The sequence below is a fragment of the Lithobates pipiens genome, unplaced genomic scaffold (genome assembly GCF_037356315.1).
Source record: "Lithobates pipiens isolate NorthernLeopardFrog02 unplaced genomic scaffold, aLitPip1_a1.2 Scaffold_19, whole genome shotgun sequence".
Taxonomy (NCBI): domain Eukaryota; kingdom Metazoa; phylum Chordata; class Amphibia; order Anura; family Ranidae; genus Lithobates; species Lithobates pipiens.
The window spans coordinates 589,274,099-589,346,187 of NW_027507764.1; the positions used below are offsets into that span (position 1 = coordinate 589,274,099).

General features: G+C 46.7%; 1 protein-coding gene across 1 annotated transcript; it reads right to left on the minus strand.

Annotated features, from left to right (window-relative positions):
• Window positions 1–811: 811 nt before the first annotated feature.
• LOC143997760 (uncharacterized) lies at window positions 812–15,549 on the minus strand. The gene is made up of 2 exons (XM_077493551.1): window positions 15,266–15,549; window positions 812–5,801 (listed from the first exon to the last, which is right to left on the minus strand). The coding sequence occupies exons 1-2, from the start codon at window positions 15,365–15,367 to the stop codon at window positions 5,481–5,483; spliced, it is 423 nt and encodes a 140-aa protein (XP_077349677.1). The 5' UTR covers window positions 15,368–15,549; the 3' UTR covers window positions 812–5,480.
• Window positions 15,550–72,089: the final 56,540 nt, after the last annotated feature.

Here is a 72,089-nt window from a genome sequence, read left to right on the forward strand (position 1 = left end):
CTTGGATTGTGGGCTCCTTGATGGTAGGGACCGATGTGTGTGTGCAATGTACAGGGATAGGGACAATTGTAGACACTCACTCAGGTTGAACTGGATGGACTGGTGTCTGTATTCCCCCTTACTATGTAACTATGTGTTCTATCGGGTTGAGGTCAGGACTCTGTGCAGGCCAGTCAAGTGCCTCCGCCCCAAACTCGCTCATCCATGTCTTTATGGACCTTGCTTTGTGCACTAGTGCGCAGTCATGTTGGAACAGGAAAGGGGCCGTCCCCAAACCGTTCTCACAAAGTTGGGAACATGAAATTGTCCAAAATGTCTTGGTATGCTGACGCCTTAAGAGTTCCCTTCACTGGAACTAAGGGGCCCAACCCCTGAAAAAACAACCCCCACACCATAATCCCCCCCCCCTCCTCCAAATGATTTGAAAGCAAGGTCCATAAAGACATGGATGAGCGAGTTTGGGGTGGAGGAACTTGACTGGCCTGCACAGAGTCCTGACCTCAACCCGATAGAACACCTTTGGGATGAATTAGAGCGGAGGTATAGCATAGCAGGGCCATGCTGTGGAGGAAAGAGCTAGATGATGCTGGACGTCCTCCAGCTAGGAAATAAGGCGAGGCTCTATCTGACTTGCTGCGGCTTCTAATGCACATTGTGAGAAGCTCACAGTGTGCGGTGAAATCAGAGGAAGCCGTTTCAGTCCAGGAGAGGAGCCGGTACAACTGTGCAAGACTGAAGGGGAGGCTTTAATCAAGTTCCATGACACTCAGCATTATAAGACCATAGACTGGATAATAAGGACAATACAAGGACAGGTTTCTTTTAATGTATCTTTTATTTACTTAATTTCTCCCCCTATAAATTGCTGTCAGCTTCAACCAATAAACATAAAAGTATCCTTTTTTTCTTAAATGGTCAAAATTTTATTCATTTTACATTTATTGCACCTCCAAAAAATAAAATGTGTGTTTTTTTTAAAAACATTAAATATATATATATATATATATATATATAAAAAACTATTTTAAATCCTAGCAGTGCTTTTTATCAAGTATAGATATTTATTTTATAAGTTTCTTAGAACTAAAATCCAAAGAAAAACTTCAAAAATGAGTGTGAATGGCAGAAATACCACATTATGGCCACCAGATGGTTCTGAGTAGCATGAGAAATGAGTTGGCTCCTCAGCTCCATCTAGTGGCTGTAATGTGGTATTTTTTTCATGTTCACACTCGTTCCAGTGATCTGCAAAAGACTATAGCCCGAGAACATTAAAAAATTGTGCCACATTCGCTCAGAGTGAATCTACAAACAGCTATGTGAATTTTTGTGATGAAGTCTCTTGGCTGAGGGCGGCTTGAGTGATTTAAAGCAGGATGTCCCCGACCTCGGGGCCCCGCAGACTGGTGCCGGTCTGTGGCCTGTTGAGGACCAGGTAGGGGGTGGGCGGCGGGCAGGGCTGTCTTAATGCATGGGCACCTTTGGGCACTACCCAGGGGCCCCAGGTGCACGGGGGCCCCCATGATCTTGCATTACATCATACTTGCAAACTGTCCCGGATTTGCCGGGACAGTCATGCTTTCTTCTAAGCTGTCCCGGGATGGCCAGCTTCCCATAAACTGTACTTCACCCTCCTGATCCCAGTATTCTGCCCTTCTGACTCCCCCCGTACTGTGCCCTTTGTGTTGATTAGTCTTTGATTTATGGTGTTTTCTTGTTGTTTAAAATCAATTTTATTATGTTTAATTCTATCAACTGTTTATACTTTAATTCTTGAGAGTAGCTGCGTAAATTGGGACATGCTGGTAGGGGCCCCAATGCATTACTTTGCCCAGGGGCCCATGATGCTATTAAAGACAGCCCTGGTGGCGGCTAAAGGTTTGATTTGTATTTTTTTTCCACCTGGGCTCTCCGGAGGAGAGTCGCTGGCATACCAGGATGAGGGCGCCAATTGGCTCATTGTTCCAGCCCACTCTACGGCTGCCAGGAATTGTAGTCTGAGAACCTGAAGAAAGACTGAGACCAGCCCTGCGCCTGATTACTGATCCTGGAATCCCCTGCGCCAGGCCGGATCAATCGATCTAGAGCAGCCAATCAGCTTAGGTGTTCCTGAGATTTGAAATCAGTGGGGTACAGTTAGGTCAGTGATGTGGAAGATGGAGTGAGGTTGCACAGACACTCCTTTGGAGCTATGGAGGCCATATGGGTAAGAAGGCAACAATTGGGCTGTGCCCCCTTGGAGGGGTACTTCCGTGAGACTGGACCCTGGTGTCGGAGATTTTGGGGACTGCTGACTTGAAGGACCTGTTGGTCCACCTGTAGGTGGACTTGGAGGCTGGCACTGCCCAGTTTCTGGAGGTGATACCAGTTCCAAAGCCTAAATAGGTCAACCACTGACCTGCTCTACTCCAGAACCAGAACTGGTGTTAGGCAAACATGGGTAAGAAGGCAACAATTGGGCTGAGCCCCCATGTAGGGGTACTTCCATAAGCCTGGACCCTGGTGCCGGAGATTTTGGGGACTGCTGACTTGAAGGAGCTGTTGGTCCACCTGTAGGTGGACATGGAGGCTGGCACTGCCCAGTTTCTGGAGGTGATACCAGTTCCAAAGCCTAAATAGGTCAACCACTGACCTGCTCTACTCCAGAACCAGCACTGGTGTCAGGCAAATGGGTAAGAAGGCAACAATTGGGCTGCGCCCCCATGTAGGGGTAGCTCCATAAGCCTGGACCCTGGTGCCCGAGATTTTGGGGACTGCTGACTTGAAGGACCTGTTGGTCCACCTGTAGGTGGACTTGGAGGCTGGCACTGCCCAGTTTCTGGAGGTGATACCAGTTCCAAAGCCTAAATAGGTCAACCACTGACCTGCTCTACTCCAGAACCAGCACTGGTGTCAGGCAAACATGGGTAAGAAGGCAAAAATTGGGCTGCGCCCCCATGTAGGGGTACTTCCATAAGCCTGGACCCTGGTGCCCGAGATTTTGGGGACTGCTGACTTGAAGGACCTGTTGGTCCACCTGTAGGTGGACTTGGAGGCTGGCACTGCCCAGTTTCTGGAGGTTATACCAGTTCCAAAGCCTAAATAGGTCAACCACTGACCTGCTCTACTCCAGAACCAGTACTGGTGTCAGACAACGGTGGGATTGAAGTCTCCCCTGTGCCAGGAAAAGGTCCTTCTAAGAAGATCCCTTCAAAAAAAAAAAAATTGTTTTCTACAAGGGTTCTACTAAATATTAAAAAGTGTGGAAACTTTTTGAAGACCCTTTGTAATAAAGTTTGAAATTCAGCTCTGTAGACATCGCCCCCCCACCAAAGTTGACACTCTACATCCTGACCTCCTCAAGCACACATGATTTTGACCATCAATACATTTCTGGAGATATTAAAAACATAAAATACAAAAAATACGGGTGACAGTAATCTGTACGTCCTGAGTAAAGCAAAAGTCACATGACTGTAATTATTCCATGCTGGCACCATCGGTGAGTGTCCGTCCTCTCATTGTCATTGCAGTTGCTATTAAATCGTCATTGGTCTAAATTGATTCCAATTTTTTTGTCCACATTGCCCTTTTACCACCCAAATTTGAATTTGGCGCCAGTCGGTGTCTGAAGACGTTGATTGTCCTTGAGGTGTCATGTGACTAAATGATACCTTTATGCATCTTTTATGTATGTAGTTTCATATCTGTTAAAGTTAATTTTACTAAATTGGAACAATATGTAGGAAATTTTCATTATGTGACACATATGGCCCTCCTTAGGGGTGTCCCAAGATCAAAGGGAGGAAATCTACACCCTGGTGGGGTGACCCCGAGATGATGGCAGAGAGATCACATCTACCTGTTGGCCCAGAAACTTCTTAGAACCCTCCAGACCTAAAGAAAATTTGACTAAGCAAAGGAAATGTCAAGAAGGTCTTATCAACCTCTACTAGAAGAGACGATTGGCCGTTTTTTGTTTTTTTTTAACGAATCTCTGTGAAGCTTCTTGGTCACCTGGGTTGGCTCAAGTCCTGGTTGACTTCAAAGTTAAGGACTCATTTATTTTAAAGATTCTTCTGATTTGGGAAGACTTTTTTTTTTTCGAGGTTATGTTCGAGACTACAATATGGACTTCATATTTTGGACTATGTGGTCCACCAGTCATCTCATGCTTGCCAATTGTAACAGAAGTCAGTAGACCAGATTTGGTAGCTGTTTGTGTGTCCCATAATCCTTTGTTCTTACTGCACATATGACCTGAAGTTGCGGTATTTAGCTTCCTGAAGACGCATGAATGGATGAGAAACGCGTAGAGGCTTCTGGGTAACGCCGATGTCACTTCCCATCTTTTGAAGAGGAATATTGGGACTGTTCTTTGTTTAACACATGATTTTATTTTTGATTAAGACGGATCTTTTTCTTTATAATGTTGCAGTTCACTAAATATGCGCTTTATTTGAATTTATGATGATGAATCACTGATAAAGATTGTTTTTGATATGTGGTAAGATAAATATACTATTTAGGGTCACCGCAGTTACACCTCTTCTAGAAGAGAAGATTGACCGTTTTTTATAACGAATCTCTGTGAAGCTTCTTGGTCACCTGGGTTGGCTCAAGTCCTGGTTGACTTCAAAGTTAAGGACTTATTTATTTTAAAGATTCTTCTGATTTGAGAAGACCTTTTTTTGGCTCTTCCAACTTGGCTCCATCCTATAGGGCAGATAAAGGGTTATATTCGAGACTACAATGATGGACTTCAGGAGATTCATATTTTGGACTATATGGTCCACCAGTCATCTCATGCTTGCCAATTGTAACAGAAGTCAGTAGACCAGATTTGGTAGCTGTTTGTGTGTCCCATAATCCTTTGTTCTTACTGCACATATGACCTGAAACTGCGGTATTTAGCTTCCTGAAGACGCATTAATGAGAAACGCGTTGAGGCTTCTGGGTAACGCAGATGTCACTTCCCATCTTTTGAAGAGGAATATTGGGACTGTTCTTTGTTTAACACATGATTTTGTTTTTGATTAAGAAGGATCTTTTTCTTTATAATGTTGCAGTTCACTAAATATGCGCTTTATTTGAATTTACGATGATGAATCACTGATAAAGATTGTTTTTGATATGTGGTAAGATAAATATACTATTTAGGTTTACCGCAGTTACACCTCTTCTAGAAGAGAAGATTGGCCGTTTTTTTATAACGAATCTCTGTGAAGCTTCTTGGTCACCTGGGTTGGCTCAAGTCCTGGTTGACTTTTTTTTTTTTTAAAGATTCTTCTGATTTGGGAAGACATTTTTTGTGGATCTTCCAGCTTGGCTCCATCCTATAGGGCAGATAAAGGGTTATGTTGGAGACTACAATGATGGACTTCAGGAGATTCATATTTTTGGGCTATATGGTCCACCAGCCATCTCATGCTTGCCAATTCTAACAGAAGTCAGTAGACCAGATTTGGTAATTGTCCGTGTGTCCCATAATCCTTTTGTTCTTACTGCACATATGACCTGAAGTTGCGGTATTTAGCTGTTCTGGGCATGTCTTTATCAACCACAACCAGCTTGTGGAGAATTTCTCGGATGTCTTCCTCTTCGGGTTTCTTTGTGTTGTTATCGGTTACCATTTTAAAGTAGATGTAGTAGGGTGAGGTCTCATAGATGGCTTTGCAGGGGTCAAATGGGGGCATTTTGGTCTTGTTCTGTGCCGGCGGCGGTGCTACGGGTAGAACTTGGTGATCCTTAGGTTTGGGAGGCACTGGTGGAGGTGGTCGCTTGACTTCATGTGGCCGTCCGTTGGCCGGGGCCGAGTCCTGCTGTAAAGAAGAGAACATGAGAAATGTTAAATAAGCTTCAAATATACACCATATGGCCAGGTGCTTGTAGACGCCTGACCACCACATTTCATCTTGTTGGACCTCCTAATCTAAAACCATGGTCATTAGTATGGAGTTTTCCCCCTTTGAGGTTGTAACGACCCCCCTCTCTTCTTGGAAGGTTTTTCACAAGATTTTGGAGTGTGTCTGCGGGAATTCTGGAACTAAAGAAAACCTCTAAAAGGGACTTTAACCAGTTGCCGACCAGCGGCCGCAGTTTTACTGTTTGCAGGTTGGACATGGCTGCGTGAATCGCCGCATGCTCAGAATACATTTCGAGAAAGGAAAGCTATTGGCTACTGGACCGTTTATAGTCCCGATATACGCGTTCTACGTCACCGCGTTCAGAACGATCAGATTTTCCATCAACTTTGTACGACCGTGTGTATGCAGTCCGATGGATGGTTGTCGTTGGAAAGTCAGACCGTGTGTACAGGGTCATAAGTCTGTAAGGGGACATTAGAGTGTAAGCTCTTCTGGTACAGAGACTGATGTGACTGGCTCAGTGTTCTCTGTACAGCACTGCGGTATATGTCAGAGCTATATACATGTATAATAATAGTGTTAGCCCTTGTACACACGGTCGGACATTCTGACAACCAAATCCGATTTTGTCCGACGGATTTTGTCCGAAACTGTTGCATACACACGGGTCGGACAAAGTTGTCGGAAAATCCGATCGTTCAGAATGTGATGACGTTATTTCATTACGACGGGACTACGTTCAGGCTAGTAGCCAATAGCTTTGGTCTAGGAATTTGATCTGAGCATGCGTGGCACTTTGTCCGATCGAAATTCTCTACACATGATCAGACAAAGTCCGATCGGATCATGTTGTCGAAAATTTTATAGCCCAACTGGAAAACTTGGTCCGTCGGATATTGGGACGGAAACAGTCCGATGGAGCCCACACACTGTCAGATTTTTCGACAACACGGTCCTATCGGACATTTTCCATCGGAATGTCCAACCGTGTGCACAAGGGCTTAGACTGTAGGGGGACATTAGAGTGTAAGCTCCTCTGGTGGAGAGACTGATATGACTGACTCAGTGTTCTCTGTACAGCACTGCGGTATATGTCAGAGCTATATAAATGTATAATAATAATAGTGTTAGACTAAAGGGGGGGATTAGAGTGTAAGCTCCTCTGGTACAGAGACTGATGTGACTGTGGGGGGGGGGGGGGATTAGAGTGTAAGCTCTTCTGGTACAGAGACTGATGTGACTGGCTCAGTGTTCTCTGTACAGTGCTGCAGTATATGTCAGAGCTATAGAAATGTATAATAATAAGAGTGTGTGGTTGTGGGGGGACATTAGAGTGTAAGCTCCTCTGGTGGAGAGACTGATATGACTGGCTCAGTGTACTCTGTACAGCGCTGTGGTATATGTCAGAGCTATATAAATGTATAATAATAATAATAATAATAATAATAGTGTTAGACTGTAGGGGGACATTAGAGTGTAAGCTCCTCTGGTACAGAGACTGATGTGACTGTGGGGGGGGGGAGGGGGGGGATTAGAGTGTAAGCTCCTCTGGTACAGAGACTGATGTGACTGGCCCAGTGTTCTCTGTACAGCACTGCGGTATATGTCAGAGCTATATAAATGTATAATAATAAGAGTGTGTGGCTGTGGGGGGACATTAGAGTGTAAGCTCCTCTGGTACAGAGACTGATGTGACTGTGGGGGAGGGGACATTAGAGTGTAAGCTCCTCTGTACAGAGAGTGATGTGACTGTGGGGGAGGGGACATTAGAGTGTAAGCTCCTCTGTACAGAGACTGATGTGGCTGTGGGGGAGGGGACATTAGAGTGTAAGCTCCTCTGGTACAGAGACTGATGTGACTGTGGGGGAGGGGACATTAGAGTGTAAGCTCCTCTGTACAGAGACTGATGTGACTGTGGGGGAGGGGACATTAGAGTGTAAGCTCCTCTGGTACAGAGACTGATGTGACCGTGGGGGAGGGGACATTAGAGTGTAAGCTCCTCTGTACAGAGACTGATGTGACTGTGGGGGAGGGGACATTAGAGTGTAAGCTCCTCTGTACAGAGACTGATGTGACTGTGGGGGGGGGGGATTAGAGTGTAAGCTCCTCTGGTACAGAGACTGATGTGACTGTGGGGGGGGGGGGGGGGGCATTAGAGTGTAAGCTCCTCTGTACAGAGACTGATGTGAATGTGGGGGAGGGGACATTACAGTGTAAGCTCCTCTGTACAGAGACTGATGTGAATGTGGGGGGGGGGACATTAGAGTGTAAGCTCCTCTGGTACAGAGACTGCTGTGAATAGCTCAGTGATCTCTGTACAGCGCTGAGGTATATGTCAGAGCTATGCAGGTGAGTAAGATAGTTTTCTTTGGACTTATGTCACTACTATAGTTTCGTGCTGCATTCTTCTGATTCTTGGTGTCAGTCAGGGGGTCAGGGCTCTCGGTGTGACACGATGACACGCAGGAGAAGTATGTAGAGGATTAGCGAGTTCACATGACTCAGGGAGGGACACACCCCGATCCCCGGGACTGGAGATCACACACCTGTTCACAGCAGACGATGAGCACAGTCAGGTTATAGCTGTAGTATAACTATACAATATACAATATTATCTGCTAATGTATATAGTCAGATCAATGATGGGGACAGATGGAGATGGAGGGGTGAAGGTTCAAAATGAGCAATTACATTTTTTTTTATCTCCTGGGTGGTGCCGTGTAGAGAGAACATCTGGCAGAACGAACACAATTTGGGGGAGCCCTACATCCATCACATGCCAGACCCAAGTCAACAATTTCTGTTGAGTGTTCCCTGAGCCCCACAAAATAATTGCTTTTTTTTTACCACTTTCTTTATTTTATTCCACTCCATAAAAATCTCAACAAAGCTATGGGGTTGACGTCAGGAGAATGTCGGGTTGATTGTCCATGGACTGGAAAGTAGCTAACCCAACATTATGAAAAAAACTTCTGCTACCTTGAGCATATTTTATTTCCCGGCTCCCCAGAAACCTTGTTTAGGGTGGAGTACATATGCCCCAACACAGACTTGCCCCCATGGTGTGTGCATTGGATTGGAGAAGAGCATCACTTGGGTGTCTACTGGTGTCACTGACCATATTTTCAAGATGGCGGCACCCAACAGTAGTCTACAATGGGGGTTCTCAACCCTATCCTCAAGTAACCCCAACAGGTCATGTTTTGGGAATTTCTCTTATGCCGCGTACACACAATCGGCATTTAGGCCAGCAAAAGACCGCTGAGAAAATGCGTGTGCGCGCTCCATCGGAATTTAGCTGGCCGAATTCCCGCCAGCAAAAATTTGATAGCGTGTTCTCAATTTTCCCCGATGGAAAAACGCATGCTCAGATTCAACTACGAGACGGAAGCTATTGGCTACTGGGTATTTAACTTCCATTTCTAGTCTCCGCCGTACGTGTGGTATGTTGCAACTGAACTATCTGAAGACAGGGTCTCTTTAAGCTTACCATGCATAAGGCCACTGTGCGACATAGAGAGAAAAGATTCGGCATAGAGAGAAAAGATTCGGCATAGAGAGAAAAGATTCGACATAGAGAGGAAAGATCCGACACCGAGAGGAAAGATTCGACATAGAGAGGAAAGATTCGACATAGAGAGAAAAGATTTGACATAGAGAGAAAAGATTCGACATAGAGAAAAAAGATTCGACACCGAGAGAAAAGATTCAACATAGAGAGAAAAGATTCGACATAGAGAGAAGATTCGACATAGAGAGGAAAGATTTGAAATAGAGAGGAAAGATTTGACATAGAGAGAAAAGATCCGACATAGAGAGAAAACAATTGACACAGAGAGAAAAGATTCAACATAGAGAGAAAAGATTCAACATAGAGAGAAAAGATTCGACATAGAGAGAAAAGATTCGACATAGAGAGAAAAGATTCGACATAGAGAGAAAAGATTCGACATAGAGAGAAAAGATTCGACATAGAGAGAAAAGATTCGACATAGAGAGAAGATTTGACATAGAGAGGAAAGATTTGACATAGAGAGGAAAGATCCAACATAGAGAGAAAAGATCCGACATAGAGAGAAGATTTGACATAGAGAGAAAAGATTTGACATAGAGAGAAAACAATTGACACAGAGAGAAAAGATTCAACATAGAGAGAAAAGATTTGACATAGAGAGAAAAGATTCGACATAGAGAGAAAAGATTTGACATAGAGAGAAAAGATTCAACATAGAGAGAAAAGATTCAACATAGAGAGAAGATTTGACATAGAGAGGGAAGATTTGAAATAGAGAGGAAAGATTTGACATAGAGAGGAAAGATCCAACATAGAGAGAAAAGATCCGACATAGAGAGAAGATTTGACATAGAGAGAAAAGATTTGACATAGAGAGAAAACAATTGACACAGAGAGAAAAGATTCAACATAGAGAGAAAAGATTTGACATAGAGAGAAAAGATTCAACATAGAGAGAAAAGATTCAACATAGAGAGAAGATTTGACATAGAGAGGGAAGATTTGAAATAGAGAGGAAAGATTTGACATAGAGAGGAAAGATCCGACATAGAGAGAAAAGATCCGACATAGAGAGAAGATTTGACATAGAGAGAAAAGATTTGACATAGAGAGAAAACAATTGACACAGAGAGAAAAGATTCAACATAGAGAGAAAAGATTTGACATAGAGAGAAAAGATTCGACATAGAGAGAAAAGATTTGACATAGAGAGAAAAGATTCAACATAGAGAGAAAAGATTCGACATAGAGAGAAGATTTGACATAGAGAGGAAAGATTTGAAATAGAGAGAAAAGATTCGACATAGAGAGAAAACAATTGACACAGAGAGAAAAGATTCAACATAGAGAGAAAAGATTTGACATAGAGAGAAAAGATTCGACATAGAGAGGAAAGATTTGACATAGAGAGAAGATTTGACATAGAGAGGAAAGATTTGACATAGAGAGAAAAGATCCGACATAGAGAGAAGATTTGACATAGAGAGGAAAGATTTGACATAGAGAGAAAAGATCCGACATAGAGAGAAGATTCCACATAGAGAGAAAAAGATTCAACATTATAGAGACATAAGGAAAAAAGGTCGAATGTGCCTAACCTAACATTATTAGTCCAAGATTATTCGACATAGGGAGAAAAGATTCGACATGAAGATTCGACGAAGCAGTCGCCGCGCGCGGACATTTATAGTCAAATGCTCCGCCCGTAGGCTATAGAAGAATTCTAATGTTGGTTGACTAGTAATAATAATGAATAAATATGATTATTACTAGTGTCATACAACATTAGAATTCTACTATAGCTTGTAGACGGAACATTCACCTGGAAATGTACGATCACGGCCGTCGTACAGTTTAGCTGCTCCGTCGAATCTTCTTAGAACATTCGAACAGACACCATAAGCCTTCAATGACAGATTCAACCTTAATTATTTCAGATTTTCGGACTAATGCAATTTTTAACGAAAACGAAAAATAAATAAAAACGAATTTCAGGAGTAACTAAATAAATTTTTCGGACGAAAACGAAATTCCGAAACTAAATATTTCAGTTGTGCACATGTCTACTGCTTATTAGACTTTAAAATGGCCAAAAAGAGGACACGTTTCCCCCCCTCCCACAGACTTCATCGAGGGTCAGGGTCTGCTGACTTCACATTGGGTCCACTGAACCTCCCGCTAATCGAACCCGCCCAGACCCCCCCGCATCCGCCTCTTCTGTTCACACTGCAGTGAAGCTCCTAATAATTTGTTCATCTTCAAGCAGCAGTTTTTAATTACTGAGGGATCAAAATGACGTTCCCTCACTGAGCATGCCCAGACCAGCACAAAGAGCCATTAAAAAGGTCTTCAATTAGTGCTGGCAGCCATAGGGACGCGGGATAAGCCACAGAGGACAAGCTGAGTCAAATTCTGAGAAAAGGCATCAAAACAGCGACCCTCCCACTAATACCATGCTGAGGGGAGGCACTATACTGAAAATAATCATTTGATTATTTTTTAATAGTTGGCTCTAGGTGTACCTTCTGTACACTTTTAATGATATGCTGGTGAATAGTTAATCGATTTAAAAAAAAAAATGAAAATGATGTATAGTTGTGCTATGCTGACATTATTATACATTTTATAAAGACTTTGTATCATAAATGTCTCCATTCGGAAAAGTATCCATATGAGAAAGTTATAGCTTGTATGTTTTTACACCTGCCATGCCTGCCAATTGGCCAGTGATGCTGCATATTACATCTCATGGCCAATAGGAAGGCACTTGGGGTGCCCTTGTACAATCCATTGTGGAGTCAGCCCACCACACTGCAGGAGGACAGGTGAGGAGCCCCTAGTACAATCCATTGTGCAGTCAGCCCACCACACTGCAGGAGGACAGGTGAGGAGCCCCTAGTACAATCCATTGCACAGTCAGCCCACCACACTGCAGGAAGACAGGTGAAGAGCTCCTAGTACAATCCATTGTGCAGTCAGCCCACTATACTGCAGGAGGACAGGCGAGGAGCTCCTAATACAATTCATTGTGCAGTCAGCCCACCACACTGCAGGAAGACAGGCGAGGACCCTTTCCCAAAAGCACACTGCATTACACTGCATGGTGTATCTGCGTCTGCTAAAGGGGAACACATTTCTCTTTATATCAATCCACTGTGCAGTCAGCCCACTATACTGCAGGAAGAGAGGCGAGGAGCCCCTAGTACAATCCATTGTGCAGTCAGCCCACCACACTGCAGGAGGACAGGCGAGGAGCCCCTAGTACAATCCAATGTCAATCAGCCCACCACACTGCAGGAGGACAAGCAAGGAGCCCCTAGTACTCATCTCAGGATTTTAAGACCAAATGGATGTCGGTAAGGGACATTTCAGAGACAGATGTAAAAAAAAAACACAGATTTTTACATACTGTCCCTGGTTTTACTGAGGCTGACAACCCTGATGGGGCCCCCTAGTGGCCCGGGGCCCTTGGGCAGTGCCCGAGTGGCCGAATGGTCAGTCCGCCCCTGTAATCAGCACTTTTTTTTTAACTGCTTTTCTACCAGGACAGTTTTGTAAACACTTCAATACAGGGGGGGGGGGGGGGCACTTTACCGGCCTCCTGCCCAGTCCAATTTTCAGCTTTCAGCGACTTACATATGCGTTTACTTCTACACGCGAGCACGGAGGGGCAGCGCACTTTAAAAAATATATATATTCTTCTTATTTAACTTTTTATTTTTCATTTTTATACTGTCCCTTTAAAAATATATATTTTTAGATCACTTTTATTCCTATTACAAGGAATGTAAACATCCCTTGTAATGGAAAAAAAAATGGCAGGTCCTCTTTAACCACTTACAGACCGGACCAATTTGCTGGTCAAAGACCAGACCACTTTTTGCGATTCGGCACTGCGTCGCTTTAACTGACAATTGCGCGGTCGTGCGACGTGGCTCCCAAACAAAATTGACGTCCTTTTTTTCCCACAAATAGAGCTTTCTTTTGGTGGTATTTGATCACCCCTGCGGTTTTTATTTTTTGCGCTATAAACAAAAATAGAGCGACAATTTTGAAAAAAACGCATTTTTTTTACTTTTTGTTATAATAAATATCCCCCAAAAATATATAAAAAAACATTTTTTTCCCTCAATTTAGGCCGATACGTATTCTTCTACATATTTTTGGTAAAAAAATCGCAATAAGCGATTATTGATTGGTTTGCGCAAAAGTTATAGCGTTTACAAAATAGGGATAGTTTTATAGCATTTTTATTAATAATTTTGTATTATTTTTTTTTTTACTAGTAATGGCGGCGATCTGTCATTGTCGGGGACCCATCGGACATTTTTGACACATTTTTGGAACCATTGTCATTTATACAGTAATCACTGCTATATAAATGCAGTGATTCCTGTGTAAATGACACTGGCAGTGAAAGGGTTAACCAGTGGGTGGCAGTGTAGGGGTTAAGTGTTCCTAGGGGTGTGTTACTAACTGTGGGGGGGTTGGGCTTTCATTTAGTGAACGCTGATCTCTGCTCCAATCACATGGAGCAGAGATCAGCGTCACTAGTTGCTAGGCAGAATGGAAAAATGTTGTTTATACAGCATTTCCTCCATTCGGCCGCTCCGTGAGACGATCGCCGGGATGCCCGCGGTGATCGAGTCCGCGGGTCCCGCGACCGGACTCACAGGGGGTCCCGACCAGCGCGGGAGCGCGCCGCCGGCGGCGCGCTCCCGATGGCAGGGCGGCATCGAATATTGGACGTACATGTACGCCAATATGCCTGCCCGTGCCATTCTGTCGACGTACATCGTCGTGCGCTGGTCGGGAAGTGGTTAATGTGAGATCTGGCTATGACATTTAATTATTTTTTTTTTTTATTGCATTTTAGTGTAAATATAAGACCTGAGGTATTTTTGACCGCAGATCTCACATTTTAAGATTGTAAACACCCCTTTTAATGGAAAAAAAAAAGCATGACAGGACCTCTTTAATGTGAGATCTGGGGTCAAAAAGTCATCAGACCTCATACACTAAAATGCAATAAAAAAATAAAAATAAATTAATTGTCATAAAAAATAAAAATAAAAATTCCCCTTTAAGGGCTATGGGCAGAAGCTACATCAAACGTCACTTCTATCCAATGGTCTTAAAGGGGAATTAAAAAAAAAATAAAAAATTTAAATTACATTTAATTATTTTTTATTTATTGCCTTTTAGTGTAAATATGAGACCTGAGATATTTTTGACCCCAGATCTCACATTTAAGAATGTAAACACCCCTTTTAATGGAAAAAAAAAGCATGACAGGACCTCTTTAATATGAAATCTGGGGGTAAAAAAGTCATCAGATCTCATATAAGCAATCAAAAAAAAAAAAAAATCCCTTTAAGGCCATTGGGCGGAAGTGACATCTGACGTCGGTCTGGTCCTCCAAGGGCAAAGAGTGGCGAGGGGGGCCATGATGCCCTCACTCGACTTCCTGCCCATTAGGCCACAGGACCGGATCCGGCAAAGCCGCGGATCCGCTGCGGAGACCACTTTTATCTTAAAGCGCACCGCCCGCTGTGGAGAAAAATACCAGGGGGGTATGGCAGCTGCTAGTATCTGCAGCCATAAGAATGGCATTTAACATCAAAGTACCCACGTATATCCACGGTGGGTGGTCAGGAAGTGGTTAATATTCGATGTCTGCGGCAACTCTTGCAGTATATCCTGTATAGAAGTATTGATGGGGCTTATTCCTCCTTTTGTCCTCATCAAATGTTCCAGGAAATTGCAATTACCCCAGAAGAACCTATTAGATTGTAAGCTCTTATGAGCAAGGCTCCTCCTAAGCATCTTATATTGTAACTATACACTGTTGGCACTATATAAATCCCGAATAATAATAATAATAGTATCCGGAGAAGGATGTTACCTTGATCTGTTTGGGCTCCGGTATCCTAGGAATATACTCGGCTGGCTTCTGAGATCCGATCGGCAGCGATCCCTGCGTCCGATACTTCAAGGAGGTCTCCATGTCGGCTGGCTGGAAGGTTGTTCTGTGGGGAGAAGGCGGCTCTCACCTTTATATAGATGTGTGTGACACTCGCCTGCGAGTCATCCCTTTACAATGTGCGGGGCGTGTTGTGATCCGCCGTAGGGTTTCACAGGCTCGGCCGCATTACTGATTTATGAGCGGCGTAAAAGCATTTTTTTTTTAATAAACCAACACCTGACACATCTGCCTTTTCCTTCCAGGAGTCCGACAACAACAGCGGCGAGAATGTGTCCCGGCAGGAGGATGGTGTGTGCCGAGGACGAGGAGTGACACCAAGTCATTACCGGTGACACTGCCAACCCCCCCCCCCCACTGTGGGCTCAGCCAAGGACAGACCTGGGAAAAGTCACAACAACTCGAATGAAACGTTTGTTTTATTTATTGTAACATTTACTGAAACTGTTTTATGTCGATTTCATTTTTTTGTTACTTTGTTGCTGCTCCATATATCTGTGAGGTTATCTGATGTAGGTTTCATCCAGCTGGGGTGACCATTGAATTGAACAATAGAAGAGATATTATACTCTCCTCTCCGGTGTCCTGTGTCTCCTACCTCCCCTCCATTCTCTGTAATAGAAGAGGTATTATACTCTCCTCTCCGGTGTCCTGTGTCTCCTACCTCCCCTCCATTCTCTGTAATAGAAGAGATATTATACTCTCCTCTCCGGTGTCCTGTGTCTCCTACATCCCCTCCATTCCCTGTAATAGAAGAGGTATTATACCCCCTCTCTGGTGTCCTGTGTCTCCTACTTACCTCCATTCTCTGTAATTGAAGAGGTATTGTACTCTCCTCTCCGCTGTCCTGTGTCTCCCACCTCCCCTCCATTCCCTGTAATAGAAGAGGTATTGTACTCTCCTCTCCGGTGTACTGTGTCTCCTACCTCCCCTCCATTCCCTGTAATAGAAGAGGTATTGTACCCCCCTCTCCGGTGTCCTGTGTCTCCTACTTACCTCTATTCCTTGTAATAGAAGAGGTATTGTACCCCCCTCTCTGGTGTCCTGTGTCTCCTACTTACCTCTATTCTCTGTAATTGAAGAGGTATTGTACTCTCCTCTCCGGTGTCCTGTGTCTCCCACCTCCCCTCCATTCTCTGTAATAGAAGAGGTATTATACTCTCCTCTCCGGTGTCCTGTGTCTCCTACCTCCCCTCCATTCCCTGTAATAGAAGAGGTATTATACTCTCCTCTCCGGTGTCCTGTGTCTCCTACCCCCCCTCCATTCTCTGTAATAGAAGAGGTATTATACTCTCCTCTCCGGTGTCCTGTGTCTCCTACATCCCCTCCATTCCCTGTAATAGAAGAGGTATTATACTCTCCTCTCCAGTGTCCTGTGTCTCCTACATCCCCTCCATTCCCTGTAATAGAAGAGGTATTGTACTCTCCTCTCCGGTGTCCTGTGTCTCCTACCTCCCCTCCATTCCCTGTAATAGAAGAGGTATTGTACTCTCCTCTCCGGTGTCCTGTGTCTCCTACCTCCCCTCCATTCCCTGTAATAGAAGAGGTATTGTACCCCCCTCTCCGGTGTCCTGTGTCTCCTACTTACCTCTATTCCTTGTAATAGAAGAGGTATTGTACCCCCCTCTCTGGTGTCCCATTTCTCCTACCTTCCATCCATTCCCTGTAATAGAAGAGGTATTATACCCCCCTCTCTGGTGTCCTGTGTCTCCTACTTACCTCTATTCTCTGTAATTGAAGAGGTATTGTACTCTCCTCTCCGGTGTCCTGTGTCTCCCACCTCCCCTCCATTCTCTGTAATAGAAGAGGTATTATACTCTCCTCTCCGGTGTCCTGTGTCTCCTACCCCCCCTCCATTCTCTGTAATAGAAGAGGTATTATACTCTCCTCTCCGGTGTCCTGTGTCTCCTACATCCCCTCCATTCCCTGTAATAGAAGAGGTATTATACTCTCCTCTCCAGTGTCCTGTGTCTCCTACATCCCCTCCATTCCCTGTAATAGAAGAGGTATTGTACTCTCCTCTCCGGTGTCCTGTGTCTCCTACCTCCCCTCCATTCCCTGTAATAGAAGAGGTATTGTACTCTCCTCTCCGGTGTCCTGTGTCTCCTACCTCCCCTCCATTCCCTGTAATAGAAGAGGTATTGTACCCCCCTCTCCGGTGTCCTGTGTCTCCTACTTACCTCTATTCCTTGTAATAGAAGAGGTATTGTACCCCCCTCTCTGGTGTCCCATTTCTCCTACCTTCCATCCATTCCCTGTAATAGAAGAGGTATTATACCCCCCTCTCTGGTGTCCTGTGTCTCCTACTTACCTCTATTCTCTGTAATTGAAGAGGTATTGTACTCTCCTCTCCGGTGTCCTGTGTCTCCCACCTCCCCTCCATTCTCTGTAATAGAAGAGGTATTATACTCTCCTCTCCGGTGTCCTGTGTCTCCTACCTCCCCTCCATTCCCTGTAATAGAAGAGGTATTATACTCTCCTCTCCGGTGTCCTGTGTCTCCTACCCCCCCTCCATTCTCTGTAATAGAAGAGGTATTATACTCTCCTCTCCGGTGTCCTGTGTCTCCTACATCCCCTCCATTCCCTGTAATAGAAGAGGTATTATACTCTCCTCTCCAGTGTCCTGTGTCTCCTACATCCCCTCCATTCCCTGTAATAGAAGAGGTATTGTATCCCCCTCTCCGGTGTCCTGTGTCTCCTACTTACCTCTATTCCTTGTAATAGAAGAGGTATTGTACCCCCCTCTCTGGTGTCCCATTTCTCCTACCTTCCATCCATTCCCTGTAATAGAAGAGGTATTATACCCCCCTCTCTGGTGTCCTGTGTCTCCTACTTACCTCTATTCTCTGTAATTGAAGAGGTATTGTACTCTCCTCTCCGGTGTCCTGTGTCTCCCACCTCCCCTCCATTCTCTGTAATAGAAGAGGTATTATACTCTCCTCTCCGGTGTCCTGTGTCTCCTACCTCCCCTCCATTCCCTGTAATAGAAGAGGTATTATACTCTCCTCTCCGGTGTCCTGTGTCTCCTACCTCCCCTCCATTCCCTGTAATAGAAGAGGTATTGTACTCTCCTCTCCGGTGTCCTGTGTCTCCTACCTCCCCTCCATTCCCTGTAATAGAAGAGGTATTGTACCCCCCTCTCCGGTGTCCTGTGTCTCCTACTTACCTCTATTCCTTGTAATAGAAGAGGTATTGTACCCCCCTCTCTGGTGTCCCATTTCTCCTACCTTCCATCTATTCCCTGTAATAGAAGAGGTATTATACCCCCCTCTCTGTGTCCTGTGTCTCCTACCTTCCATCCATTCCCTGTAATAGAAGAGGTATTATACCCCTCTCTCCGGTGTCCTTTGTCTCCTACTTACCTCTATTCCTTGGAATAGAAGAGCTATTGTACCCCCATCTCCAGTGTTCCATTTCTCCTACCTCCCCTCCATTCCCTGTAATAGAAGAGGTATTATACTCTCCTCTCCAGTGTCCCTTGTCTCCTACCTCCCCTCCATTCCCTGTAATAGAAGAGGTATTATACCCCCCTCTCGGTGTCCTGTGTCTCCTACTTACCTCTATTCCTTGTAATAGAAGAGGTATTATACCCCCTCTCGTGGGTCCTGTGTCTCCTACCTCCCCTCCATTCCCTGTAATAGAAGAGGTATTATACCCCCTCCCCTGGGTCCTGTGTCTCCTACCTCCCCTCCATTCTCTGTAATAGAAGAGGTATTATACTCTCCTCTCCGGTGTCCCGTGTCTCCTACTTATCCTCCATTCTCTGTAATAGAAGAGGTATTATACTCTCCTCTCCGGTGTCCTGTGTCTCCTACTTCTCCATTCTCTGTAATAGAAGAGGTATTATACTCTCCTCTCCGGTGTCCTGTGTCTCCTACTTCTCCTCCATTCTCTGTAATAGAAGAGGTATTATACTCTCCTCTCCTGTGTCCCGTGTCTCCTACTTCTCCATTCTCTGTAATAGAAGAGGTATTACATTCTCCTCTCCAGTCTGTGTGTTCAGAAAAATTTAATAATTGCAATTCTCTGAGTTGTTTTCTGTTGGAAATGAATTTGCTCACTTTGCCAATCTTCTGAAGTTACTAAATCATCATTTGGCAAATCTGCGGCTTCCCAATTTATTATTCCAAAAAGAAAACTTTGAGTCTTCCAACTTCTGTGGGAATGTTTCTTTGCTTCTTATTGTTGCACTTTGTGTAATGAAATATTCTGGGTCATGTGACTCGTTTAATAAACTCTCATTAGCAGCTGCAGCTTGTAGTCCAAAGATCTAATCACACCAATTATCTTCATTTAAGCTCCATGTTTGGAGGCCTGGAGGGGAAATAATCCCAATACTTAATGGAGATGGTTCCAACAAAGACGTGTTTCACTAATGATATTTAATATCAAAAGATAATTAACGCAGAAAAGCCAATCAGGGCTGATGAAAAGGGCGGCCGCGGCTGCTGTTATTAAATATCACATTGTCGCTGACATCAGCTTCTTGGTGGATTTCTCTGACATTTTGAGTTTGGGCGTCATAAGAAGAAGAGATTATACCCAACACACAGCGAGACATCTGTATACACGTGTCCCGGGTGTCTATTATTGGATGTTCCAGCAATTAAAGATATTATTTATTTCTTTTACTAGCAAAATGAACCACAAGCTGAGATTTCATGTGAAGATGATGACTTTGTTACAGCTGTATGTTTCAGGAATGAATTCTGACCCCCGGCCTAACCTTCAGTCTTGCACAGTTGTACCGACTCCTCTCCAGGATTTAAAAGGCTTCCTCTGATTTCACTGCACACTGTGAGGGGCTTCAGGGGTGTGGTAAATTAACCAGGGTCAATCTCTTCCCCAGTATAACCCACCCCCCCCCCTCCCAGGTCAGTCTGTCCACCAGTATAATCCTTCTCTCTCCCCCAGGTCAGTCTGTTCCCCAGTATAATCCTTCTCTCTCCCCCACAGGTCAATCTGTCCCCTAGTATAATCTCCACCCAGGTCAGTCTGTCCCCCAGTATAATCCTTCCCCCCCAGATCAATCTGTCAACCAGTATAAGCCTTCTCTCTCCCCCAGTACAATCCACCCCCCCCCAGGTCAGTCTGTCCCCCCAGTATAATCCTCCCCCCAGATCAATCTGTCAACCAGTATAATCCTTCTCTCTCCCCCAGGTCAGTCTGTTCCCCAGTATAATCCTTCTCTCTCCCCCACAGGTCAATCTGTCCCCTAGTATAATCTCCACCCAGGTCAGTCTGTCCCCCAGTATAATCCTTCCCCCCCAGATCAATCTGTCAACCAGTATAATCCTTCTCTCTCCCCCAGTACAATCCACCCCCCCCCCCGGGTAGTCTGTCCCCCCAGTATAATCCTCCCCCCAGATCAATCTGTCAACCAGTATAATCCTTCTCTCTCCCCCAGTACAATCCACCCCCCCCAGGTCAGTCTGTCCCCCCAGTATAATCCTCCCCCCAGATCAATCTGTCAACCAGTATAATCCTTCTCTCTCCCCCAGGTCAGTCTGTTCCCCAGTATAATCCTTCTCTCTCCCCCACAGGTCAATCTGTCCCCTAGTATAATCTCCACCCAGGTCAGTCTGTCCCCCAGTATAATCCTTCCCCCCCAGATCAATCTGTCAACCAGTATAATCCTTCTCTCTCCCCCAGTACAATCCACCCCCCCCCCGGGTAGTCTGTCCCCCCAGTATAATCCTCCCCCCAGATCAATCTGTCAACCAGTATAATCCTTCTCTCTCCCCCAGGTCAGTCTGTTCCCCAGTATAATCCTTCTCTCTCCCACACAGGTCAATCTGTCCCCTAGTATAATCTCCACCCAGGTCAGTCTGTCCCCCAGTATAATCCTTCCCCCCCAGATCAATCTGTCAACCAGTATAATCCTTCTCTCTCCCCCAGTACAATCCACCCCCCCCGGGTAGTCTGTCCCCCCAGTATAATCCTCCCCCCAGATCAATCTGTCAACCAGTATAATCCTTCTCTCTCCCCCAGGTCAGTCTGTTCCCCAGTATAATCCTTCTCTCTCCCCCACAGGTCAATCTGTCCCCTAGTATAATCTCCACCCAGGTCAGTCTGTCCCCCAGTATAATCCTTCTCTCTCCCCCAGGTCAGTCTGTCCCCCAGTATAATCTCCCAGGTCAGTCTGTCCCCCAGTATAATCTCCCAGGTCAGTCTGTTCCCAAATATAATCCTTCTCTCTCCCCACAGATCAATCTGTCTCCCAGTATACCCCCCCCCCCCCCCGAGGTTAGTCTGTCCTGCAGAATTATCCTCTCTCCCCATGGGTAAATCTGTCTTCTGGTATAATTATCCCCCAGATCAGTCTGTCCCCCCAGTATAATCCTTCCCCCCCAGATCAATCTGTCAACCAGTATAATCCTTCTCTCTCCCCACAGGTCAATCTGTCCCCTAGTATAATCTCCACCCAGGTCAGTCTGTCCCCCCAGTATAATCCTTCCCCCTCAGATCAATCTGTCAACCAGTATAATCCTTCTCTCTCCCCCAGTACAATCCACCCCCCCCCCCCGGGTCAGTCTGTCCCCCCAGTATAATCCTTCCCCCCCAGCTCAATCTGTCAACCAGTATAATCCTTCTCTCTCCCCACAGGTCAATCTGTCCCCTAGTATAATCTCCACCCAGGTCAGTCCGTCCCCCAGTATAATCCTTCTCTCTCCCCCAGGTCAGTCTGTCCCCCAGTATAATCTCCCAGGTCAGTCTGTCCCCAAATAGAATCCTTCTCTCTCCCCACAGATCAATCTGTCTCCCAGTATACCCCCTCCCCCCTCCCGAGGTTAGTCTGTCCTGCAGAATTATCCTTCTCTCTCCCCACGGGTCAATCTGTCTTCTGGTATAATCTTCACCCAGGTCAATCAGTCCTTGGTATAATCTCCACCCAGGTCAGTCTGTCCCCCAGTACAATCCTCCCTCTCCCCACAGGTCAATCTGTCCCACAATATAACCCCCCAAGTCAGTCTGTCCTGCAGAATTATCCTTCTCTCTCCCCCCAGGTCAGTCTCTCTCCCCAGTATAATCCCCCCCCCCCCCAGATCAATCTGTCCACCAGTATAGCCCTTCTCTCTCCCCACAGGTCAGTCTGTCCGCCAGTATTATCCTTCTCTCTCCCCACAGGGCAATCAGTCCTTGGTATAATCTCCACACAGGTCAGTCTGTCCCCCAGTAAAATCCTTCTCTCTCCCCCCAGGCGAGTCTGTCCCCCCAGTATAATCCTCCCCCCCAGATCAATCTGTCCACCAGTTTAGACCTTCTCTCTCCCCACAGGTCAGTCTGTCCACCAGTATTATCCTTCTCTCTCCCCACAGGGCAATCAGTCCTTGGTATAATCTCCACACAGGTCAGTCTGTCCCCCAGTAAAATCCTTCTCTTTCCACCCAGGACAGTCTGTCCCCCAGTATAAACCTCCTCCTAGGCCAGTCTGTCCCTCAGTATAATCCTTCACCCCCCCCCCCCCCCCCGCGCAGGTCAATCTGTCCCCCGGTAAAATCTTCAGGTCAATCTGTAAATCAATCTGTCAATCAGTATAACCCCCAGGTCAGTCTGTTCTCCAGTGTAATCCTTCTCTCTCCCCACAGGTCAGCCTGTTCCACAGTATAACCCCCCAAGGTCAGTCTGTCCTGCAGAATTATCCTTCTCTTTCCCCACAGGTCAATCTGTCCCCCGGTATAATCTCCACCCAGGTCAATCTGCCCTCCAGTATAATCCTCTCTCTCCCCCAGGGCAATCTGTCCTCTAGTATAACCCCCAGGTCAGTCTGTCCTCCAGTATAATCCTTCTCTCTTCCTATAGGTCAACCTGTCCCACAGTATAACCCCCCCCCCCGGTCAGCAGTGTCAGGGCTGGGCTCAATCCTTCCTTCTCTGAACAGGCTGCTCAGCTGTCGACTAATTGGCAGCTCCCATCTCTCCACAGCTACTCAGCTGTTGATGATATCCTGCTCGTCAGTCCTGCCTACTTAAGCCGTCCAGTACAGAGGATCTCTGCCTTCGCCTTGGTCAACATCACAAAAACTGTGATCCTGTTCAAGACTTGCTTTGCTGAGATCCCTTCTGGCTCCAGATCCTGCTTGCTGTTCCACTACATTGACTTCTGGCTTGGCTGACTATCCATTCCGGTTACTGAACTTTGGCTATGTTTTGACAACATTTGTTCTTTTTTTTATTAAACAAGTGTGATTTAACTGTACTTCTGTCTCTGCCTGATTTCATGGTTTCTGTCAGTCTGTCCTGCAGAATTATCCTTCTCTTTCCCCACAGATCAATCTGTCCCCCCGGTATAATCTCCACCCAGGTCAGTCTGTCCCCCTTTATAATCCTTTCTCACCCCACAGGTCAATCTGTCCTCCAGTATAACCCCCAGGTCAGTCTGTCCTCCAGTATAATCCTTCTCTCCCCCCAGAGGTCAATCTGTCCTCCAGTATAACCCCCAGGTCAGTCTGTCCTCCAGTATAATCCTTCTCTCCCCCCACAGGTCAATCTGTCCTCCAGTATAACCCCCAGGTCAGTCTGTCCTCCAGTATAATCCTTCTCTCCCCCCACAGGCCAATCTATCCCCTGGTATAACCTCCACCCAGGTCAGCCTGTCCCCCCAGTATAATCCTTTTCTCTCCCTACAGGTCAATGTGTCCCCCGGTATAATCTCCACCCAGGTCATTCTGTCTACATACAGGGATGCTGGACTATGAATTCCTGTGGCGGGGGGGGGGGGGTGTTTTTTGAAACCCGTGATTAGAGTCAGAGGCTCTAATAGGCTTCAAAACAGGGTGGGCTCAGGGCACAGAGCCCTGCCCCCTGATTCCACCCGGTTGTGTGACACTAGCGAATAAATATTCGCTGTCATTCTCCTCCCAGCCAATCAGGAAGCCCCTATTGGCCTGGGAGTCTGAGGTCTCCCTGGCCAATCGTGTCTCAGGGGCAGCCTCTCGGGTGACCGCCGTCTCCCACAGGGGGAAGAGTGATCACCACCATCTGTGTCTTCCACGGGGTGGTGGATGACACGCCGCGCCGCCTGTCTCCAATGGGGGAGGGAAGTGGGATTTGTGCTGCCTCCCCCAAAATAGTGAGCACTGGTGTGATCCTTATTCCCTTCTAAGTCAAACTGTCCTCAGTATAATCCTTCCCAGTCCCCACAGGTCAATCTGTCCCCTCGTATAATCTCCACCCAGGTCAGTCTGTCCCCCAGTATAATCTTTATCCCTCCACCTAGGTCAGTCTGTCCCCCAGTATAATCCATCTCTCTCCCCACAGGTCATACTGCCCCCTTGTATAATCTCCACCCTGATCAGTCTGTCCCCCAGTATAATCCTTTTATCTCCCCACAGATCAGTCTGTCCCCCAGTATAATCTTTCTCCCTCCACCCAGGTTAGTCTGTCCCTCAGTATAACCTCCACCCAGGCCAGTCTGTCCCCCAGTATAATCCTTCTCTCTCCCCACAGGTCATACTGCCCCCCAGTATAACCTCCACCCAGGTCAGTCTGTCCCCCAGTATAATCCTTCTCTCTCCCCACAGGCCAGTCTGTCCCCCAGTATAATCTTTCTCCCTCCACCCAGGTCAGTCTGTCCCTCAGTATAACCTCCACCCAGGTCAGTCTGTCCCCCAGTATAATCCTTCTCTCTCCACCCAGGTCAGTCTGTCCCTCAGTATAACCTCCACAAAGGTCAGTCTGTCCCCCAGTGTAATCGTTCTCCCTCCACCCAGGTCAGTCTGTCCCCCAGAATAACCTCCACCCCGGTCAGTCTGTCCCCCAGTATAATCCTTCTCTCTCCCCACAGGCCAGTCTGTCCCCCAGTATAATCTTTCTCCCTCCACCCAGGTCAGTCTGTCCCCCAGTATAATCCTTCTTTCTCCACCCAGGTCAGTCTGTCCCCCAGTATAACCTCCACAAAGGTCAGTCTGTCCCCCAGTATAATCGTTCTCCCTCCACCCAGGTCAGTCTGTCCCCCAGTATAACCTCTGCCCAGGTCAGTCTGTCCCCCAGTATAACCTCCGCCCAGGTAAGTCTGTCCCCCAGTATAATCCTTCTTTCTCCACCCAGGTCAGTCTGTCCTCCAGTATAACCTCCACAAATGTCAGTCTGTCCCCCAGTATAATCGTTCTCCCTCCACCCAGGTCAGTCTGTCCCCCAGTGTAATCGTTCTCCCTCCACCCAGGTCAGTCTGTCCCCCAGAATAACCTCCACCCCGGTCAGTCTGTCCCCCAGTATAATCCTTCTCTCTCCCCACAGGTCAATCTGTCCCCCAGTATAATCCTTCTCTCTCCCCACAGGCCAGTCTGTCCCCCAGTATAATCTTTCTCCCTCCACCCAGGTCAGTCTGTCCCCCAGTATAACCTCCACAAAGGTCAGTCTGTCCCCCAGTATAATCGTTCTCCCTCCACCCAGGTCAGTCTGTCCCCCAGTATAACCTCTGCCCAGGTCAGTCTGTCCCCCAGTGTAACCTCCGCCCAGGTAAGTCTGTCCCCCAGTATAATCCTTCTTTCTCCACCCAGGTCAGTCTGTCCTCCAGTATAACCTCCACAAAATGTCAGTCTGTCCCCCAGTATAATCGTTCTCCCTCCACCCAGGTCAGTCTGTCCCCCAGTATAACCTCCGCCCAGGTTAGTCTGTCCCCCAGTATAACCTCCGCCCAGGTCAATCTGTCCCCCAGTATAATCGTTCTCCCTCCACCCAGGTCAGTCTGTCCCCCAGTATAACCTCCGCCCAGGTCAGTCTGTCCCCCAGTATAACCTCCGCCCAGGTCAATCTGTCCCCCAGTATAATCTTTCTCCCTCCACCCAGGTCAATCTGTCCCCTGGTATAATCCCCTGCAGTACAATCCTCCAAGGTCAATCAGACTGACCTGGGGGGGGGGGGGGGGGGGGGTTGTACTGGGGAACAGACTGACCCCCAGTACATTTTCCACAATAGTTGCTTTTTTAGGCCCCGCAAATCTTTATCAATTCACTTGTTTTCACAAAAAAAAACACTACAATCATTATTAGCCCACAGAAAACAGCATAACGTACTCAGTTCCTGTTAATTTTCTAGTAAGGCCTCGTTCACATAGGGTGTACTAAAGTGTACGCCCCTGTGAGGGCCATGGTCATGTGCAAGGGGACGCACAAGTGTTCTGTGCATCCCCGTGCAGGCAGTTCTATTTATGCCAATTGTGACGCAGTGGCTGCACGGACATGCTGCTCCAAATCCGACATCCGTGTGGGTGCAGGGCACGTTTGTGAGACAGAGAAATTGACTGAGGACATAGAGTCCTTATTCCCTTTCTCTGCAGATAAATTAATAAAAGTCTCTGTATGGTTACTAATCATTTACATGCTGAAGCATAGTAAATGTAGTTTACTGTGCTTCAGTGAGGAGAATAAACACTGGAGCGAGTGGTACGAATCACTTACTGTGTTCATTTAAGAAGTAGCTTCAACATAACACACCCCCCCCCCTCCCTTTCTGAACAGTGCATCTCTACAGTACAGGGAGGAGGGGTTAGTCGAGGCAATGGCGGGATCTACTTACAGAATTAAATCCCCCTATGGCTCCTTTGCAGAGGAAAAGCCATCAGCGACAGAGGAGCAACAGTGGATTGGTGCTGCAGGGAGGAGAAGCCACATAACAGGGGAGGGGTTAATTTTGGAGCACAGAGAAGCCCTTCCAATGTGTGCATTGTGTGTCAGGGCCCCACTTCCTCAGGCATAAAGCTAATCATAATAAAAAAATTTTTTATTGTTATTTATTATTATTAACCACTTGACTACCGGGGCACTTAAACCCCCTTCCTAACCAGAACAATTTTCAGCTTTTGGTGCTCTCACACTTTGAACGACAATTACTCAGTCATGCAACGCTGTACCCATATGAAATTTTTGTCCTTTTTTTCCACACAAATAGAGCTTTCTTTTGATGGTATTTAACCACCGCTGTTTTTTTTTTTTTTTTGCGCTATAAATCAAAAAAGACTGAAAATTCCGTAAAAAAAAAAAAAAAAATTCTTTGTTTCTGTTAAAATTTATTGCAGAGTATTGGCGGAGTATTGACAGAGTATTGGCAGAGTATCGGCAGAGTATTGCACAGTGTGGGGAGAGTATTGCACAGTACTGGCATATTATTGCACAGTATGGGGAGAGTATTGGCACTGAGCAGTGCTCTGGGCACTACACATCCAGCCCACAGCGCTGCTGCCATCTCTCCGCCTCTCCCCTGGCACTGTATCGGTACAGAGAGGAGAGGGAGGAACCAGCGTCATGACATGACGCCGGTTTGTTTACAAGTGATCGCTCCGTCATTTGACAGATCGATCACATGGTAAACTGCCGCTACCAGCGGCTGTTTACCGCGATCCGTGATGCGCCGGGTCTTCAGGACCCAGCGGTCACAGATGTTTGCGGTAGCGTGCCCCGGGGGGGGGGGACGTCCATGGATGTCCACCCAGAAAAACACGACTGCGCTGTAGCCCTCTTTCGGCTATGGCGCGGTCGGCAAGTGGTTAATTAGTTACTTTCGATTCGTTTAGATACGGCATTCACTATTTTGGAAAATTCGTAATTTCGGATGAATTCGTATGCGTCACGTTCACTAACAGCCAAATTTGAAAGGAAATTCCAATACCTATAATTTAATAGTTAGTTATTATTTAGAATTTTTGGATTCTCTTTCTAATTTTCGGACTTTCGAATTTACGAATTTTCGAATTTATGTATTGCAATCATAACGAATGACCCAAAAAACAAAAAAAAACAAAAAACAAAAAAAAAAAAAAAACCTCATTGAAACGAAAACAAAAACAAACACATTTTTCGGCACTGTACATGTCTACCGTGCGGCTCTAATGCGGACCGCCGCTGGGTCTGAGATGTGGGACTGTCTCAGCCAAACTGGAATGGATTAACAAAGGAAGCGGACAGTCTGACACATTAAAGTGGAGGGCCACCCTGAAAAAAAAAAAAAAACATTACAAATTAGAAAAAAATCTGAAAAAAAATGAAAATTTTTATTTTTTTTGAACTTACCAGAAATGCCTGTTGCTAGGCACATCGTCCTAATCAGGGCCGGTTCTACCACTAGGCAAACTAGGCAGCCGCCTAGGGTGCCCTGCTGCCTAGGGCGCCCGGCCACTGGTGTTCCTACTCTCTTCTCTCTGCAGCAAGCAACTAAGTCTCAGCATCAGCAGGCAGCAGCAGCTCTGTTCGCACATGGTGTCAGAGGCGCAGCGGTGGCAGGGGACTGTGTCTGTATCCAATCTACCGCATGAATGGAAGCAAGAAAACATTCATTGATGGGCTAGTAGGCTGCATTTGATGTGCGCTGGTGAAGCTACATTGATGGGCGCTGGTGAGGCTGCATTTGATGGGTGCTGGTGAGGCTGCATTTGATGGGTGCTGGTGAGGCTGCATTTGATGGGTGCTGGTGAGGCTGCATTTGATGGGCACTGGAGAGGCTGCATTTGATGGGCGCTGGAGAGGCTGCATTTGATGGGCACTGGAGAGGCTGCATTTGATGGGTGCTGGAGAGGCTGCATTTGATGGGCGCTGGAGAGGCTGCATTTGATGGGCGCTGGAGAGGCTGCATTTGATGGGTGCTGGAGAGGTTGCATTTGATGGGCGCTGGAGAGGCTGCATTTGATGGGTGCTTCATTTAAAAAGTGCGGTTTACATGGGCAGGGGAAAGGGGGTGGGGTCAGGGGTGGAGCCAGGGGGGCGGCAAAATTAGGTTTTGCCTAGGGTGTCAAAAATCCTTGCACCAGCCCTGGTCCTAATCTGCCTCTTCCTCCTCCGTGGAGATCTTCTGTCTTCTCTCCTCCGTGCGGCGTCTTCTGGGTAATGGGTTGCGCTGTGTTCTGGGAACTGTGTGTGTCCCAGAACACAGCGCGTCCCATTCACAAAGCGCTGCGCTACTCGCGCATGCGCAGTAGGAAACGGGCAGTGAAGCCGAGAGCCGAGGGACGGGTCAGCCTCAGGCGGCCGATATCGCGGGCGCCCTGGACAGGTAAGTCTGCTTATCAAAAGTCAGCAGCTACAGTGTTTGCAGCTGCTGACTTTTAATTTTTTTTTTTTAAACCGACCCGCCTCTTTAAAGTGGGGTGCCCCTAAAAAAAAAAAAATTTTTTAATTCAGCAGCTAAAAATACTGCAGCTGCTGAGTTTTAATAATTGGACACTTACCTGTCCCAGGGTCGCGGTGACGTCATTCGTACTGTGGGCACCCAGCTGTGGCACCCACTGCGCATGCACGAGCAGCACAGGGCGCCGTGATACGCCGCACAGTCATCTGGGACACGTGACAGGTCCCAGATGACTGTGCAGCGCGAGGGGAAGTGATGTCATCAGCCCGGGCAAGGAAGAAGGCAGACTACGAGGGACCCCCTAGCAACAGGTATTTAGATGTGAGTAAAAAAAAATTTTTTTTTTCCAATTATTTATTTTTAATGAATTTTAAGCACTTTTTAATTTTTTTGGTGGCAACACCACTTTAAGGAGTTAAATAGTCACAATCCAGCAAGTATAGAACGAATCAGTCTGGTTGGATGGTGGTGAGGCAGGACAAGTAGCTGTATGGGGCTTATGGCAGAAAACAATTGGCTGTTCCTGTGTACATATCTTATCATAGATGATAAAAACGAAAACATAAAACACATAAACACTATCTACATTGTAAATCACCCCGTCATAAAATGTGGCATTCACAAAGGCATTCCTACAATGCAGGATAATGACTTCCTTTGGAATGCCTTTCTGTATATGGCAATTTATTGCTGGGTTATGTAGACAGTGTTCCATGTGTTCGCACTGCGCTTTTATGTTTTGCTTTTTGTCATCCGTGACGTGACACGTACCCGGACACAACCCGTACACACCGACCAGCCACAACATACCGATCACTGACAGGTAAAGTGAGTAACATTGATTATCTGGTTACAATGGCATCTGAGAGTGGGTGGGATCTATTAGGCAGCAAGTAGAGATGTCAAATTTCCCGGGAATTTTAAAGCCATGGGGAAAAAAAAATTTCCCTGTTGATTTTTTTCTGGAAAAAAATAAAAATTTTCAGAAGAATACATTTTTTTTTTTTTAGTGTGGAGTAGTTTTACAAATTGGAAGCCATATTGTTACACTGGGAAGGGGAAATGTAGTGTATATCTACTTCCGAACCCTTACATCTCTGGACTTTCAGTTGTTATGCCGGGATGATGCCTTCAGCCCGGTGCGTTTTTTAGAACCAGCAGTCGGGTCTCATGTAAGAACAAACATCCTAGCAGCTAATTAGCTGCTAGAGCAGTGGTTCTCAATCTGGAGGTCGTGACCCCGTTGGGGGTAGAATGACAATTTGCCAGGGGGTCACCGAATTCTGGGCTGTTCCTGAAGCCCACGCTGCTCTCCCAGCCTTTCCGCAGCCGCCCAGCAGGGCTGTTCCTGGAACCCGCGGTCGCCCACTCAGCCTCTTCGCAGCCGCCCATTCAGTTCACGGCATGGCTGGGGGACAGAGACTAAAGGGCAGCTGATGGGTATGGAATGTGAAGTGGGAATGGCTGGAGGAGACCCTATCTCCTTATTTCGGCATAGGTGTCACTGCTACGAGACACCACAAAGCTGGACACACAGTGCGTAACACTACCTGTGATTAGAGCTGCCATTAAAAGTCTCCACTACAGTTCTCAGATCAGCAGATGATGTCGATCAAGAGATCAAGAGCACCTAAGTTGGCTGATCAGAACTCCCCCCCAGCACTCTCATTGATCCAAATTCCCCCCCAGCACTGCCATGGGGGTGGTGATGGAAGGCTCAATGATGGAGGTGGGGAGGGAAGGCTCATTTATAGAGAAGGGAAGGGAAGGCTCATTGATGGAGGTGGGGAGGAAAGGCTCATTGATGGAGGTGGGGAGGGAAGGCTCATTGATGGAGGTGGTGAGGGAAGGCTCATTGATGGAGGTGGGGAGGGAATGCTCATTGATGGAGGTGGGGAGGAAAGGCTCATTGATGGAGGTGGGGAGGGAAGGCTCATTGATGGAGGTGGTGAGGGAAGGCTCATTGATTGAGGTGGGGAGGGAAGGCTCATTGATGAAGGTGGGGAGGGAAGGCTCATTGATGAAGGTAGGCAGGGAAGACTCGTTGATGGTGGTGGGGAGGGAAGGCTCATTGATGGAGAAGGAGAGGGAAGGCTCATTGATGGAGATAGGGAGGGAAGGCTCATTTGTGAAGGTGAGGGGAGAAGGCTCATTGAAGGAGGTGGGGAGGGAAGGCTCATTGAGGGAGGTGGGGAGGGAAGGCTAATTTGTGAAGGTGAGGAGAGAAGACTCATTGATGGTGGTGGAGAGGAAAGGCTCATTGATGGAGGAGGGGAGGGAAGGCTCATTGATGGAGGTGGGGAGGAAAGGCTCATTGATGGAGGTGGGGAGGAAAGGCTCATTGATGGAGGTGGGGAGGGAAGGCTCATTGAAGGAGGTGGAGAGGGAAGGCTCATTGATGGGGGTAGGAGAGGGAAGGCTCATTGATGGGGGTGGGGAGGGAAGGCTCATCGGTAGAGGTGGGGAGGAAAGGCTCATTGATGGAGGTGGGGAGGGAAGGCTCATTGATGGGGGTGGGGAGGGATGGCTCATCGGTAGAGGTGGGGAGGGAAGGCTCCTCAATGGAGGTGGGGAGGGAAGGTTTATTAATGGAAGCGGGGAGGGAAGGTTTATTAATGGAAGTGGGGAGGGAAGGCTCATTGATGAAGGTGGAGAGGGAAGGCTCATTGAGGGAGGTGGGGGACGGAAGGCTCATTGATGGAGGTGGGGAGGGAAGGCTCATTGAGGGAGGTGGGGAGGGAAGGCTCATTGAGGGAGGTGGGGAGGGAAGGCTCATTGATGGGGGTGGGGAGGTAAGGATCATTGAGGGAGGTGAGGAGGGATGGCTCATTGATGGAGGTAGGGAGGGAAGGCTCATTGATGGGGGTAGGAGAGGGAAGGCTCATTGATGGAGGTGGGGAGGGAAGGCTCATTGAGGGAGGTGGGGGAGGGAAGGCTCATTGATGGGGGTAGGAGAGGGAAGGCTCATTGATGGATGTGGGGGAGGGAAGGCTCATTGATGGAGGTGGGGGAGGGAAGGCTCATTGATGGGGGTAGGAGAGGGAAGGCTCATTGATGGAGGTGGGGAGGGAAGGCTCATTGAGGGAGGTGGAGAGGGAAGGCTCATTGATGGGGGTGGGGAGGGAAGGCTCATTGAGGGAGGTGAGGAGGGATGGCTCATTGATGGAGGTAGGAAGGGAAGGCTCATTGATGGGGGTAGGAGAGGGAAGGCTCATTGATGGAGGTGGGGAGGGAAGGCTCATTGAGGGAGGTGGGGGAGGGAAGGCTCATTGATGGGGGTAGGAGAGGGAAGGCTCATTGAGGGAGGTGGGGAGGGAAGGCTCATTGATGGGGGTAGGAGAGGGAAGGCTCATTGATGGAGGTGGGGAGGGAAGGCTCATTGAGGGAGGTGGGGGAGGGAAGGCTCATTGATGGGGGTAGGAGAGGGAAGGCTCATTGAGGGAGGTGGGGAGGGAAGGCTCATTGATGGGGGTGGGAGAGGGAAGGCTCATTGATGGATGTGGGGGAGGGAAGGCTCATTGATGGAGGTGGGGGAGGGAAGGCTCATTGATGGGGGTAGGAGAGGGAAGGCTCATTGATGGAGGTGGGGAGGGAAGGCTCATTGAGGGAGGTGGAGAGGGAAGGCTCATTGATGGGGGTGGGGAGGGAAGGCTCATTGAGGGAGGTGAGGAGGGATGGCTCATTGATGGAGGTAGGGAGGGAAGGCTCATTGATGGGGGTAGGAGAGGGAAGGCTCATTGATGGAGGTGGGGAGGGAAGGCTCATTGAGGGAGGTGGGGGAGGGAAGGCTCATTGATGGGGGTAGGAGAGGGAAGGCTCATTGAGGGAGGTGGGGAGGGAAGGCTCATTGATGGGGGTGGGAGAGGGAAGGCTCATTGATGGATGTGGGGGAGGGAAGGCTCATTGATGGAGGTGGGGGAGGGAAGGCTCATTGATGGGGGTAGGAGAGGGAAGGCTCATTGAGGGAGGTGGGGAGGGAAGGCTCATTGATGGGGGTGGGAGAGGGAAGGCTCATTGATGGAGGTAGGGAGGAAAGGCTCATTGATGGAGGTGGGGAGGGAAGGCTCATTGATGGAGGTGGGGAGGGAAGGCTCATTGGTGGAGGTGGGGAGGGAAGGCTCATTGAGGGAGGTGAGGAGGGATGGCTCATTGATTGGGGGCGGGGAGGGATGGCTCATCGGTAGAGGCGGGGAGGGAAATCTCATCAATGGAGGTGGGGAGGGAAGGTTTATTAATGGAAGCGGGGAGGGAAGGCTCATTGTTGAAGGTGGGGGAGGGAAGGCTCATTGATTGAGGTGGGGGAGGGAAGGCTCATTGATGGAGGTGGGGAGGGAAGGCTCATTGATGGAGGTGGGGAGGGAAGGCTCATTGATGGAGGTGGGGAGGGAAGGCTCATTGAGGGAGGTGGAGAGGGAAGGCTCATTGATGGGGGTGGGGAGGGAAGGCTCGTTGAGGGAGGTGAGGAGGGATGGCTCATTGATGGAGGTAGGGAGGGAAGGCTCATTGATGGGGGTAGGAGAGGGAAGGCTCATTGATAGAGGTGGGGAGGGAAGGCTCATTGAGGGAGGTGGGGGAGGGAAGGCTCATTGATGGGGGTAGGAGAGGGAAGGCTCATTGAGGGAGGTGGGGAGGGAAGGCTCATTGATGGGGGTGGGAGAGGGAAGGCTCATTGATGGAGGTGGGGGAGGGAAGGCTCATTGATGGGGGTAGGAGGGGGAAGGCTCATTGAGGGAGGTGGGGAGGGAAGGCTCATTGATGGGGGTGGGAGAGGGAAGGCTCATTGATGGAGGTGGGGAGGGAAGGCTCATTGATGGGGGTAGGAGAGGGAAGGCTCATTGAGGGAGGTGGGGAGGGAAGGCTCATTGATGGGGGTGGGAGAGGGAAGGCTCATTGATGGAGGTGGGGGAGGGAAGGCTCATTGATGGGGGTAGGAGGGGGAAGGCTCATTGAGAGAGGTGGGGAGGGAAGGCTCATTGATGGGGATGGGGAGGGAAGGCTCATTGATGGAGGTGGGGAGGGAAGGCTCATTGATGGAGGTGGGGAGGGAAGGTTCATTGATGGGGGCGGGGAGGGATGGCTCATCGGTAGAGGCGGGGAGGGAAGGCTCATCAATGGAGGTGGGGAGGGAAGGCTGATTGACAGAGGTGGGGGAGGGAAGGTTTATTAATGGAAGCGGGGAGGGAAGGCTCATTGATGGAGGTGGGGGAGGAAGGTTGGCCTGTGTAGTCCGATCCATTAGAATGGACCTCAGATTGCTAAAAAAAGTGAATGCTGGTTCTGATAGAAAGGTATCAGAACACACAGAGCATTGCAGTTTGCTGTGTATGGGGCTGTGTAGCCACAGACCGGTCAGGGTGCCCATGCTGACCCGTGTCCACAGCCAAAAGCACCTACAATGGGCACGTGGGCATCAGAACTGGAGCATAGTGCAATGGAAGAAGGTGGCCTGGTCTGATGAATTCAAGAATGGTCACTCTGGGCAACACAGTAACGAGTTTGTGGTGTTAACTTGGCCTCTAAATTCTCCAAATCTCTATATATTATACTCTGTATATCAGACAGATTGTTACTCTTCTCCTCCTAATATACCAATGTGTCAGATTGTTAATTTCCTTTGTTTATCTAATCTCTGCAATCATCTTAATTATATCATAATCAGATGATATTACACCAGAGTTCCCTAGATTATCATTTTATTGGATGATCTGATTCTTCTGATGACGGATCTTCACATTACATTGGATGGAAACAAATCCTGTAAATGGTGATGACGAGGCTGACAGATGGCGGGTGATGCCGGAATATCACACCCGAATAACACCGAGCAGAGGAAACGGGGACACCCCCAGCCTGGAGGATGGATGAGAAAATAGAAAATCATTTTAAAATGCAGAGGCTTCCTCTGTGTTGTGATTTCCAGCATTCACTAAACCCTAGACATGTGCAATTCGTTTAGTTCCGAATTCATTTTTTTACCGAATTTTGACAAATTTGTTCGTTCCGAAATTTCAGAATTTTCAGAATTTTTCAATTTCCGAAATTTCAGAATTTCCGAATTTTTCATGTTCTGAAATCTCAGAATTTTCGAATATCCGAAATTTCAGAATTTCCAGAATTCGGAAATTTGAAATTTTGGAAATTTGAAAATTTCAGAAACTGGAAAATTCGGAAATTCGGAAGTTCGGAAATTCAGAAATTCTAAATTTTGGAAACTCGAAAATTCGAAATAAGGAAGTTGGAAAATTCGGAAATTGGAAAATTGGAAAATCCAAATTTTTGGATTTCCAAATTTTCGCTTTTCCGAATTTTTGACTTTCTGAATTCCGAATTTTCGAATTTCTCAGTTCTGAATTTCCAAGTTCCGAATTTTCGAATATCCTAAAACAGCAAAAAAAACGAATGAAACTAAAATGAACAATTTTTTTTGTCAGTATACATGACAAAAAATTAGAAAAATTATGAAATTTCGGAATGAACAATTTTGTTAAAATTCGGTAAAAAAACGAATTCGGAACTAAACGAATTGCACATGTCTACTAAACCCAACAACAGAAATGCCGTATATATTGTATTTGCAATATTTGCAGTATTTGCCTACGATAAGTATTTATTTTTTGTTGTTTCCTCTACTTTCACCTGGTGATCCTACCAGTAACACACTTCCTGTCTTTGGGTGACAACACACTGTAGCTGTAGAGGAGCGGCGTTGTCACCCTAGGACGGGAGGTGTGTTAGGAACCCCCTAGTACTGCAGTGCACAGAGAGAACTGGGAACAATGTAACCGATAAGAGTGTCGCCCAGGAAGTGATCGGTTTACCGGATTTCTGGCTATTTTTGTACTCATTAAACAGAGAGAACAAAACTTTTTTTTCAAAAGTTGCTTCACAGACCAAAAGTGACCATATAAGAGAAGATATAAGAGAAGTCTCCTCTTCGGGTGTACATATTGTTCTGCCGATGTAGAAGAAAGCAACAGGTTCCTTTAACTATTTACTACTATTCGCTACTTTGACGTTAAATACCGTTGTTATTGCAGCAGCTAGCTGCCAATCCCCGGTATTTAAAAAAAAACGGCGGACTGTCCTCTTTCGGATAAAAGTGGTCTCAGCGGTGGATTCACCGCAAGATCACTTTTATGGGGGGCGGGGGGGAGGGCTCCCCCTCTCCTGTCCTGCTCCGCTCGTCTCCACCGCTTACCGGAGCTGTCGGTAGCTGCGGAGCCGATCAGTTCCTCTCCCCTCACTGCCTGGATGGCGAAAGGGGAAGATGACCCCCCCGCTCGGCTCCATAGCGTTGTAAAAAAATATTGCTCTCGCTTTAATGATCGCGGCGATACCTCACATGTGTGGTTTGAACACCGTTTTCATATGCGGGTGCGCCTTACATATGCGTTCAATTCTGCGTGCAGGCTCGGCGGGACAGTGCAGTTTGATTTTTTTATTTATTTATTTTTTTATTTATTTAACTTTTTATTTTTTATTTTTACACTGTCCTTTAAAAAAAAAAAAAAAATGGGTCACTTTTATTCCTATTTCGATGTAAACATCCCTTGTAAACATCCCTTTGATTTTTTTATTTTATTTATTTTTTATTTATTTAACTTTTTATTTTTTATTTTTTACACTGTCCTTTAAAAAAAAAAAAATGGGTCACTTTTATTCCTATTTCAATGTAAACATCCCTTGTAAACATCCCTTTGATTTTTTTATTTTATTTATTTTTTATTTATTTAACTTTTTATTTTTTATTTTTACACTGTCCTTTTAAAAAAAAAAATGGGTCACTTTTATTCCTATTTCAATGTAAACATCCCTTGTAAACATCCCTTTGATTTTTTTTATTTTTTTTATTTTTTATTTATTTAACTTTTTATTTTTTATTTTTACACTGTCCTTTAAAAAAATAAATAAATAAATAAATGGGCCACTTTTATTCCTATTTCAATGTAAACATCCCTTGTAATAGAAAAAACGCATGAGAGGACCTCTTAAATGTGAGATCTGGGGTCTCATATTGACACTAAAATGCAAAAAAATAAATAAAAATTAAATGTCATTTAAAAAAAAAAAAATCCCCTTTAAGAGCATTGGATAAAATTGATGTTTGATGTCGCTTCTGAACATAGCTCTTAAAGGGGATTTTTTTTTTTTTTTTATGACATTTAGTTTTTTTTTATTGCATTTAATGTAAATATGAGATGTGAGGTATTTTTTACCCCCAGATTATTGACATGTGTGACATGTCAATGTGAGCGACATGTTGGGTATCAATTTACTTGGCGTAACATCATCTTTCACAATATAAAATAAAATTGGGCTAACTTTACTGCTGTCTTATTTTTTTATTCCAAAAAGTGTATTTTTTTCCCCCAAAAAAGTGTGCTTTGTAAGACCGATGCGCAAAACTGTTTGAAAGAAAGTAATGACCGCCATTTTATTCTCTAGGGTGTCTGAAAAAAATATATATAATGCTTGGGTGTAACTGTGTGTAATTTTGTAACAAAAATAAATAAATATTTAAACTTTTGAAAAATAGGCCTGGTCCTTAAAGGGGTTCTGCACTCATAATACAACATTTGCCCATTCTGTTGCCTCTAGTTAATATATCTCATAATGCCATCTGTTTTTTTTTTTTGATTCACCTACCTTTTGTAATCTTCAGAAGTTTATTTTAAACCCCTGCGGCGATGGGCGGTCTCTTGCCGGGATCAGCGTAATTTCCTGTTGAAGCCCGCACTGTCTCCTGGGATCTCGTTCGTGTAATCCCAGGAGACATTGCGGCTAATGCACCCGACATCTCGCGAGATTTCGGGTGCTACAGCCGACATCTCGCGTGATTTTGGTAATTACAGCCGAGATCTCGCGAGATGTCGGCTGTAGCACCCGAAATCTCGCGAGATGTCGGCTGTAGCACCCGAAATCTCGCGAGATGTCGGGTGCATTAGCCGCAATGTCTCCTGGGATTACACGAACGAGATCCCAGGAGACAGTGCGGGCTTCAACAGGAAATGACGCTGATCCCCGCAAGAGACCGCCCATCGCCGCAGGGGTTTAAAATAAACTTCTGAAGATTACAAAAGGTAGGTGAATCAAAAAAAAAAAAACAGATGGCATTATGAGATATATTAACTAGAGGCAACAGAATGGGCAAATGTTGTATTATGAGTGCAGAACCCCTTTAAGTGGTGAACCCCCCAATCGCTGTGTTAAGCACTAATGAGCAACTGTAATTCAGTCTAAAACAAATTTGGAGAATTGAAACAAAAAAATCCTCAAACTTTAAACCTAAGTTTGCATTGAAGTAAATTTTAGACCATTTTTGGTTATTTTGAAACTTTTTTATGCTTTGTTTGTTTTTGTTTGCTTTTGGTTTGTTAATGTATTTATTTTTATTTTTAGACAAAAAAAAAAAAACGAGTTAAAATAACAACTTGAAATTTCTGAAGAGACAATATTCAAAAAAATGTTTTTTGTTCACATTTTTTGCATGTTGTGGTTATATATATATAACGATAACGATATGTTTGGTGTAAAAGCAACACAGCTCATCACCCTCAACACACCATCCCCACTGTCACACATGGTGGTGGCAGCATCATGGTTTGGGCCTGCTTTTCTTCAGCAGGGACAGGGAAGATGGTTAAAATTGAGGGGAAGATGGATGCAGCCAAATACAGGACCATTCTGGATGAAAACCTGTTGGAGTCTGCAAAGACCTGAAACTGGGACGGAGATTTATCTTCCAACAAGACAATGATCCCAAACATACAGCAAAATCTACAAAGGAATGGTTCACAAATAAACGTATCCAGGTGTTAGAATGGCCAAGTCAAAGTCCAGACCTGAATCCAATCGAGAATCTGTGGAAAGAGCTGAAAACTGCTGTTCACAAACGCTCTCCATCCAACCTCACTGAGCTCCAGCTGTTTTGCAAGGAAGAATGGGCAAGAATTTCAGTCTCTCGATGTGCAAAACTGATAGAGACACCCCAAGCGACTTGCAGCTGTAATCGCAGCAAAAGGTGGCTCTACAAAGTATTAACGCAAGGGGGCCGAATACTTTTGCACGCCCCACTTTTCATTTTTTTATTAGTTAAAAAAGTTTCAAAAATCCAATAGATTTCGTTCCACTTCACAATTGTGTCCCACTTGTTGGTGATTCTTCACAAAATGTAAACATTTTATATCTTTATGTTTGAAGCCTGAAATGTGGCAAAAAGTTGAAAAGTTCAAGGGGGCCGAATACTTTCGCAAGGCACTGTATATATATATATATATATATATATATATATATATATATATTATATTATATTATATTTTATACATATATATATATAATATATATATATATATATATATATATAAATATATATATTATGTATTTATTTTTATTTATTAATTATCACACTCTTTTGTGCATTTTGTAATCCATATTACCCAAACAAGGGAAATAAAAAATAAATAAATAAAACAAAATATTAAAAAAAAAAAAATTTTTGTTTTTTTTTAGTTAATTTTTTTTAAATGTTTTATTTATTTTTAAATTTTTTTTATTTATTTATTTTTATTTATTCATTATTGCAGTTTTCTGCATTTTGTAATCCATATTTACACAGCGCAACATCATTATTTATTCAATCATTTGTCCAGCCTTGCCCTCCAGAGCTCTGTTGCCTCCAAAGGATTAAGGGCTTGTTTTACACTTGTGGTTGAGGGGCAGTAAAACCCAGCGGTTGAGCCGTGTTTTCACCGCCCCTCAGATGATCCCCCCCCCTTTTTAGCTGGGAAGGCAGCAGGGTGGAGGTGCACACATGCCATGGCCACCATGCTTTGCTTTGCTGGTGCAGCGGGAAATTAAACACCCTGTTGCGCTCGACGGGCACTACTGCGCCCACTGGGCGTGACCCATTCAAGTGAATGCGCTTACACCCTCCACGCGACCCTGCAATGCGATCGGTTGCGGTGCGGTAGTCCGGCATGTAGGGGGGGTTTAAGAAGCAGATACAACGCTTCCTCACCACCTATTAAATGCTCTCTCAAGAGCGATCCAAATGCAGATCGCACTTCAGAGAGCAAAAACTTGTAAACGAGCCCTTCGGGTGAAAATGTTCTCCAATTGGTTTCAATGCAATTCAAATTTGGCAAATTGAAAAAAAAAAAAAAGAGAGATTTCGGGTCAAACCAAAGTTCTGCAGGTTCGCTCCCCATTATGTAATATTTATTTTGGGTTGGGAAAGCTCAAACTATTGAAGTGACTTAGAGAAGTAGGCGTGACAGCCAGGCAGCCAGCATCTTCAGAAGTCAATGGCGGCCTCCACTTTGGAGAAGTGGCCTCCTTTGCGGAGGTGACCTGACTGATCACGAGATGTTGCTGGGATAATAATAGTCTATGAAGGAGAATTATTTTATTTCTGGAGGCGTCTCGGATCTCGATGTGCGATGTATCAACTTGTTTCATTTCACAATAAAAACAATAAAAAGTTCTTCAAAACTGCCAGACTGGAAAAGCCACTTTCCTCCTCCTCCTCCTTCTGTCCCATGTCGTCAGCCTGTCCGTCACAGAGAGCCTATGGGTGCGTCCTCTGATCTCAGGGTACAAGTCCCAGGATGTCTACAGAGTGGCAGCCCGGGGATATCCAACTCCGGGGGGGGGAATCCATCTACGTCATACTTAAGTGTCTATTATTTACAACATGGTGCCAGACAGTGAAACTCATGCAGGAGCAGTGCCCCCCAAAGCACCCTGTGTCTTCCAGTGACTTCAGTGAGCTTCATGCACCACCGTATCTCCAAGAGTACCCCCCGTGCACCATGTGAGCCCCAGTGCACCCCCAGTATATCTAGTGAACCCCATGAACTCTAGTGTCCCCCCCCAGAACACCCTGTGTCTTCCAGTGACTCTAGGGAGCTCCATGCACCACCGTATCTCCAAGAGTACCCCAGTGCACCCCGTGAGCCCCAGTGTCTCTAGTGGACCTTATGACTCTAGTGCCACCCAGAGCACCCTGTGTCTTCCAGTGACTCCAGTGAGCTCCATGCACCACTATATTTCCAAGAGTTCCCCCCTGTGAGTCCCAGTGCACCCCCAATATCTCTAGTGCACTCCATGACTCTAGTGCCCCCCCAGTGCACCCTGTGTCTTCCAGTGACTCCAGTGAGCCCCATGCACCACCTCATCTCCAAGAGTACCCAACCCGGTGCACCCTGTGAGCCCCAGTGTCTCCAGTGGACCTTATGACGCTACTGCCCCCCAGCGCACCCTGTGTTGTCCAGTGATTCCAGTGAGCTCCATGCACCACCACATCTCCAAGAGTATCCCCGTACACCCGGTGAGCTCCAGTGTTTCCAGTGGACCTTATGACTCTACTGCCCCCCAGCACACCCTGTGTCCTCTAGTGACTCCAGTGAGCTCCATGCACCACTATATTTCCAAGAGTACCCCGTGCACCCTGTGAGCCCTACTCTAGTGCCCCCCCCCCCTCCCCTGTAGCATTCTGTGGCTACTAGTCACTCCAGTGTGCTCCTTTCATCCCCATGTATCTATGTGCACCCCATGAGCCCCAGTGTCTCCAGTGTTTCCCATGGCTCTAGTGCCCCTGAGCATTCTGACCCTTTATAGTGACTCCAGTGAGCTCCATGCACCAATACTGGGACAGGGTTGTCCAGCACCCAGGGCAAGGATCCAGAATTGCACCCCCCTTCCCGACTATTAATATGTGGAAGTACCACCCTGCATCACATTTTTCCCCTTTTTGCTTTGTTGCACCCAGGGAAACTGCCCGATCTGCCCACCCTTTTTTCCCGGCCCTTCCATACACCATCGTATCTCCAAGAGTACCTCACTGCACCCTGTGAGCTCCAGTGTCTCCAGTACACCCTGAGTGCCAAAGTGCCACCAGTGTTCCATGTGTGCACCAGTGTTTCAGTACTGACTCAGGGGGGTGCCATACAAATGCCCCCCACACTTTTCACAGATTTATTTGTATCATTTATCATTTTCCTTCCACTTCACAATTATGTGACACTTTGTGTTGGTCTATCACATAAAATCCCAATAAAATACATTTACGTTTTTGGTTGTAACATGACAAACATGTGGGAAATTTCAAGGGGTATGAATACTTTTTCATGGCGCTGTACTTGAGTGACAGTTCTAAATCTGGTGAGGCTGCTGACATCACATTCAAGATGGCGGCACTCAGCAGCAGTCCCAGGGCTTTTAAATATCTACACCAGAGAGGATTTTACATGTCTAGCAAGGTCCCAGGCCTCCTTCGGTGTAATGAGGACCTCCAGGGCCAGATTAATTGGCAGACTCCGAGACTTCAATAGGAGGACAGCCATGCAGGGCAAGGCCTCCGACAAGACACCACATCTACATCTACATGTGTAGGAATGCTGTCTCCTATGGTAACAGTCTTTAAGAGTTCCTAACACAAATATAACAGTTCATTTCTCTTTCACCACAATCACTTCTTGTAGTTCTTCAGCTCACTGAGCTCCCGGTCTCTCTCTCAGAAGACCCATTGATTCGCTGCCACTGAATCCCGTGAGCTCCTCCAATCTTCATGGTGGCATCTTCCTCAAGCGTCACCCCCGCCTCTCTGCTGGGTCCCTAGCTTGGCACTCAAGATACCTCTCAAGCTTCACCCACGCTGGCCTGCTTGGTCCCTGGCATGACACACAAGGCTGCTCTGCAAGCGTCACCTCCGCTGGTTGGGTCCCTGGCATGACACACAAGGCTGCTCTGCAAGCATCACCTCCGCTGGTTGGGTCCCTGGCATGACACACAAGGCTGCTCTGCAAGCGTCACCTCCGCTGGTTGGGTCCCTGGCATGACACACAAGGCTGCTTTGCAAGCGTCACCTCCGCTGGTTGGGTCTCTGGCATGACACACAAGGCTTCTCTGCAAGCGTCATCTCCGCTGGTTGGGTCTCTGGCATGACACACAAGGCTGCTCTGCAAGCGTCACCTCCGCTGGTTGGGTCCCTGGCATGACACACAAGGCTGCTCTGCAAGCGCCACCTCCGCTGGTTGGGTCCCTGGCATGACACACAAGGCTGCTCTGCAAGCGTCACCTCTGCTGGTTGGGTCCCTGGCATGACACACAAGGCTGCTCTGCAAGCGTCACCTCTGCTGGTTGGGTCCCTGGCATGACACACAAGGCTGCTCTGCAAGCGTCACCTCCGCTGGTTGGGTCCCTGGCATGACACACAAGGCTGCTCTGCAAGCGTCACCTCCGCTGGTTGGGTCCCTGGCATGACACACAAGGCTGCTCTGCAAGCGTCATCTCCACTGGTTGGGTCCCTGGCATGACACACAAGGCTGCTCTGCAAGCGTCACCTCCGCTGGTTGGGTCCCTGGCATGACACACAAGGCTGCTCTGCAAGCGTCACCTCTGCTGGTTGGGTCCCTGGCATGACACACAAGGCTGCTCTGCAAACATCACATCTGCTGGTTGGGTCTCTGGCATGACACACAAGGCTGCTCTGCAAGCGTCACCTCCGTTGGTTGGGTCCCTGGCATGACACACAAGGCTGCTCTGCAAGCGTCACCTCCACTGGTTGGGTCCCTGGCATGACACACAAGGCTGCTCTGCAAGCGTCACCCCCACTGGTTGGGTCCCTGGCATGACACACAAGGCTGCTCTGCAAGCGTCACCTCCACTGGTTGGGTCCCTGGCATAACACACAAGGCTGCTTTGCAACCGTCACCTCCACTGGTTGGGACCCTTGCATGACACACAAGGCTGCTCTGCAAGCGTCACCTCCGCTGGTTGGGTCCCTGGCATGACACACAAGGCTGCTCTTCAAGCGTCACCTCCGCTGGTTGGGTCCCTGGCATGACACACAAGGCTGCTCTGCAAGCGTCACCTCCGCTGGTTGGGTCTCTGGCTTGATACCCACTGAAGTTTTCTAATTCTTCACCACCCTCGGTTGGTGAGACTGCTGCTCCAGTACTTGCTTCAGTTACTCACTGTGGTCCCTGGTAATAAGGCGGATAGTCCCTTACTGGCGACAGCTTCCCCTCTACTTCCCACCACGTCAGGTTCTCCGGCCAGCAGAACTTCTGGTTGGACTGCTTCTGCAATCCCAACCCTGTGCTGCTCTCCTGCTTCTGGATAGGCCCTCAGACAGCCTAGCAGCCAGATGTGCCCGGGATAGGCCCAATCTCTGGTCTAGCAGCCCGGGCGATACAACGTACGTCCACCCAGACAGCCGTCCAGGTGGCACAGAACATAGATCACCTGACTCCAACCGAATATATAGGCTCTCCCAGCAGGCCAAGGGATCTAAAAAAAAAACCCTGCCCATTGGCTGAGATATCCCAGATACCCATAACCTGACCTTGAATTGCCCTTCTCGTGTCTAGTACCACCAAGTACCCGGCCACCTAGTGGTAGTAGAGAAAAGTGCAATGAGGCCAAACTCAGGGAGAAATCAGTAGATCTCTAACAATCAAGCAGGATAACTACTCCTGGCAAGTCAATTTGTGAGGATCTCCCTGCCTAAACTCCAGGGTGCTACACATGGAAATATCATGCATACAATATGATACATCTTATGGGAGATTGTTGTTGAAATGAAAGCCCTGCTTTAAAAAAATCAACATCAAAACAGTCTGACGGACTTCTAAATACTGAATTTCACGATATAAGCTGAGTTTACTGTTAAAAATAAGTGTGAAAGTCAAGACACCGGTGGGTGTAAGAAGATGTCCGCTTGCTGCCTTCTCACTGTATCCTTACTGTGGACGAGTGCGGGGTGTAGCAAGATGGTGGCGACAGAATTTCACTTCCGTTACAAATTCTGACGGGTCGCAATATATCTGGACGAAACACTGGGAAGCATTCAATCATGTGCAAGCAAAAATATTTTACATTTTTTTTTTTTCCTTCACAAAGTGGACCTTAACCGCATTCGCTAAGTTCTGGGGCAAATTTTCTTTCAAAGTGCACCTTCCCTTGCAAAGTGAACAGCCTACTTGCCTTTAGTAAATCACCCCTGTGTTACTGCCCCGCCACCTGCCTGCTTTGTGGGCATTTAGTAGACATCTCTGATCTATTGATGCTCACCCTGAGATTTCTACCCCCCCCCCCACTCCCATCTAATCATCTCCTCATCTTACGCATCAAATTACAGACTAGCCACTCCCACTGCAAGCCTGATGTCTTGTTTATGTACTATACAGTATGGGACATGAATACAGCCGCCTGTGCTCAGCTCTGGTCTGATGACATGACACAGTGCTGTGTGAGCAGACAATTATCTGTCTCTTTATTACTGACAGCATAAAATGTTTTGTTGTTTGGAAGCGTCTCCCGCCTTCTTAGCCCAGTTTTTTATGTGCGTTTTCAATAAACAGACCCCACCCGGCACTGTTGTGTTAGAAAGGATCCGACGCTGGAATGCCGAGTGCTCAGTAGAGGAGTCACACGCCCAGAATTCAGAACTCCACAAACTCTGACTTCATTGTGTGATGAGAAGGGCTTTCCTTCCCGCCGTCAGAGGAATGAGATCTGTACGAGGTGTATATACGTTGTATCTTATCTTCTACATTGTATCATCTGATGGTCTACATTGTATCATCTGATGGTCTACATTGTATCATCTGATGGTCTACATTGTATCATCTGATGGTCTACATTGTATTATCTGATGGTCTACATTGTATCATCTGATGGTCTACATTGTATCATCTGATGGTCTACATTGTATTATCTGATGGTCTACATTGTATTATCTGATGGTCTACAATGTGTCATCTGATGGTCTACATTGTATTATCTGATGGTCTACATTATATTATCTGATGGTCTACATTGTATCATCTGATGGTCTACATTGTATCATCTGATGGTCTACATTGTATCATCTGATGGTCTACATTGTATTATCTGATGGTCTACATTGTATTATCTGATGGTCTACATTGTATCATCTGATGGTCTACATTGTATTATCTGAATGTCTACATTGTATTATCTGATGGTCTACATTGTATCATCTGATGGTCTACATTGTATTATCTGAATGTCTACATTGTATCATCTGATGGTCTACATTGTATCATCTGATGGTCTACATTGTATCATCTGATGGTCTACATTGTATTATCTGAATGTCTACATTGTATTATCTGATGGTCTACATTGTATCATCTGATGGTCTACATTGTATTATCTGATGGTCTACATTGTATTATCTGAATGTCTACATTGTATTATCTGATGGTCTACATTGTATCATCTGATGGTCTACATTGTATTATCTGATGGTCTACATTGTATCATCTGATGGTCTACAATGTGTCATCTGATGGTCTACATTGTATCATCTGATGGTCTACATTGTATCATCTGATGGTCTACATTGTATCATCTGATGGTCTACATTGTATCATCTGATGGTCTACATTGTATCATCTGATGGTCTACATTGTATCATCTGATGGTCTACATTGTATCATCTGATGGTCTACATTGTATCATCTGATGGTCTACATTGTATTATCTGATGGTCTACATTGTATCATCTGATGGTCTACATTGTATTATCTGATGGTCTACATTGTATTATCTGAATGTCTACATTGTATTATCTGATGGTCTACATTGTATCATCTGATGGTCTACATTGTATTATCTGATGGTCTACAATGTGTCATCTGATGGTCTACATTGTATCATCTGATGGTCTACATTGTATCATCTGATGGTCTACATTGTATCATCTGATGGTCTACATTGTATCATCTGATGGTCTACATTGTATCATTTAATGTTCTACATTGCATCATCTGATGGTCTACATTGGATCATCTGATGGTCTACAATATGTCATCTGATGGTCTACATTGTATCATCTGATGGTCTACATTGTATTATCTGATGGTCTACATTGCATAGTTTAATGTTCTACATTTTATTGTATTCTACATTGCATCAGCTGATGGTCTACATTGGATCATCTATGTTCTAAATTTTATCATGTTCTACATTGTATCATCTGATGGTCTACATTGTATAGTTTAATGTTCTACATTTTATTGTATTCTACATTGCATCATTTGATGGTCTAAATTGTATTATCAGATGTTCTACATTGTATCATCTGATGGTATCATTTAATGTTCTACATTGTATCGTCAGAGGGTCTACATTGTATCATCTGATGGTCTACAATGTATCATCTGATGGTATCATTTAATGTTCTACATTGTATTATCTGATGGTCTACATTGTATTATCTGATGGTCTACAACGTATCCGTCAGATACAGCCCTCAAAATTTTCACTCGCCTGCTTGCATTTGACGAGTGGAAAATGACTGAGCATGGGCGTCCTCGGTGGGGGGGGGGGGGATCACCACCAGTAGGTGGGGTTATATGGGAGCTGTTCTCCCAGAAATTGCCCTGTGCTTTGGTGGGCACAAGTGAGCATGCATTCACAAGCACAGGTGAGGCTGCATTGATGGGCACAGATGAGGCTGCATTGATGGGCACAGATGAGGCTGCATTGATGAGCACAGGTGAGGCTGCATTCATGGGCACAGGCGAGGCTGCATTGGTGGGTACTGGTGAGGCTGCATTGATGGGCACAGGTGAGGCTGCATTGATGGGCACAGGTGAGGCTGCATTGATGGGCACAGGTGAGGCTACATAGATGGGCACAGGTGAGGCTACATAGATGGGCACAGGTGAGCCTGTTTTGATGGGCACTGGTGAGGCTGCACTGATGGGCACTGGTGAGGCTGCATTGATGGGTACAGGTGAGGCTACATTGATGGGCAATGATGAGGCTGCATTGATGGGAGGAGACACACGGCGGAAGCGAGGAGGAGGAGGAGAAGACACAGGAGCCCCTACCCGATGCCCGCCTCAGCCTAATGTCCGCTGATGCCCTGATCCCCGCCGCCCCTTGATGTCTGCCACTGCCCGATCCTGGCCAATGCCCGCTGCTGCCTGCCACCTAGATTGGTTAAGTGGACTGACTAGCAGACAGCGAGTGGGGGATATCGGCTTTGAGTGCCGCATTGGGGGGGGTGGTTTTGTTCTCTGCCCCCCAAAGAAAAAAAACATGAGCCGTCACTGCAGTGGAGGGGGGGGGGTGGGCGTACGGCTAGGAAGAGGGGAGGAGATGCAAAGTGGAAGCAAGGAGGAGAAGACACAGGATCCCCTACCCGATGCCCGCCTCAGCCTGATGTGTGCCGATGCCCGATCCCCGCTGCCCCTTGATGTCTGCCGCTGCCCGATCCAGGCAAGTGGACCGACTGGCGGACAGTGAGCGGGGGGGAGGCTTTGAGGTGCCGCATTGGGGGGGGTGGTTTTGTTCGCGGCCCCCCCAAACAAAAAACCATGAGCCGTCACTGCAGTGCATCGCCTGCCCGCCTGTCTCTGGGAACCTGTCCAGACGTTGTATCTCTTTTATCTCTTTCTGTGTCCTTGTTGCAGATTCCCCCCCCCCACCCCCCACTTCTTGCCCGGGAAAATGTTTCCCCCGGGACAGGAAGGGCAAATCTCTCCCGGAGTCCCGAAGAGCAGCAAAAAAAAACCCAAAAAAAAACCCCACTTGAGTTCTAAGATTTCTCCAGTCCAATCCGGAACCAGAAAAGAAGTTTTGGGCTTGGCTGAGGCTCTCAGAAATAACGATTAAGTTCTTATCACGTTAATAAGATACAAAGTATGTGCAGCAGAAATGATGAGTCCGCTTATTATCGGGACCCGCCTGCTGATCACACATGAATGGGATGCCGATCGTCTGACATGCTGATGAGAACAGGAATTTCCGGAAACCTCGGCTCGCGTGTTTCCTCGTCCAGACGGTGTCACCCGTCCACCGGAATGATGGCGAGCGACATTCCTCGATAGGAATTGGCGGGTGATTAGCGCGGTTTTCTTCTCATGGTGTCACTTTAGTAATTAATTACCGTTTACCCGCCGATATAAAATACACGCGCTGCATGAAGATAGCCGGATGGCGAGGATCCCTTCCCCGTGTATCATTCACACTGAACAATCGACAATAGAGACTAATTGAACTTTCAGTTTAAGTCAGCGGAATACATTCCAGGGGAATCGCAGCAAAAGGTCTGCGGATTCCATTCATTTTCTAATACAAAGCAGCCACAGCCTGAGAAGAAAAGCCTGCCCCCTACCTGTACCCTTTCTCTCTGTATGGAAACAGTAGCCTCTCTGCGCAGGTCCACCACCCCCCTCCCTCCTCCTGCTCAGTCAGAGCTAGAGCGGTTTTATTCAGTGGTGCACTGAAATTAATATTCCAGTGACAAAACTTAAAACGGAGGTCCACCCTAAAGTGGACCTTCCGCTCATTGGAACCCTCCCCCCCCCGGCGCCACAATTGGCACCTTTCAGGGGGGAGGGGGGGTGCAGGTACCTGTACAGTACAGGTATCTGCACCCACTTCCGGCGTAGATTCTGCAGAAACGACGCCCCTTTCCGAAGGTCCCCCGCTGCCTGCTGAGAAACACAGGGATCCCAGAGACAGCGGGGACCATCCTTATTGCGCAGCGCGACTCGCGCATGCGCAGTAGGGAACCGGGAAATGAAGCCGCAAGGCTCCCCTTCCTGATTCCCATACCCAAGATGGCGGCGGCAGCACCCGAGAGACGATCGAGAGATCGGCTTCGGGTGCCGACATCGCGGGCGCGCTGGGCGGGTAAGTGTCATTATTTTAAAAGTCAGCAGCTGCAGTATTTGTACCTGCCTGGCTTTAAAAAAAAAAAAAAAAACAGCGGACTCCCGCTTTAAACCGAAAATTCAGGATGCACTCGGCCGAAAATTGAAACCGAAATGGACAGTTTTTATAAAAAAAAAAAAAAAATGTAAATGTATTTAACGTGGCTAGCGTTTTTGCATTGAAGTCAATGGAATGCAATTTTGCATTGCAGTCAATAGGAGGCGTTTTCTGCATTGAAGTCAATGGGGCACGATTTTGCCTTAAAGTCAATAGGGGGCGTTTTTGCATTGATTACATTAGGGGGCATATTTGTATTGAAGTCAATGGGACACGGTTTTGCCTTAAAGTCAATAAGGGGCGTTTTTGCATTGATTACATTAGGGGGCATATTTGTATTGAAGTCAACGGGACACGGTTGTGCCTTAAAGTCAATAAGGGGCGTTTTGGCATTGATTACATTAGGGGGCATATTTGTATTGAAGTCAATGGGAAACGGTTTTGCCTTAAAGTCAATAGGAGGCGTTTTCTGCATTGAAGACAATGGAACACGTTTTTTCCTTAAAGTCAATAGGAGGCGTTTTCTGCATTGAAGTCAATGGAACACGGTTTTGCCTTAAAGTCAATAAGGGGGCGTTTTTGCATTGATTACATTAGGGGGCATATTTGTATTGAAGTCAATGGGACACGGTTTTGCCTTAAAGTCAATAAGGGGCGTTTTTGCATTGATTACATTAGGGGGCATATTTGTATTGAAGTCAATGGGACACGGTTGTGCCTTAAAGTCAATAAGGGGCGTTTTGGCATTGATTACATTAGGGGGCATATTTGTATTGAAGTCAATGGGACACGGTTTTGCCTTAAAGTCAATAGGGGGCGTTTTTGCATTGATTACATTAGGGGGCATATTTGTATTGAAGTCAATGGGACACCATTTTGCCTTAAAGTCAACAAGGGGCGTTTTTGCATTGATTACATTAGGGGGCATATTTGTATTGAAGTCAACGGGACACGGTTTTGCCTTAAAGTCAATAGGGGGTGTTTTTCATTGATTACATTAGGGGGCATATTTGTATTGAAGTCGATGGGACGTGACTTTGCATTGAAATAAAAGGGACACAATTTAGCATTAAACTCAATAGGAGGGTTTTTTGCATTGAAGTCAATGGGTCTCTATTTTGCATTACAGTCAATAGGGGGCGTTCTTACATCGAAGTCAATGAGACATGTTTTGCAGTGACGTTAAAGCAGAGTTCCGACAAAAAAAAAAAATCAAGTCAGCAGCTACAAATACTGCAGCTGCTGACTTTTAATAATCGGACACTTACCTGTCCCAGGGTCCAGCGATGCGGGGGAGCAAAGCCCCACTTGTCTTCCCCTCCTCTCTGTGGCACTGGCATTGTCACTGTGGGCGTCACAGCTGGGCACGCACTGCGCGAGCCACTCTGTGCAATGTGACTGGTCGGGCAATCATCTGGGACCTGTGACGTGCCCCAGCTGATTGCCGAGAGGGAGAGGGGAGAGAGGAACTTACTTCCTGCGCCACGGTGCCCCGGGAGGAAGTGAAAGCTGGAACCCCCCCCCCAAAAAAATTACATTCCAAATGTGGCAAGTCAGGGGGTCACCTTCCCATAAAGCGGAAGTTCCATTTTTGGGTGGAACTCCACTTTAATGAGATGCGATTTTGCGTTGAAGTGAATAGAAAGCGATTTTGTATTGTAGTCAATGGGACACGATTGTACATTGAAGTCAATGAGACAAGATTTTACATTGAAGTTAGAAGGGAGTGATTTTGCATTGAAGTCAATGGGACGCAGCATGCCATTATCAACACTTTTTTTTTTCTATCAGCAAAACGCCAATAACCTATTTTTGGGCAGATCGTTTTATTGTGGCACATAAACAGTAATGAATTACTAATAAATAATTACTAAAGTAACACCTTAGAGAAAAAACGTTTCGGCAAATGCACTGACGTGTACTCAGAAGAAGGGTGCAGTGTTCACAGCCCATATGGTGAGATGTGTGAGCCAGTTCTAGGGCCAGTGACAACGCTGCGGGAGAGCTATTTCCCCCTCCAATGCTGTGTGTAAGCAGTAGTCTCTCTGCAAAGATCCACCCTGCTCCCTGCTCAGTCAGATATAGATCTCTGAGATCTTAAACTTTACTGATTAGAGCTAAACCTCTGACCAGGGCTGCTGTTAGAAACCATAGGGCCCCCCTACAGCCAACCTGACAGCCCCCTCCCCCCACAAAATACAGTTGACTATGCTTCAGTTATGAATGAACGCAGTGAGTGACCAGTACTGATGACAGGAGGCAGAACATTAACACCTTCTTGCTGCCCTTTACTGACTAACGAGATTCTTAATGAATTGACCCCTTAACCCCCTCCAGGAGTCAACCTGTTCAGTTCACAGGAAAGAGAGATGGGAAGAGGTGAGAGAGAAAAAGAGAGAGGGGGTGAGAGAGGGGGGGAGAGAGATAGAGGAGGGTGAGAGATGGGGAGTAAGAGAGAGGAGGGGCTGAGAAAGAGTGGGTGAGAGAGAGTGATAGGGAGGCTGAGAGGGGGGCTGAGAGAGAGAAAGGGGGGCTGAGAAAGAGGGTGCTGAGAGAGAGAGGGGGGGCTGAGAAAGAGGGTACTTGTGAGAGAGAGAGGGGGGCTGAGAAAGAGGGTGCTGAGAGAGAGGGGTGGCTGAGAAAGAGGGTGCTGAGAGAGAGGGGTGGCTGAGAAAGAGGGTGCTGAGAGAGAGGGGTGGCTGAGAAAGAGGGTGCTGAGAGAGGGGAGGCTGAGAAAGAGGGTGCTGAGAGAGAGAGAGGGGGGCTGAGAAAGAGGGTGCTGAGAGAGAGGGGGGCTGAGAAAGACTGTGCTGAGAGGGGGGGGGGGCTGAGAAAGAGGGTGCTGAGAGAGGGGGGGCTGAGAAAGAGGGTGCTGAGAGAGGGGGGGGCTGAGAAAGAGGGTGCTGAGAGAGGGGGGGGCTGAGAAAGAGGGTGCTGAGGGGGGGGGGGGCTGAGAAAGAGGGTGCTGAGAGAGGGGGGGCTGAAAAAGAGGGTGCTGAGAGAGAGAGGGGGGCTGAGAAAGAGAACGAGAGAGGGGGCTGAGAAAGAGGGTGCTGAGAGAGAGAGAGGGGGGGACTGAGAAAGAGGGTGCTGAGAGAGAGAGAGAGGGGCTGAGAAAGAGGGTGCTGAGAGAGAGGGGGGCTGAGAAAGAGGGTGCTGAGAGAGAGGGGGGCTGAGAAAGAGGGTGCTGAGAGAGAGGGGGGCTGAGAAAGAGGGTGGCTAAGAGAGAGAGAGGGAGGCTGCGTGAAGGGGTTGAGTAAGAGGGCGTTGAGAGAGAGAGTGGAGCTGAGAGAGAGGGGGTGTGTGAGAGAGAGGGAGGCCTGGAGAAAGAGGGGATGAGAGAGAATGGGGCTTGGGGGATGAGAGAGAAGGGAGGTGAGAGAGGGGGGCTCAGAGAGAGGGGGGCTGAGAGAGGGGGTGACAGAGAGGGTGGCTGAGAGAGAGAGAGTGGCTGAAAGAGAGGGGGCTTTCATAGAGGGGGCCTGGCAGAGAGGGGGGGCTTACAGAGAGGGTGGCTAAGAGGGGGGTAAGGGGGAGATGTGAGAGATCCCTAGCCCCTAGAGAGAGGGGGGCTGGGAGAAAGAGGGGGCAGAGAGAGAGGGGGCTGAGAGAGGGAGGCTGAGAAGGAGGGATGAGAGAGAAGGGAGGTGACAGAGAGGGCAGCTAAGAGAGAGGGGGCTGACAGAGAGGGTGGCAGATAGAGAAGGTAGCTGACAAAGAGGGGACCTAACAGAGAGAGGGGCTTACAGAGAGAGGGGTGGCTGACAGAGTGGATGGCAGTCTGGCAGATAGGGGATCTGACAGAGAGAGAGGGGTGGCTGACAGAAGGTGGCGATAGAGGGGGGGGGGGGCTGACAACTCTCCCACAGCCTTGTTGCTGGCCTTGGCGTACACATCTCACCATATGGCCATGTACACGGCACCCTTCTTCTGAGTACATGTGAGTGCATTCCCTGAGGTTTTTCTAAAGGTGTTATTTTAGTAATTTATTATTAGTAATTAATTTTACAGCTCTAGATCTGACTGATCAGGGGACATGCTGGACCTGTCCAAAGAGACGACTGTTTTCACACAGAGAGAAAGCTAGTAGAGAGAGGAAAGCATTCATTTAAGCTTTTAACATCCATTCTTCAGAGGTTTTATTTTGCAGGAACATTGCCCTCTTTTTTTCTTTTCATTTTCTGTTTTCAGCTTCAAGTATCCTTTGTGCTGTTTCCAGAATCTTCACCTAAGGCCGCGTACACACGCGCGGACTGTTCGCCCAACTTTGTCCGTCCAACAGTTTCGGCAAACAGTCCGCTCAAACTTAGCATGGACGGACATGGCCACACACGACGGACGAACAGTTTGCTGAAACCGTGCGCGATGACGTTTCGGCACGCACGACGGATCGAAAATTTCGACGTCCTATACACTGCAATGCAACCTTCCGACGTGGAAATCCTTTCTGAGCATGCGCGAGACTTAGTTGGCCGAACAAGCCTACACACGAGCGAACAGTCCGCTGAAACCTTGTTTCAGCGGACAGTTTTTCGGAATTTCCGTAAGACCTTGTTCGGCCAACTGTCCGCTGAAACTGTCCGCTGAAGCCCCACACACGAGCGGACTGTCCGCCCAAACACTGTTCAGCGGACAAGGTTGGGCGAACAGTCCGCCCGTGTGTACGCGGCCTAAGGAAGAATATGTGACCCTCTTGCTGGACCAATTTAGGCTGTACATCCTGGAAGGGATATTTTTATTCTTTTGACATTTAAAAGAAACGTCTGTATCATTCGCTGCCACATCCAGACAGGAACATAACAGAGTTTACAATAAGGTGGCCTAAAGAGGCAAAACGCTCTTTCAGTCTCTGATGAGAGCGTTCAAGGATTCCATTTCAGAATTCTTAAGTATAGTTTTAATGAAAGAAAATAAAAATTGAAAACATGTACAGAAAAGGAACATTGCAGAACAGACAATTAGTAACAGTAACATAAAAGGGTATTAAAGCGGGAGTCCGCCGCGACTCCACGTTTTTTTTTTTTTTTTTTTAAAGTCAGCAGCTACAAATACTGCAGCTGCTGACTTTTAAAATGGTGACACTTACCTGTCCAGCGCGCCCGCGATGTCGGCACCCGAAGCCGATCTCTAGATCAACACTCGGGTGCTGCTGCCACCATCTTGGGTATGGGAATCAGGAAGTGGAGCCTTTCGGCTTCATTTCTCGGTTCCCTACTGCGCATGCGCGAGCCGCGCGGCGCAATCCGGACGGTCCCCGCTGCCTCTGGGAACTGTGTGTTTCCCAGCAGGCAGCGGGGCACTTGCGCAAAGGGGCGGGCAGTTGTGGAAAGGGGCGTAATCTACGCCCCTTTCCGCAGACAGCTATCCCGGAAGTGGGTGCAGTTACCTGGATTATCCAGGTAACTGCACCCCCTCCCCCCTGAAAGGTGCCAATTGTGGCGCCGGAGGGGGGGGGGATTCCGATGAGCGGAGGTCCATTTTAGGGTGGACCTCCGCTTTAAAAAGTGAAAATGACTTTGCAATGTTGGCCTGGCCTATGTATCCTCGCAGAGTCCAATTTACTTGCACAGGTCTACAATCTGATGTAACAAAATCACCGGCTCTAAAGGCCCACACACACTATTAGATTTTCTGCAGATTGTTGTCTTCAGATTTACCAAAACCATATAATATGAGGTCAGACCTTAATGTTGTGTACACATGACCGGACTTTTCAACAGCAAAGGTCCGACAGAACGAATCCGTAGGACAAGTCGATCGTGTGTGGGCTTCAGGGCCGTCTTTAATATTGATTGGACCCTGGGCAAAATTTTTGTTGGCCCCCCCCCCCCCATGCAATTTCCCTCTCCACCTGCTCTGAGACATACAATAAATAGCAGCTAGACTTAAAATCAGTTTGCTGTATCAGATCAGGCAGCAAATGCGATTGGTTGCCAGCAGTTACAGCATATCATTACTGCTTACTGACTGGTTGCTAGAGGTTACAGCACACATTACGGCTCACTGATTAGTTGCTAGAGGTTACAGCACATCACCTCCTCACAGCAGGGGAGCATGATATACATAGGAATGCCGCCTTTATTTACATATCAGCAGCTATTTACTTAGTATTGTCACCGCTATTTACATACGAATTCCAGTTATTTATATGTAAACACAGGGTCTGCAGGTGAGTCATCTGCACACAACAATAGGGCAGAGCTGGGCAGCATTAGTACCAGCACTTCACACTGAGATATTGGGACACAGCACAGGAATAAAACTTCAAGGGACAAGTGAATTTAAACCAGGATAGTTGGCAAGTATGAGGCAGCTGTTTTGGGCCCCCCAACAATGACAGGGCCCAGGGCAGCTGCCCCTTTTGCCCTGCCTTAAAGACGGCCCTGGTGGGCTTCATCGGACCTTTGCTGTCTAAAAATCAGACGGACTTTAGAAATAGAACATGTTTCAAATTTTTCCACCAGAACTCCACCGGAACCAGTTCCTATTGCGAAATCCGCTCGTCTGTATGCTAGTCCGACAGATGAAAAGCGACACTAGGGCAGCTATTGGCTACTGGCTATGAACTTCCTTATTCTAGTCCGGTCGTACGTCATCACGTTCAAATCCGTCGGACTTTGGTGTGATTGTGTGTGTGTCCAAGTCCGTTAGTTTGGAAAGTCCGTCGGAAGTCCATCGGAAAGAATGTCAGACCTAGTGTGCTGGAAAGTCCGGTCGTGTGTACACGGCATAAGAGTTTCAACTTGTATGCAATCAGGCCGGCCCTCGCACTACAAGGTTTTGGTAAATCTGAAGACAAAAATCTGCAGAAAATCGAATAGTGTTTTTTCGGGCCTTATGCCCCGTACACACACTCAGATTTTCTGATGGGAGCTTTATTTTGATGGGAGCTTTTTGTCAGAAACGCAGACCGTGTGTAGGCTCCATCAGACATTTTCCATCGGAATTTTCCGTCACACGAAAATTGAGATCTGAAAATGCAGGGTCTTGGAGAGGGTGTTTGAAGACATAACGCAACCAATCAAAGGGTCCAAAGGGTGTGCTGAAGGGTGGCATAGTGTTTTATCAGGCTTCAGCAGATATTCCAATCTTTCTAATTATATCTATATTCCAGACTGCAAGGCTTTACAATTCCACAACCAACATATTAGTGAACACAATGAAATTACGGTTTGATAGACCCCAAACACCATATATGTTGTATGCAAATTTTATAAAAAGAGGATTTTGGCATACACATGCATACTAGGCACTGGCTTTGGTGCCAAATGGTCCTTTTAAGCTGGATTGTGACGAACAGATTGCTGAGTGGTCTACAACTAGTTCCTGATTACCTGTGACCTGACCTGCTATATTTGTCTTCCCATGTACAACCCAGGCTTGACTCTGACCTGTTTTGGTATCCCTGCCTACCGGTTGTAACATCGTCTTCTATCCTGATTACACCCTGTCTTATGTTCCCTTACCTCACTGCTCAGCTGTGAACTGACCTTGACTTGTATCAGAGGCATAACAAGAACCTTCAGGGCCCCGGAGCAAGAAACCATGAAGGGCCCCCCTGACCTCTGAGACCAAGTTCCTCTCCTTGAATTCTGGGGCTCTTTACTTCCATTATGGAACCCTATATTATGGTCCCACAGTGGGACCTTTTCACATGTTCTGCAGCAGACCCCCTTTCTGCCGTCTTGGGTAGGGTTGCCACCTTTTCTTCAAGCCAAACCCGAACACTTTAGCTGCACCATTACATTAGAGTCCACAGAGTTCCCCTTTACATCTGAATCCACAGAATTCCCCTTTACATTTGAACTCACCGAGTTCCCTTTTACGTCACTCACTCACATTCTAAGGGGGATTCTGCAGATTCTGATACAAAGGAGAACTCTGGGGACTCTGATTTAAGGAGGAAGACTGAGAACTCTGATGTAAGATGAGAACTCTGATGTAAAGGGAAACGCTGATATAAGTGTGTCTCAGGTAACCAGAGACCCTACATACATCATATTTACCATAATCAGGGTTCCAGAGAGCCTCCCTTATAGCAAAGTCTGCAGAGCCCTCCTTATATCACAGTGAGCAGAGCCCCCTTTAAATCAGAGTCCGTAGAGCCCCTTTACATCACAGTCCCCCTTACATCAGAGTCCGCAAAGCCCCCCTTACATCAGAATCTGCAGAGCCCTCCTAACAACACAGTCTGCAGAGCCCCCCCTTACATCAGTCAACAGAACCCCCCCCTTACATCACAGTCCACAGAGCCCCCTTTACATCACAGTCTCCCTTACATTGGAGTCTGTGTAGCACTCATTACATCACAGTCCCCTTTACATCAGAGTCTGTGTAGCACTCATTACATCACAGTCCCCCTTAGATCAGAGTCCGCAGAGCCCACCTTACATCAGAGTCCCTAGAGCCCCCCTAACATAAGATTCTGCAGAGCCCCCCTTACATCACAGTCCACAGAGCCCCCCCTTACATCACAGTCCGCAGAGCCCCCCCTTACATCACAGTCCGCAGAGCCCCCCCTTACATCACAGTCCACAGAGCCCCCCTTACATCACAGTACACAGAGCCCACCCTTAGATCCGAGTCCGTAGAGCCCCCATTACATCAGAGTCTGTGTAGCACTCATTACATCACAGTCCCCCTTACATCACAGTCCACAGAGCCCGCCTTACATCACAGTCCACAGAGCCCGCCTTACATCACAGTCCACAGAGCCCGCCTTACATCACAGTCCACATAGCCCGCCTTACATCACAGTCCACAGAGCCCCCCTTACATCAGAGTCCACAGAGACCCCCCTTACATCACAGTCCACTGAGCCCCCCCCCTTACATCACAGTCCACAGAGTCCCCCTTACAACAGTTTCCACAGAGCCCTCCTAACATCACAGTCTGCAGACCCCTCCTTACATCACAGTCCACAGAGCCCCCCCCTTACATCACAGACCCCCTTACATTACAGTCCACAGAGCCCTCCTTAGATCAGAGTTGTCCACTGAGCCCCCCTTACATCAGATTCCGCAGAGCCCTCCCTTACATCACAGTCCATAGAGGCCACCCTTACATCAGAGTCCTCAGAGCTTCCCTCTTACATCACAGTCCCCCTTACTTCACAGTCCGCAGAGCACCCCCCCTTACTTCACAGTCTGCAGAGCACCCCCCTTACATCAGAGTCCACAGAGCAGGGTTAGGTTATAAAAAAAAAATCCCAAGCTTTGAACATCTCACGGAGCTCTGTTCAATCCATCATCCAAAAATGGAATGAGTATGGCACAACTGCAAACCACCTAAACTGACCGGGCCGGGCAAGGAGAGCATTCATCAGAGAAGAGCCAAGAGGTCCATGGTGACTCTGGAGGAGCTGCAGAGATCCACAGCTCAGGGGGGAGAATCTGTCCACAGGACAACTATTAGTCGTCTCTCCACAAATCTGCCCTTTATGGAAGAGTGACAAGAAGAAAGACATTGGAGAAAGAAAGTCATAAGAAGTCCTGTTTGTAGTTTGTGAGAAGCCATGTGGGGGAGGGGGCAGCAAACATGTGGAAGAAGGTGATCTGGTCAGAGGAGACCAAAATTGAACTTTTTGGCCTAAAAGCACAACGCTATGTGTGACAGAAAATCTCTGAACACCCCATCCCCATCGTGAAACATGGTGGTGGCAGCATCAAACAAGCAACACCATGGAGCTAGCACAATGCGACCCATTTCGTCCACTAAGATGTCACTCTCAGTTTATGATTGATTTTTTATTGGGACTTTTTAATTTTATTTATTTGTTGGGCACAGTGGACTTCATTGACTTTTTACGCCATGTTCATTTAACCACTTGCTTACTGGGCACTTAAACCCCCCTCCTGCCCAGACCAATTTTCAGCTTTCAGCACTGATGCACTTTGAATGACAATTACGCGGTCATACAACACTGTACCCAAATGAATTTTTTATCATTTTTTTCCCACAAATAGAGCTTTCTTTTGGTGGTATTTAGTTACAGCTCAGAGTTTTATTTTTTGCTAAACAAACAAAAAAAGATGCAAAATAAAAAAAAATAAAAAAAATCATGTTTAATAGTTTGTTATAAAATTTTGCAAACAGGTCATTTTTCTCCTTCATTGAAATGCGCTGATGAGGCGGCACTGGTGGGCACTGATGGGCGGCACTGATGGGCAGCACTGGTGGGCACTAATAGGCACAGTTAAGGCGACACTAATAGGCACAGATATGGTGGCACCGATAGGCACAGATAAGGCAGTACTGATGGGCACAGATAAGGCGGCACTGATGGGCACTGATAGGTGGCACGAATGGGTGGCACAGATGGGTGGCATGAATGGGTGGCACTAAGGGGCCCTGTTAGGTACCACTGATAGATGAGACTGATGGGCACTGATAGATGGCACTGATAGGTGGCTCTGATAGGTGGCTCTGCTGGCCACTGATGGGCAGCACTGATGGGCACTGGTAGATGACACTGATGGGCACGGATATGTGGCACTGAGGTGCAGCAATGTTGTTGAGGCAGATTGTGGGCACTGATAGGTGGCACTGTGGGTACTGATGTATGGCACTGTGGGCACTGATGTATGGCACTGCTGGGTGGCATTATGGGCACTGATGGGTGGCACTTTATTAAGGCTCTGGGGGTTACTGGCAGGGGGCAGGTGGGTCCTGATACACTGGCCGTGATCGGGACTGATGTCCCGATCACGGCCGTCGGTGATCGGCTTTTTTTTTCTCTCCTCATGCTGTCAGCGCGAGGAGGAAAAATAGCCGATTACCGGCTCTGTTTTGTCACATGATCAGCTGTCATTGGCTGACAGCTGATCACGTGGTAAGGGGTCGGGATCGACCCCTTGCTCGGATCGGTGATCAGGCGAGTCTCATTGACTTGCCGATCACAGAGCGTGCCGCGCGCGCCCCTCGGGGGGGCGCGCAGGCCGCTCGTGCACGGGACGAAGTCAATAGACGTAGTCCCGGCAAAGGAGGTCCGCGCTGTAGCCGTCATTCGGCTATAGCGCGGATCTCAAGAGGTTCGTTAACTTGTACGAACGTTCGCTACGATGAATTTAACGGCAAAAATATATACCTCGATATGACAGTCGATGCTGATGGAAGTTTGGTTTTTATCCGAAATTCCGTTGAAGAATTTCCTATCCGAAATATACGAATTTTTTTTGGTTAGACGAGGGGCTCCCACCATCCCTGTGCTGTGCTGACTTCCTCCTTCGGATTCGTAAGCCAAAGTTTCGTATTTCGTACAGAATTCGGACGCACGGCAATTCGTATTTCGGATCCTCCCGAACGTACGAATTTAGGAAAATTCGTACGAAACGCATCGCACATGTCTATTGCACAGTCACTTTATTATGTTTTGCATATTTATTTTTGTATACTCGTGTTTTAGTGCTAAACTTTATTTGTAATCAATATTAACTTGCCTATTTAGCTATTTTTATATCCATCATAAGTTGTTTATAAGATACTCCGGTTATTATAGATATTTTATTGAAACACTAATTATTCATTGGGAAGAATGCTCCTTACATTCATGGTCAGCAGGGCCGTCTTTAATATAGATTGGACCCCAGGCAAAAATTTTCTTGGGGCCCCCCCCATGCAATTTTTTCTCTCCACCTGCTCTGAGACATACAATAAATAGCAGCTAGACTTAAAATCAGTTTACTGTATCAGATCAGGCAGAAATTGCGATTGGTTGCCAGTGGTTACATCATATCATCATTACTGCTTAATGACTGGTTGCTAGAGGTTACAGCACACATTACGGCTCACTGATTAGTTGCTAGAGGTTACAGCAATGGATTTCTGCTTGTTAATTAGTTGCTAGAGATTACTGTTAAGTAATACTGCTCACTGATTGGTTTCTAGAGGTTACAGTACATCATCTCCTCACTGCAGGGGAGCATGATACACATATGAACGCCACCTGTTATTTACATATCAATGCTGCAAGCCGCATCTATTTACTTAGTAATGCTGCCAATATTTACATAAGAATTCCGCTTATTTACATGTAAACACAGGGTCTGCAGGTGAGTCATCTGTACACAACAATAAGGCAGAACTGGACAGCATTAGTACCATCACTTCACACTGAGATTTCCAGACACAGCACAGGACTAAAACTTCAAGGGACAAGGGAATTTACACTGGGATAGTTGGCAAGTATGAGGCAGCTGCTTTGGGCCCCACAACAATGACAGGGCCCAGGGCAGCTGCCCCTTTTGCCCTGCCTCAAAGACGGCCCTGATGGTCAGTCTGAAGAACCCCCCCCCCACCCCCTATCCTCAAAGATAGCAAAAAAAAAGATCCTTGGTTCCAGAATTTACTGATACAGAAATTGCTTATTGCTCAGGGAACCCCTAGCATACTCTAGAACAGTGGTTCTCTGCCTGGGGGTCGAATGACGATTTGCTAGGGGGTCCCCGAATCCTGGGCTGTTCCTAAAGCCCCGCACCGCTCTCTCCCAGCCTTTTTTCGCGGGCCGCCCAGCTGGGCTGTTTCTGGAGCCCATTGGACACACCCACTTATGTTGCGTACACACAACCGGACTTTTTTCGAACGGACTAGGTCCGGCGGTCTTCCCGACAGACTTTCTGAACGAACGGCCACACACGACCGGACTAATAATGCCCCATACACACGGTTTGGATTTTCCGACGGAAAATGTGCGATCGGATCGTGTTGTCGGAAAGTCCGATGGTCTGTGGGCTCCATCAAACTTTTTCCCATCCGATTTTTCCGACGCACAAAGCTTGAGATCTGGATCTAAAATTTTCCGACAGCAAAATCCGATCGCATAAATTTCCGATTGTGTCTAGACAATTTCCAACGGACAAAGTTCCATGCATGCTCCGAATAAACTAAGAGACGAAAGCTACTGGCCCCCGTTTTTATAGTCCCGACGTACGTGTTTGACTTCACCTCGTTCAGAACGATCTGAATTTTCCGACAACTTTGTGTGACCGTGTGTATGCAAGGCAAGTTTCGGCCAAAATCCACTGGGAAAAATCTGACGGATTTTGTGACAACTCATGGGGCCCCCCGGGCAAAAGGAGATTATGGGGCCCCCAGGCAATCAGACATTATGGGGCCACACAGTATACACAAACACACACACACAGTATACAATAACACAGTATACACAGACATGTTTCTATTGGCTGAGAAGGTACTGGAGAAGTCGGGCAGTTATAATCTCAGGATTTTTAGACCAAAAGGATGTCGGTAAGGGACATTTCAGAGACATGTAAAAAAAAAACACAAATTTTTACATACTTGCCCTGGTTTTACTGAGGCTGGCAACCCTGATGGGGCCCCCTAGTGGCACGGGGCCTTCGGGCAGTGCCGGAGTGACCCAATGGCCAGTCCACCCCTGGGGCATAAGTCCCTTTGAAAGTCCGTTCGTTTTGACAAAAAAACGAGACTAAACAAGGAAGTTCAATAGCCAGTAGCCAATAGCTGCCCTTGCGTCGTATTTGGTCCGTCTGACTAGCACACAGACGAACGGTTTGCACGCTAGAAAGCCGAGTCCGTCGGACAGATTTGAAACATGTTTTATTCCTAGGTCCGTCAGACTTTTGGGGGAAAAAAAAGTCAGCTGGAGCCCCACACACGATCGAATTGGCCGACGGATTCTGGTCCGCCTGACGTAGTCTGCCGGAAAGTCCGATCGAGTGTACGCGGCATTAGTCTCTTCGCAGCTGCCCATTGGTGACTGTTGAGGAATGTGAAGTGGGAGGGGCTGGAGGAGACCCTATCTCCTGATTTCCGAATAGGTGTCACTCCTGCGAGACACCACAGAGCCACTCATCCCATCCCCCCGCCACCAAGGAGCAGGAGAAGGAATAAAAATAGAGAATACATGGAAGGGAGAGGAAAAGAGGGGGAGGAACAAAGAAAAAGAGAGAAAAAGAATAAGACGGCTATAGAGAGAGAGAGGGAGGGGGGAAACAAGAAATTAGTGTAGCGGCGGCTCCTGACGAGCACGCGCTATGAGTTTTTTCAAAGTTAAGGTTATACCTAAACTGCAGTTTGGTTTGGGTACAATTGTCTAAATTTGGACTTCAGCATCAGTCTGACTGGACTGTGAGATGTTCAGCCTGGCCACAGGGGGCACTGTCTCTTCTGGCAGGCATGGAACTATGGTCTGTTTACAGTATTAATATGGGGCTTTAGGCGCTACCTATGCTAAACCGGATGTTTTGCCTGGATTAATGCCCTAAGGCAAAAGAACTTTATGATGTCCCAATTGTATTTCCCAGTATTCCTTGCAATGTACACACAATGGGGTTAGTTAATACACAAACCACATTGAAAACTGTATATGCGCTAGGTTCTGTTGAATATAGCAAAATATCCAGATCTTTATCTCAGAGGTATACACAAACGGTGCAAAAAACCCCCAAATACTTAAAAAAAAAAAAAAATAATAATAATAATAATAACTAATAGAGTGCACTAAAGTGCTAAAAGAAAGTGCAAAAATCAGTGCAAAAAAACCTGTGCAAAAAGGGGGATCAGTGCAAAACAATGCAAAAAGATTACAAAGAAAAATAAATAAAAAATAAAGTTTTTTGCAGTGCAAATAGACACAAGAAGTTGCCTATATAGGAGAATATCACAACTATCAGATTATAAGCAATAAGCGATTATTGATTGGTTTGCGCAAAAGTTATAACCTTTACAAAATAGGGGATAGTTTTATGGCATTTTTATTAATATTTTTTTGTTACTAGTAATGGCGGCGATCAGCGATTTTTATTGTGACTGTGACATTATGGCGGACACATTGGACATATCAGACATTTTTGACAAATTTTTGGGACCATTGTCATTTATACAGCAATCGGTGCTATATAAATGCAGTGATTCCTGTGTAAATGACACTGGCAGTGAAGGGGTTAACCAGTGGGCGGCAGTGTAGGTGTTAAGTGTTCTTAGGGGTGTGTTACTAACTGTTGGGGGCTGGGCTTTAATTTAGTGAACACTGATCTCTGCTCCAATCACATGGAGCAGAGATCAGCGTCACTAGTTGCTAGGCAGAATGGAGAAATGCTGTTTACAACGGCATTTCTTCATTCAGCCGCTCCCGCAGACGATCGCGGGTATGCCCGTGGTGATCGAGTCCGCGTGTCCCGCGTCCGGACTCACGGGGGTCCCGACCAGCGGCGGCGCGCTCCCGATGGCAGGGCGGCAAATTTAAAGGACGCCATTTGCCTGCCCGTGCCATTCTGCCGACGTACATCGGCGTGCGCTGGTCGGCAACTGGTTAAGTTGCGGTATATTTATATAGTGTTCAATTGATATCTCGTAAAGTTCCAGACGAATCAAGAAAGAATGTCACTTTCGTGTTCACATAAATCCAGTGACTTCTGTGCTCGTACCCCTTTGGGTCCCCACTCACCAGATTCCTGTCCCCCTAGGGGGTTACGGGCATGTAGTATCTCTGCCTGTGGACACCCTGTACCAGATACCTCCACCTTCTTGCTGTATATTTGATACCCAAATGGTACTCCTTTTCAGATGATTGTCAGCGGGCAGATGGTTCCTCAGAGGAGAAAAAGACCAATTCCCATAGTGTAGTATATTTGTCACCACGAAATTCGTTTATTGAAAAAAATCTTTGTACAGTCAGTCCAAAATTCAAATCACAAAAAAGTAAAAATTATGTATATTATCTTAAAATTGTATTTATTTATATATATATATATATATATATATATATATGATAAAAAAAATGCCAAAAAAGATCAAAGAAATAAAAAACTGAAAAATTAGAATTAAAAATTAATAGATAAAAATAAAAACAAAAAACAATGTGTAGGATTAAAGTTATAGCTGAGCTCTCTTATGGGAGCCAAATGGTTAATACCATATTAGTGCCCAAAAATCCTAATCAACAATAGTCCTTTTGCTTACAAGAAAGCTTGTAAAAAGCCCCCGGCTCTATTAGGGAGATCGTGGAGGAGCGGCGTGCGTTCCAGCTGCACTCCATGAACTCACCAGACCGGAAGTGACGTAGTGTGCGTGGCTCCGTTGTACGCGTTTTGTCATAGACGTGCCACGCCACCACACACTACCGTCTAAGCCCTTGTACACACGTATCTGATAATCAGTGTGTGCAGTCAGTATGTATTTGTTTCTCATTGTGGACTATATCTTGGTATAGTACACTTTGATTTGCATTTCTTATTGTCTGCTTGCTTCTGCTATTCAGTTCATTCTTTCAGGCCTTGCTGTTTATCGGTGCTTTCTGGTGTCCGTTCTGACCAGCCGACCGCTTTGAAACCATGTTTCGTCTACGTACTCGTCGTAGAGTTTGTGCTGTGCAGGGGCTTGGTGTTGGGGTTCTTACTTTGACACAAGCCCGGTCCATGAACAGGGAGGGGAGGCGTTTGTGGACCAAGAATTGGTTGCGCCAGCGTGACCAGTTCTCGCACATGCCTTTGCTCCGTGAGATCCGGGAGAATAATCCTGATGATTTCAGGAATTATCTCCGGATGACGGACCCCGTTTTTCACCGTCTGCTGGCTTTGCTGACCCCTTATATCACCAGACAGGATACCTGCATGCGGCAAGCCATCACTCTGGAGCAGAGGCTCGTCGCCACGTTGCGCTACTTGGCGACTGGGAGAAGCCTTCAGGACCTCAAGTTCTCTACAGGTATCTCCCCCCAGGCTCTGGGTATCATTATTCCAGAGACCTGTTCTGCCATCATTCAGGTCCTGCAGAAGGACTATAGGACTACTACCACTTCAGCCCCGGACCAATTGTCAGCCTAAGGACCAGAGGTCTTTTTACAATTTCGCACTGTGCTGCTTTAACTGGTAATTGCGCGGTCATGCAATGTTGTACCCAAACGAAATTTGTGTCCTTTTCTTCCCACAAATAGAGCTTTCTTTTGATGGTATTTGATTGCCTCTGCGATTTTTATTTTTTGCGATATAAATGGAAAAAGACCGAAAATTTGGAAAAAAAAAAGATATTTTCTTCTTTTTGTTATAAGAAAAATCGAATAAACTAAATTTTAGTCATACATTTAGGGCAAAATGTATTCAGCCACATGTCTTTAGTCAAAAAAATGTCAATAAGCGTATATTTATTGGTTTGCGCAAAAGTTATAGCGTCTACAAACTAGAGTACATTTTCTGGAATTTACACAGCTTTTAATTTATGACTGCCTATCTCATTTCTTGAGGTGCTAAAATGGCAGGGCAGTACAAACCCCCCCCCCCCCAAATGACCCCATTTTGGAAAGTAGACACCCCAAGGAAATTGCTGAGGGGCATGTTGAGCCCATTGAATATTTTTTTTTTTGTCCTAAGGGATTGAATAATGACAAAAAAAAAAACTAAATGATATATTGCTCACACATGCCATGGTTATATTTGGAATTGCACCCCAAAATATATTCTGCTGCTTCTCCTGAGTACGGGGATACCACATGTGTGGGACTTTTTGGAAGCCTAGTAGCGGACGGTACCCCGAAAACCAATCACTGCCTTCAGGATTTCTAAGGGTGAACATTTTTGATTTCACTCATCGCTACCTATCACAGTTTCGAAGGCCATTAAATGGCAAAAAAAAAAACCAATTGACCCCATTTTGGAAAGTAGACACCCCAAGCTATTTGCTGAGTGGCATGTTGAGTCCATGAAATATTTTATATTTTGCCACAAGTTGCGGGAATATTACAAACTTTAATTTTTTTTGCTCAAAGTTGTCACTAAATTATATATTGCTCACACATGCTATGGGCATATGTGAAATTACACCCCAAAATACATTCTGCTGCTTCTCCTGAGTACGGGGATACCGCATGTGTGGGCCTTTTTGGGAGCCTAGCCACGTACGGGACCCCGAAATCCAATCACCGCCTTCAGGATTTCTAAGGGCATTCATTTTTTATTTTACTCCTCACTACCTATCACAGTTTTGAAGGCCATAAAATGCCAAGATGGCACAACCCCCTCCCCCCAAATGACCCCATTTTGGAAAGTAGACACCCCAAGCTATTTGCTGAGGGCCATGTTGAGCCCATTGAATTTTTTATTTTTTTTGTCCCAAGGGATTGAATAATGACAAAAAATTAAAATATTTTTTTTTTTTACAAAAAGTTGTCACTAAATGATATATTGCTCAGACATGCCATGGTTATATGTGGAATTGCACCCCAAAATACATTTTGCTGCTTCTCCTGAGTACAGGGATACCACATGTGTGGGATTTTTTGGGAGCCTAGCTGCGTACGGGGCCCCGAAAACCAATCGCCACCTTCTGGATTTCTAAGGACGCAAATTTTTGATTTCACTCTTCACTACCTATTACAGTTTCGAAGGCCATAAAATGCCAAAATAGCACAAAACCCCCCCAAATGACCCCATTTTGGAAAGTAGACACCCCAAGCTATTTGCTGAGAGTCATGTTGGCTGTGGGAAAAAAAAGAGATTGATCGGTGGGTATGCCCATCATTAGAATACCTCCCTTCATCCACCCACTTCTAATGATGGACATACATGCACCATTTATATATGCCGAAGCATGGGGGCATCCTCCCGCAAAAAAGTTATGGCGCGTATACACGGTCAAACTTTTCCACGGGCAAGCCCTCCGTCAGAATTTTGACCATATGTACGCAGCATTAGGAGAAAAATCGCTCCTCCGCCCCTGCTGCCCCCATGCTTCGGGCATATATGCTCTTTTTTGTTAACTGTAGTGGTGAAATCACCTCCTACAGCGCTGGAGTCGCGGCTTTATGTATCGTGGGAGCAAACGCTGTTGCTGTCAAGATAAATAAATCCGCACTGCAACTGAATGGCGCACCTGCTAAGCAAATTATGGTTAACGTTAAAACAAAGTAACATTACAGTATAACAGTAAAACCATACCATACCTGCAAAGCAAATGCCAAAAAAAACAGTAAAAAAATAAAACATTTTTTAACACAACCTGTGCCTAAAATATATATATATGCCAAAGCATGGGGGCATCCTCCCGCAAAAAAGTTATGCCGCGTACACATGGACAAACTTTTCCACGGGCAAGCCCTCCGTCAGAATTTTGACCGTATGTACGTGGCATTAGGAGAAAAATCGCTCCTCCTCCCCTGCTGCCCCCATGCTTCGGCATATATGCTCTTTTTTTTTTAACTGTGGTGGTGAAATCACCTTCTACAGCACTGGAGTCACGGCTTTATGTATCGTGGGAGCAAACGCTATTGCTGTCAAGATAAATAAATCCACGCTGCAGCTGAATGGTGTACCTGAAAACAAAAACATTTTTTAACAATAAAACACAGTAAACAGTAAAGTATAAAAAAATTTGAGAGAAGAGAGAGGGGGAGAACAATAAAACGACGACAACTATTTTTGGTTTTTATATTTTATATTTTTTTTGTTTTTTTTTTATTTTACTTTTTTTTTTATTTTTTTGTTTTTTTTACACTTTTTTTTTGAACTGTAAACTGTAACAACTGTAACATTTCGGGTCTCTCAAAATGCGATGGCATATTGGGAGACCCTGTGTAAGTGTGCCTAGCCTGTGAAATGCTGTACCCTACGCTAATACTTCACTAGTGTGTGGTAGCGTTCAAAACACTCACCAAGGCAAAGACCAGGATTGCTAGGACAGCGTGGACAATAAGAACGGGTGTCACGCCTATATCCACGCTTGGTACAGACACGACATCTTCTTTGGGGGGCTCGTTGGGTAGGGGTACTCGGGAGGGCATAAGCATAATGCCTCTCATGCAGCCGGCTTACTGCATTTGGTTGGGAATGGGGAGGTGCAGAACCCTCTGGATACAGAAGCTCTGTAACAACCTCTCTCTGGAAGAAAAGAAAGGTTAATGTCCCGCCTGAAGCTTTGTATAGCACAAAAGCATTCAGCAAAGCCAACTGAAATAAGTAAACAGACACTTTTTTGTACCAGCGTCTGGCCTTACGGGCAACTAGATACGGCGCCAACAACTGGTCATTGAGGTCCACCCCTCCCATATTTTTGTTATATTCGTGGACACAGAGGGGTTTCTCCACAATACCAGTCGCCGTATGAATTTGGACCTTCGTGTCTGCATGAAGGGAGGTAAGAATGAAAACATTCTTATTATCCCTCCACTTCATAGCGAGCAAATTATTACACCGATAGCAGGCTCTCTCCCCCAGCCTAAGACGGGAATCTACAAGCCGCTGGGGAAAGCCCCGGCGATTAGGTCGCACGGTGCCACATGCTCCAATCTGCTGATCAAACAAATGACTAAACAGTGGCACGCTGGTGTAATAATTGTCCACGTACAAGTGGTACCCCTTTCCGAACAAGGGTGACACCATGTCCCACACTATCTTGCCAGCGCTTCCTATGTAGTCAGGGCAGTTCTCCGGCTCTACGTGACTATCTTTACCCTCATAAACCATAAAGCTCCATGTATAGCCTCTGGCCCTGTCACAGCACTTATAGAGCTTGACCCCGTATCTGGTACGCTTGTTGGGAATGTATTGTTTGAATGACAAGCGACCAGTAAACTTAATCAGGGACTCATCAACGCAGACAACTTTATGGGGAGTAAACAAGTCTGCAAAACGTTGGTCGAAGTGATTTATGAGGGGCCGAATTTTGTAGAGCCGATCGTATTCAGGGTCTCCACGATGATGGCAAAGTTCATTGTCATTGAAGTGCATGAACCGCAAGATCTGCTCGTATCGTTTCCTGGACATGGAGTTAGAGAACACGGGCATGTGGTCAGTCGGATGCGTGGACCAATAAGCCCGCAACGTCATGAATTTATGTGTGCCCATGTTGAGGGAAAGGCCCAGAAAGGTCTTAAATTCGGAAACCGTAACTGGTTTCCAATCTCTGGCAAGGGAAGGCAACTGGGGATTAGCGACGCTATGTTGACCAGCATATAAATTAGTTTGGTCCACAATAGATCTATAGAGATCTTCTGTGAAATACAGTGAATAAAAATCAAGTGGCGTAAAATCATCTGTATCCACCTGAATACCGGGTTGGGCAGTGAATGGGGGAAGTACTGCTGCTGCAGAAGTGGTGGGCACCCAATCAGGATTGGCGAATTCTGCAGGAAGGGCACTATGGAAACGATGGGCCTGCCTTTGTCTTCTTCTTGGTGGCAGCAGGACACTACGTCACCCGTAACACTTATACGGTGATCACTGGTGAAAGGGTTAACTAGGGGCAATCAGGGGGTTAAAACCTTTATTGGGTATTTATATGGGGGTACCTGATGCTATATAAAAACCTGATGGGGGGACCTAAATAACTAAATAACTGACTGGCTAACCAGCGTCACCAGTGACACTTATACAGTGATCGCTGGTGAAAGGGTTAACTCTAGATGCAATCAAGGGGTTAAAACCTTTATTAGGTTATATATCGGGGTACCTAACGCTATAAAAACCTGGCGGTGAACCTAAAAAAAAAACTAGCTTCCTAGCAGCACCAGTGACACTAATGCAGTGATCAGAAAAAATGATCGCTTATGCCGCGTACACACGATCAAACAATCGGGTGGAAAAGTCCGGCAAACTCAAGTCCGCCAGACAATCCCCCCGTGTGTAGCCTCCGGCAGACTTTTTTGACCCGAAAGTACGGCGGACTTAGAAAGTAGTTTTGCACTCCAATCTTCCCGCCGGACTCGCATTTCGGCGGACAATCCGGCCGTGCGTATGCCAGTCCGCCGTACTTTTGAAATGAACGGACTTTTCCCGCCCGGAGAAAAGTCCGCTCATTTCGAGTGGGTCTCCAGGTAGGCGGGGCCAGCGACGTCTCCTTCGCGGGACTTAAAGGGGAACCCCAACGCCGAAAAAATCAGCGTGGGGGTTCCCCCCCAGGTCCACATCAGACCCTTGTCCGAGCACGCTACCCAGCTGGCCAGGAAAGGGGGGGACGAGCGAGCG

Bases quoted from the DNA above. Each gene is read 5' to 3' on its own strand.
- LOC143997760 (XM_077493551.1), bottom strand. From the start codon at position 15,367: ATGGAGACCTCCTTGAAGTATCGGACGCAGGGATCGCTGCCGATCGGA. The intron at 5,802-15,265 runs GTAACATCCTTC...TCTTCTTTACAG, and splicing joins CGGAGCCCAAACAGATCAAG to CAGGACTCGGCCCCGGCCAA.